General features: G+C 47.4%; 5 protein-coding genes across 8 annotated transcripts in view; 2 read left to right on the top strand and 3 right to left on the bottom strand.

Moving 5' to 3' along the window:
* LOC120678758 (conserved oligomeric Golgi complex subunit 3-like) overlaps positions 1–8563 on the top strand; it is a 13086-nt gene extending 4523 nt beyond the window's left edge. Inside the window, exons 12-25 of the mRNA XM_039960073.1 lie at positions 68–172; positions 261–353; positions 864–952; positions 1627–1846; positions 4877–4960; positions 5505–5621; positions 5730–5762; positions 5903–5989; positions 6076–6138; positions 6400–6516; positions 6799–6891; positions 7312–7437; positions 7533–7633; positions 8176–8563. Coding sequence (XP_039816007.1) covers positions 68–172; positions 261–353; positions 864–952; positions 1627–1846; positions 4877–4960; positions 5505–5621; positions 5730–5762; positions 5903–5989; positions 6076–6138; positions 6400–6516; positions 6799–6891; positions 7312–7437; positions 7533–7633; positions 8176–8305 — 1458 coding nt within the window. The 3' untranslated portion in view covers positions 8306–8563. The remainder of the gene's footprint in view (positions 1–67; positions 173–260; positions 354–863; positions 953–1626; positions 1847–4876; positions 4961–5504; positions 5622–5729; positions 5763–5902; positions 5990–6075; positions 6139–6399; positions 6517–6798; positions 6892–7311; positions 7438–7532; positions 7634–8175) is intronic.
* Positions 8564–17733: 9170 nt separating this feature from the next.
* On the bottom strand, positions 17734–18859 carry LOC120677498. The gene is made up of 2 exons (XM_039958646.1): positions 18377–18859; positions 17734–18140 (listed from the first exon to the last, which is right to left on the bottom strand). Exons 1-2 carry the CDS (start codon positions 18819–18821, stop codon positions 17953–17955), a joined length of 633 nt encoding a protein of 210 aa, XP_039814580.1. The 5' UTR covers positions 18822–18859; the 3' UTR covers positions 17734–17952.
* Positions 18841–19520, bottom strand: LOC120678170. Its single transcript, XM_039959324.1, has 2 exons — positions 19206–19520; positions 18841–19158 (listed from the first exon to the last, which is right to left on the bottom strand). The coding sequence occupies exons 1-2, from the start codon at positions 19518–19520 to the stop codon at positions 18841–18843; spliced, it is 633 nt and encodes a 210-aa protein (XP_039815258.1).
* Positions 19521–20988: 1468 nt separating this feature from the next.
* LOC120679238 (FCS-Like Zinc finger 2-like) lies at positions 20989–22146 on the top strand. The gene is made up of 2 exons (XM_039960781.1): positions 20989–21463; positions 21567–22146. Exons 1-2 carry the CDS (start codon positions 21123–21125, stop codon positions 21757–21759), a joined length of 534 nt encoding a protein of 177 aa, XP_039816715.1. The 5' UTR covers positions 20989–21122; the 3' UTR covers positions 21760–22146.
* A 5542-nt stretch (positions 22147–27688) lies between these two features.
* On the bottom strand, positions 27689–42879 carry LOC120677442 (AT-rich interactive domain-containing protein 4-like). 4 transcript variants are annotated; one of them, XM_039958599.1, is made up of 17 exons: positions 42723–42879; positions 42464–42605; positions 41698–41906; positions 41432–41620; positions 40754–40807; positions 40393–40481; positions 40061–40313; positions 39214–39270; positions 38407–38438; positions 37566–37701; positions 31054–31224; positions 29468–29749; positions 29243–29380; positions 28756–28854; positions 28364–28464; positions 28183–28273; positions 27740–28089 (listed from the first exon to the last, which is right to left on the bottom strand). In XM_039958599.1, the coding sequence occupies exons 3-17, from the start codon at positions 41854–41856 to the stop codon at positions 27961–27963; spliced, it is 1980 nt and encodes a 659-aa protein (XP_039814533.1). In that variant the 5' UTR covers positions 41857–41906; positions 42464–42605; positions 42723–42879; the 3' UTR covers positions 27740–27960. The 4 variants fall into 4 exon arrangements, with proteins under 4 accessions (XP_039814532.1, XP_039814530.1, XP_039814533.1 ...); XM_039958598.1 differs by lacking the exon at positions 31054–31224 and having other exon boundaries at positions 27689–28089; positions 28183–28270; positions 29468–30060; positions 37595–37701; XM_039958596.1 differs by lacking the exon at positions 31054–31224 and having other exon boundaries at positions 27689–28089; positions 29468–30060; positions 37595–37701; positions 42723–42878.
* Positions 42880–69987: the final 27108 nt, after the last annotated feature.

Genomic DNA, 69987 nt, shown 5'->3' on the forward strand with positions numbered 1-69987 from the left:
TTATGTTGTATCTACTATGATCTGACATTGCAGTTCTGATAGATTTTCTTATACATTTGTCAATCAGCTTAAACCAATATTAGGTGAAATTGAAAGTAGATCTTCTAGGAAGGAGTATGCACAGATTCTTTCTGAGTGTCACAGTTTATTTTGCGAGCAGCGGCTGTACTTGGTAAGTTACAAGAGTATTTCCTTTGCACTCTGTTTCCACTGCTACTCAGTTGTCTCTTAAGCCTTAGCAGTTTGATATGGCTGGCTAGGTACGAGGCATGGTGCAGCAACGAATCTCGGAGTTTGCAAGAAAAGAGGCCTTACCTTCTTTAACAAGGTCTGGTTGTGCCTATCTGATGGAGGTAACTGCATACTTTCTAGCTTCATGTTTTATATTTCATCTTTGTATTGAAATGTTGTTTTGGAAGTTGCAAGTTGCAATCATGATAGTATAAGAAAACATGATAGCACACTGAAAAGGCAAAAGAAATTCAGTAACTAGCTGTACTGGCAAGTTTTTACCATAATACTCTCAAATAAAATGTTGATTCATTCTGCTTTGCTAATATGTACTGGCTAATATTTAATGTTCACAGTACATGTTTACTCCCTCCGTTCCAAATTATAGGTCGTTTTGGCTTTTCTAGATACATATTTTTTTTTGCAATGTATCTAGACATAGTGTATATCTAGGTGCATAGCAAAATCTTGCATCTAGAAAAGCCAAAATGACCTATAATTTGGAACGGGGTACTTTGCCAGCTGCTGAGCATCATCCACATGTATTTTGTTTTTCTTTTTCTAATTATGAATCGCTGCTTCTGTTTGATTGCTAGAAAAACATATTTACTAGTTTTAGTGTTGCTTGTCAGGCATGCCAGTTTGAGCAGCAGCTTTTTGCTCACTTCTTCCCATCATCTGCTGCAGATGTTTCAAGTATGGCTCCTTTAATGGACCCCCTGTAAGTTAATTTGTTCGCCATCATGATTCATTGTTTCATTATTTGTATATGCTGTCATGCTGTGGAACTTACTTTTATTTGAGGTATTTAGTTTGTGAAATTCTCCAAGCCCAATTACTTTGAACAGATCGATAACCTGTAAAATATCCTAAAAGCTAGGGGTTACTTTGAACAGATCGTCAACATAACAATTCATAAAACCTAGGTACATTTTGTATACAGTTTTAGATGTTGTCAATTTGCACAGGTTTATACTGCAACTTCAGTATCATGTCTGAACTGTCTGATCACATTGGACAAGATTTCATCCATTTCATACTTGGAAATTAGCGTAATCACTTAATCAGTATGGCTGTATCCTGTGGGAAGCTATTAGTGTTAACATCCCTTGATAAATGTAATTAACATTGTTATAGTGTCGTTGACCAAACAGCAGTCCCCCACTCTCCCGTGTACGGGCCGAATGGAGGGAGCCTCCTACTTGACTAGCAGACCCGGTTGGGCCTGCTAGTCAAGTAGGAGGCTTCTCCAGTCGGTGGTGGACAATATAATCATGGACCCATGATGTAGGACTAGAATTAAACTCATGCGCCTCTTGTGATGTTGCGTGATCTAAATGCTCATTGTTAATCATTTGTCTTACGCAATAAAATTAATGATTTATTTTTGTTCAGGTGCACATATTTGTATGATACTCTGAGGCCTAGACTGATATATGAAGGAAATATTGATTCTCTTTGCGAACTTGTTGATATTCTGAAAGTTGAAGTGCTGGGGGAACAACTAAGTAGACGTGGTGAATCAATAGCCGGTCTCCGTCCGATATTGCAAAGGATACTTGCTGATGTTCATGAGCGGCTAGCATTTTGTGCTCGGACTCATATCCGCGAGGAGGTATCATTCTGTGTGTCCATATATTGACTAATGACTATGTCTTTCCATCACCATTCTATTTTGGCTGCTACATACATGGTTGCATTATATTTATACCCATATATAGGGCGAGCATTATTCCTTGGTATTCAGATCAAGTGCCATGTAAACTTATGTTGTTGCATTTGAATCTGCAATGTTCTGATGTAACATCATGTGAGAACCTGCTTGGTGATCAAAATGGTTACTAATGAGTAATGATACAGTAATCATTTGAATTGCTTGGTTCTCATTTAGTTATCTGTGTAAACATGAGTAGTTGAGTATACATGTCGCCACGTATGACCATGTATCTATGCAATGCACTGAAGAGCATGCATATTTGTTAGCACTATCCAATGAAAAGAAATGGGGAGATCTTTGGAGGGTGTTATTTTGGACTATAATATAAGCAGAGTTCCCTCAAGTTCCAGTTAATTGGAGATGCTTAAGCTACATTTGTGATGACACCCTTAAGATACTCTCCAGCACACATGATTTCATGGCATGTAAGAGTAAGCTTCAGCCCCCTGCAAACAAGACCCTAAAGGGTCTGGATACTGTGTTGAAGGTTTAGCCTGCCTGAAAGTTGGCGAACTTCCAAGAATTGTTTGGAAAAACATTGTTGGACCTGACCTTATAATATACTCCCTCCGTCCCAAAAAACAAGTCATCCTAGGATTCAAAATTTGTCCCAAAAAACAAGTCATCCTACCCTATATAGAAAGTGCATGCGCATGCAAGAATCAATTAGTGCCAAATATAGATAATATATTGTCATGGGTAGGAAGTACTGTTCACGCCGTGAACAGTAATAGGTCTAGGGTATTAAGAAAGCTTAGATTAGCTTGGTTTGTTATTTCCTTAAATTTAGAGATTGGTTTCTTAAGGGTTAAGTCAGGGTTTCTTAAGGGTCAAGTCAGCCCATCTATATAAGGATGGGATTGTATCTCTTTTAATCAAGCAATGAATTATCAACCAATCTAATCTCTTTCTATCTCTTCTAAACAACCAAGCCTGCGGTAGAGGGGAAAACCTCGCCGGAGAAGACATAGATCGCGGCCATGAAAAGCATAGCCTAGGTCTAGTTATCGTCATGGACTGACACCTTGGGTCCATGACGATAACTAGACCTAGGCTATGCTTTTCATGGCCGCGATCTATGTCTTCTCCGGCGAGGTTTTCCCCTCTACCGCAGACTTGGTTGTTTAGAAGAGATAGAAAGAGATTAGATTGGTTGATAATTCATTGCTTGATTAAAAGAGATACAATCCCATCCTTATATAGATGGGCTGACTTGACCCTTAAGAAACCCTGACTTAACCCTTAAGAAACCAATCTCTAAATTTAAGAAAATAACAAACCAAGCTAATCTAAGCTTTCTTAATATCCTAGACCTATTACTGTTCACGGCGTGAACAGTACTTCCTACCCATGACATCTCCCCCCTCCTTCGAAAACAGCTCGCCCTCGAGCTGTGGTGGTCTGGTGGAGGCCATGGCTCCCGTCCTTCATGGCAGCTTTGACCTGCACGTGATGCTTGTTTCTCCTGGATCCCATGGGAAGAGTGCATCCGCTGGCTTCATATGGGCTGAAGGGTGGAGGGTGTACCAGCCCACTCGTGCTTTGGGTTTGTCCAGCACCAAGGCGGGTGCCATAACAAACGAGACGGCCATAGCCATCGATGCCTGTTGCTGGACGGCGTTGCGCGTTCGCTGCATTGAAAGTCCCCATACTCGGACCTCCACTTCAATTGGAGCCACAGGATGTATGGGCGAGGCCGAGTGGATGAACACGTACGACAGCGATGAGCCGAGCAGCATGCGCATCTTCCGCGCCACCCGTCGGGCAAGGAAACCTCGCCCTGCAGCTTGTAGGCGCACCGCTGCCTGCTCCTCCGTTGATGGGCACACAGCCAGACACTTCTCCTCACGGAGAGATTGTGCCCACCGGCGTGCCAAGAGTCCACGTGCCGCTGCCTGTAGGCGAACTGCCGCCCGACGCCTGCGATCGGATCTTTCGATCTGATCGCTGAGTTGGAGGAGCTCTGACGCTAGGCGATCTAGCATTGTGGACACATTATGAAGTAGATTGCAGCTCGGAGGCGATCCAAAGCGCAGGGGCAGGAGCTTGGTGAAGCGGCGCCACGCCGGGGTGCCCTCATCCTGCTGGACTTGGAGGAACCAAACCCGGGCATCATCTTCCAAATTACAGGCAGCCATCCATACCTTTTCTTCCTCCATGATGCGCTCCCGGTTGAAGTAGGATTCGCATTGGTTGATGAAGGCCAGAGGATCAGATTTCCCATTAAATTTAGGAAAATCCATTGAAGTTAAGTGGCAGTGGGGAGGTCGGCGCGGGTAACTGGAGGGGGTGGTTGGCGCGGCGAAAAGGGTGGTCGGCGGCGGCGGATGGTGGTGATGGTGAGCGGGAGCAAGTAGGCGAGGATCGCCAGACTCGTGATACCAAGTTGTCATGAACCTTGGGTCCATGACGATAACTAGACCTAGGCTATGCTTTTCATGGCCGCGATCTATGTCTTCTCCGGCGAGGTTTTCCCCTCTACCGCAGGCTTGGTTGTTTAGAAGAGATAGAAAGAGATTAGATTGGTTGATAATTCATTGCTTGATTAAAAGAGATACAATCCCATCCTTATATAGATGGGCTGACTTGACCCTTAAGAAACCCTGACTTAACCCTTAAGAAACCAATCTCTAAATTTAAGGAAATAACAAACCAAGCTAATCTAAGCTTTCTTAACATCCTAGACCTATTACTGTTCACGGCGTGAACAGTACTTCCTACCCATGACATATATAGGGGCAAACATGGTCATTTTACCTTCTTGTTAAGTTGTCCTAGAATTCCTAGGATGACTTGTATTTTGGGACGGAGGGAGTAGCTCTTTCAATTTCATTATCCCTCAAATAACTGGTCAGGGCTTTGAGCAGCTAGAGTTTTCTTAATTAACTTAAACTTTTGTTTAACTTTTATTATCTCCCTTCTTATCAGATTGCAAATTTCCGCCCTTCTGATGAAGATCTTGATTATCCTGGAAAGCTTGAGCGATCTGTTGATACGTCTTCAAGTTCTACTGTTAGTTTGCTTGTCACTTTAGTCACAACTGATTCTTTCCATGTTTGCTCTATATATTCCTACATACTCAAATACATGCAGTTTTTTTTTGGTTAATGGACATGTTTCCTTTCTAACTTCTCATGTGTGTAACTAGTGCCACTCCCTCCTGAGTCACAAAAATGCGTATCATTTTGGACAGGAGCACAGTGAATAAGACACTACTTTGACCACTAATTAATCCTTTCTAGTCTCAAATATATGTCCATCTAGCTTTGTCTATTTAGTTATTTCAATCAATAACTAAAAAATATATAGATTGATAGCATGTGGTCTATTTTACTAGATTCATCATGAAACATACTTTCATAATATGTAACTCTTTCTATCAAAAATAATATATTGTTATACATATTGTTAGTCAAAGTGCAATATTGAAGATGATGTCGAGGAGTGAGTAGTATAACATATATGCTGCATAAATGACACTTGTTTGTTGTGGTTACATCTGTTTCTATGATAGGACATGGTCCTTAGTACTTGTTCTATTTATTTCACTCTGTAGGTTGGTGACAACTCAGACATATATGTGACATGGTACAGACCATTGGAGAAAACAGTTTCATGCCTATCAAAGCTATATCGCTGCTTAGAGCCTTCTGTCTTCACTGGATTAGCCCAGGTATTAGACCTTTTTAGGCTAAGACCATTTGTGTCACTAAATCTTCCATTTACTGGTCACTCCCTTTTCATTTAATTTGACAAGAGAGATTAATCTGATTGACACCAGGAAGCTGTAGAGGTTTGCTCAACATCTCTTCAGGTTGGTATACAATTCTCTACCCAAACTTGCCCTTTTCTTGTTTCCCATGGGATCAAGATAACACACTACTTCCTGTTTTTCCTATGATGTATCGTCTTACTGTTTATTATTCTGAAACATTTTATTGATGTTGTGAAAAGAGTGCAAGCAAGGTCATCTCAAAGAAAGCTGCTCCCATGGATGGCCAACTTTTTCTGATTAAGCACCTCCTCATTCTAAGGGAACAGGTGGCCATCTGTCTACCCTTATGAAAAAAAATCATCTTATTTGTTAATTCATCTCGCAACTCATGCGGTGCCATAAATGTTTTCAGATTGCTCCATTTGATATTGAGTTCTCTGTCACGCACAAGGAGCTGGATTTCTCCCATTTGTTGGTATTTACAAACTTTATTCCTTCCATATGGAATATTAATCATTTATTTCTTGCATGTCGTTTGCATGGGAACATTGACATTCTAGATTTACATATAACTCTTGTTCATTCTCATAATTTTGGTTTCTCTGAAGTAAAATTCCTTAGATCTGCTTCTTTCTTTACATTTTTAGTTTTGATTGGTAGCTACCGTACAGTCAATGCATTTCATTTGGAATAGATACTTTCTGATTGCTAATCACAGCAATTAATATTTTTGCAGGATTACCTAAGAAGGATTCTCAGGGGTCAGGTCTCATTGTTTGATTGGTCAAGGTCAACATCACTAGCTAGGACCTTTTCTCCTCGCGTTTTGGAGAACCAAATTGATGCCAGAAAAGTAACTAAATTGACCTGATGCCTTTTTGTGGTTCAGCCTCAAATTTGAATATACCCATTTATTTTGTTCTCCTACAGATTTAGTATTCCATAAGTCTAGATATGTGCATGCATTCCATGTACAGTACTCTGCATATGCTACTGAAATGGAATTAATTAAGTTGTGACATTTGCTAAACAGATGAAGTAGATGATATTTATCTGACAGGCTTTATTGTTTTTTTAATTGCTCACTTAGTTTCCTTTGATTTTGGCTTATTTCGCTATTGCTGTTTTATTTCAGGAGTTGGAGAAAAGCCTTAAAGCTACCTGTGAAGAGTTTATAATGTCCATCACTAAATTAGTGGTGGACCCAATGCTTTCTTTTGTTACCAAGGTAGCCACGTCTAGCATTCTGCAGACCTTATTGCATAATTTGGAGGCATTCTTTAATGTCCCTGACTTTCAATAGCACCTGTAATTCGTCTTGAACTGTTGCTGTGTTTGTTACTATCCAAACAACCGATGAAGGCACAGAAAATTGTTAGTTGCGTGCTACTAAGAGCAAACTTTGAGGCGTAGCACTTCGTTCTTCTGTAACTATAGTTTGCCCGAGCCTCCTTTAGGTCTTTGACTATCCCATGTACTACTGGAAAGTCCCTTGCCAGGTAGCATTCTATACCAGGGGTAACATGGAGCACTATGCTAACAAACAAACTAGTATGGTGGCAGCAATTGTAATGCCTACTAAGATGTAACTCTCATGTATCTTTTGTCTGCTTTACTCTAATGTGGTCATGACATGAATATGTGGCAGGTAACTGCCGTCAAAGTTGCATTGTCCTCTGGTAGCCAGGGTCAGAAGTTGGATTCTGTTCTAGCCAAGCCCCTGAAGACTCAAGCTTTTGCTTCTCCTGATAAAGTTGCTGAATTGGTTCAAAAGGTGCCTTTTCGAATTCTTCAATATATCATGCAAGAGTATATGTGTTTTCCTTTTTGCAAATATTAATTGTGAAAAGTTTCTTTCCCGTAAAACAGGTTGCCACCGCTATTCAACAAGATTTGCCCAAAGTAATGACCAAGATGAGGTTGTATTTGCAAAATCCATCTACTCGGATGATCTTATTCAAACCTATCAAGTAAGGATATCCATCCCACACATCTATACACTTTTTTTGCCTTCTGAAATTTTCAAGGAATTCCCAGAGCTCACAAGATTAGATCGAGAATTTGGTGTTCGGCCAACATCAGCATAATATTTTCCCGTGTTCATAATTCAGCATGAAAAGGTCTAACTTGTATAAATCCTAAAAATAAAGCCAAATGTTTTTAAACATATTAGTTCTGGTCTACCAATTACAGTATCTACATTCTGGGTCATCTTTAATGTGTTGAACTGTAGACGGCAAGTTGCTGCGGTTTAGAATGTGATATGATATGGCCTGTGCATAGCTACTTGGTGTTATGCCAGTATGAATAGCTTGTAATAGATAAGTTTGGCATGGGGAAACTGCACTTCAGACAGAAATATTAGTTTGTACTCGTATGAATGAAACTAACCAACTAGAATAAATAACCGTTATTATTTCTAGAACTATCTAGCTGTGGCGTATTAAAATACCCAGAGAAGCGTCTCTAACTACCAGTTTATTTATTCTTACGCCTTTCTCTTTCATCTCAGGACAAATATAGTGGAGGCTCATATACAGCTGCAATCCCTTCTGAAGTCCGAATACTCGACTGAGGAAATGCAATCCATCGGTATGTTGCCGATACCTTATTTGCAGTCTCAGCTCGACAGCCTTTTGTAGCATGTATACAGTTGCAATCCTCAAGTCCCTTCGGAGATTGCAGTGCAGTTCCTTCGAGTATAACCAATGTAAAAGTTGTTGTCACACTTACCAACCTCTACCAGGTTGGTGCTGTAAATTTTCCTTGTTTTATGTTGAAATGGAGATGGAACCAAAGAGACATCCTGGACAGCTTTTACGAATGGCTGCTGTACCATTATTCTGGTTTGGGAGTTCGAATGCGTATCCCCCTATATATGGCGATCTCTGTATATCGCACACGTATGGTTGGTTCCAACTGCTTGTTTCGTTTCGCGCGCTCGGCTTGGGATGAGATGACAAGCAGGGTCGACACCCTTCGGCCTGAAATTCCACCGGCACTGGGGCTCTCCTCAGGTCACTTTTGGACCCTCCTTTTAGCGCAAGGCTCGTCGGGTTGTGCGTGCCCGCGGTCACCGTCAGCCGAGCTGGCCGGGGTGATCGACTGATCGGACGCCGACTTTCCGGTAATACTCCTACATTATTAGCGCTGATCAGTTTAATTCTTCGTTTCAAAATTCAAACCTAGGCACAGAAGCTAAGGTGTGAGCACGACTGCGCGAGGGTTCTCTTTTGACGAACGGACCTCTAGTTGAATTGATTAACGAACAGATCTCTAGCTGAATTGGACTGCACGAGGGTTCTCTTTTGACGAACGGACCTCTAGCTGACTTGATTAACGAACGGATCTCTAGCTGAATTGATTACATGACTTGTATCCTCTTTTAAGCTCCATTGCGGCATTGTACGCGTAGCAGTCCGCTCATCACGATCGACGGGAATCTCGTTCCTCCACGTAGGGCCGGCGTATTTTGGATGCATGGACGGATGGAGCTATGATGGGATTAGACGTGGCATCGTGACTTTTGCGGTGTTGGCTGGCTCGTACTTGGCTCGCGTGAGAGATATTTCAGGTTGGGGGTGGAGAGGGACAAGCTGGGGCATCTCACTGCTGGGACCAGATCACCATGCACTGCAATGCAGAATATATTTTGAAAAGAATTCAATGCAGAATATAGGAGTGGAGAGGAGAGCAGAGGAGGATGCAAATCTTATCCTTCGGGATTCAGGATTTTTTCTCTTTTCTCTTGAGAAACAAAATTCTGTTGCATTTTTTAAATATATACATGAGGAATGTTGAGTACTCTATCATGCCCGTGATGAGTGAATTGTCAATCGTGCGGTGTGATCGTGCGCTTGATCCTTGGATTGCAGGTACACGGGCATCAAATGTCGACGGTGAGTTGCCGTGGAGGAGCTCGGGCCGGGCGGCAGCTGTGGCGTCCACTCCTGGATCGAGGACGCAAGCGGCGACGGAAAGTGGGTTTCTTGGTTTGCGCCACAAAACCAAGGAGGCGGACGGCGGTTGAAGACGCCAAGTCGTGGAGGCACGGGCGTCGGTCTCGGGACTGACGGAGGCGACGGGCATCGACGGCGTATAGGGCCTCGCTGCGGGCGAGGAGGTGACGGGCGTCGGGTGGCGTCTAGGGCCGTCAGAAGGCCGAGGCGGGAACGGCGTCTAGGGCCACGGCCTGGAGACGGGAATCTTCCCGCGCGTGAGGTTTTGACGGTTTTCTCAAAACCGGCCACCTACCCGGGTTTCGCGGACCCTCCAAAACCGCGGACCGGTACTTCGTCGATGAGGCGGCATCGCATCAAAGACTTCGAGTCGAAGAAAGGAGCTCCGCCGTCGATCGAGTCTGTACAACGGGCTGCTGCAGACCCGACCGGTCTGACCGCAGCAGCCAGGTATAAAAGCCCCCCTTCTCCAGGTGGAGGGTTTCGAGCCTCTTGAGCATTTTATTTTCTCTTCGTTTTTCCTTCTCCCTGCCCCTGCTCTAGGTTAGGGCCAAGGTCTCCAATGCAAAGGGAGGTTAGATTATAGCTAATCTCTTCATTTTAGAGGGTGGATGATGGTGTGGTCGGCTCTAGCCTTTGTATAGGTGAATTACTCCATGATTTATAAATGAAATTGATTTGAGATTCATCCGTGTGTGCTGAGCTTTTCGTCCCCCCCTTCCTCTCTTGCGTTTTGGGTTTCGATTCTCCTCTTTTGGTGTGTTTTGTGTTCGGAGGAGATAAACCCTTGAATTCGTGGCTTGATGGACTCTTTGTGACGATTCTAATCCTTCTAGCCAAGTGCTAAATCTACTAGAATCAAGAGTTCTCACGAATTGGAGTTTTCGGGTTCTTGAGAAAACCCCAATTCTCTTTGATCTTCCCTTGATTTCTCTTGATCTGTTAATCTTTTGGGAAAGATCTTTTGGGGATATGATGCGAAGCTTTCCTCCAAGTTTCGTTGGATTTGGACTTCGTTTGCTCGAGATTTGCCGTTTGAAGCTTTGTTTGCGATCTGTCTGGGTGCAACCGGTCTGACCGGTCTCTGAAACCGGTCTGACCGGTCTGGGTTTTTTGAACTCCAGCCCGACCGGTCTGACCGGTCGGAGAGAGCGGTCTGACCGGTCCGAGTCTGCCAGGTCTGTAGATTTTTCTCGTTCGCTTCCGTGTTTTCTCTCGCACGTTCTAGGGGTGTTTTGTGTTGGTTAGCTCTTCCATAGCTATTCCAAACTTCACTTAGAACTCTTGAGGGCTCGTGGTGATTTAGGGATATAGGCCGATGGTTTGAATTTCGGGAGAAATTTTGATCGGCTCCGATTCACCCCACTCTGGTCGCCAGTTTCGGTCCCTCAATTGGTATCAGAGCTTGGTTGAGGTTTTCAGTATCTTAACCGGTTCGAAAACCACTTGGCGACCATGGCAAGTCTTGGGAAGATCCTAGTGTTTTCCGGCGAGGACTATGCCTACTGGAAGGTTCGCATGAGAGTCTTCTTGCAGAGCATGGGAGCGGAGGTCTGGGATATTACCAAGAACCAGGCTTACATGGTGCTTGCCGCTCGGGTCACTTCTCTTCAAGTGACCGAGCACGAGGCTAACGCCAAGGCTGTCAATGCCTTATTCGCTGGCGTTTCTCGTGCGGAGTTTTAATGGAGTTCACAGACCGTTTAGGACCGGGCCATCTGACCGGTACTAAGTGCGCGTGCACTTAGTACCGGAGGAGCGGTACCGGTCGGGAAACTGGTACAAACCGGGGTTCCCGACCGGTAGTAATGAGAGATATTCTAGCAGTGCTAACATCCATTCTGAGTCTCAAAACATGGATAGAAAAGTTCCACTGCACAGAACGTATGCTCATTTGGAATTTAGAGTTTTCCGATCCTAGCATGCATTGGCTTTTGGTATGTGAAGACATGCGGATATTTTCTGATATTCCGTTTATCCGACCGAACTTTGTGGATTTATAAACTAGAAGGAACAAACGTATATATTTGTTGTCGATTGTAAAGTTTGAAAAGGGACCTGAAATGACCTTGCCTTCGCGCCTTTTAAACACCATGGCTTAAATTGGCCATATTATTACAAATAGATATCGGTTGGTAGTGAACGAGACCGGTGGGAGCAGTAATCGATGTTTTGACAAACTTAGTTTATCAATGGCCATGTATTTTGCCAAGCGAAATAATCTCTCTTCTTTTTGCGAGAAAGAAGAATAATATCTACCCACGACATCCAGCTGAATCTGTGTTTCACCTGATGGCCAAATTACGTACTAGTGCCTCGTTTTATCAAATTGAGAATTACAAAATGTTTTGTGGAGTCGAGTCCATGCGATCCTCTAGTTATTTTCATTAGCGTAAACTACCAAAATCCCTGCACACTGAAATATGATCTTCAGATTAACTTATTAATTGGTGAGCAAAAGTTCATGCTCACCAACAAGTCATGGGCTCTATATTTGTGACCATTGACTGGATAGGTGAGGGCAACGTCGACTCGGCGGCACGAGGGTCTTGAGTTGTCTTTGTGCTTACTGTTATGCACAGTGTGCGAGCAACAAAAGCAAAAGTACACAAAGAGCTGAGGATGGATTCGGATCGGATCCGGATGTCACTTTTTACCACATTTTAATCCGGATACGAATACGAATGCGGATCTCATCGGATAAGAATACAAAACAGATAGTTCGAATCCGGATACGAATCTGGATACCTTCTCGATTTGAAACATAGAGCTATCATGAGTATCAGTTTATTTTGTCAACAATTTTATAGTAGATCAAAATCATTATACAAGTAGGGAGTAAAGGATTAGGAGATAGCTAATAAAAAAGAATATAATTATCTATGCATAGCTTTTATATTAATTATATAATACTAATTATAAATGTAAAATAAATAAATATTTAAATACTTAATAATTAAGATATATAAAAAAGATTTTATCATTAAATAAATAATTAATTTGACTCATATTAAATAATTTTAATCATGAAATAAATATATTAAATAGTTAAAGTTAATTTTTATATCATTACTAATTTTAATAAATATATTATTAGTTATCTAGCTTTCTAAATAATTTAAATAGTGTACATCATTAAGTAATAGGTATAAAGATAAGTTTAAGATTGTCTTACTAGTCATTTTTTCTTTGCGGATACGGACGGATACGGATGTGATCGGATATTCTTCGAATACGAATATGGAATCGGATAGAGAAAAGTTCTTAAAATCGAATTCGGATGCATCCATATGACATCCATATTAAATTCGAATACGGATACGGATATCTATATTTACGTTTTAAGCAGATATGAATACAGATAATTCGGATGTTCAGGAATCCGGATCCATCCTTACAAAGAGCAAAGATGACAATGATGCTTGAGGCGCATGCAATAGTTTGCTGGGTTGGCCTTTGGTATCACCACATTTTCCTGGGGACATAAATGCATACTAGGTAGGTTGGCGCGCTATGCGCGCCAGTAGCAAAAGGTTTTATTTAAAATAATAATAAAAATATATTATTGTGTGTTATAATTAAAGTAATATCGTGTTGATGTATTTTAACAATGTGTTGATGTATTGAATGAAGTCTGAAAGTTAAAGTAGGTATAGTAGTTTAAAGTCTGAGAGCACGCTAAATATATGGATATATATATTTTTGAGTATTCTTTGTTTTATGTTCGTAGGTACGGTAGGTGGATTGATTTACATTTATTATTGATTTTGGTAGGGTAAAAGAAAAAATTAGTAATTTATAGTAGGTATAGTTCATGGATTGTCATACAATTATATTTTGCGAGTTTACGAAGTGGAATTAAAATCCATTAAGTAGCAGGGGCTAGCACATGTAAATGTAGTGTATGAAATATGTTTATTATTTTCGTGTAAATAAATAATTAAACATATTTTGTGGATGGATTCTAATTGAATATTATGTGGTTACCACCTGAATAGCACACAGGACGCACGTGGGTTCTGCATAAATAGTACATGTAGGAATTCATTTTTTGTATGTTAACAGATATAGTTGATGGATTAGTTTGCACTAATTATTAATTTTGGTAGAAAAAAAGATAAGATTAGGAATGAATGGATGATTCAATTATATTTTGTGAGTTAACCAAGTGAAAACAAAATCCAATAAATAATAGAGGTGAATGTAGTATACAATTTTTTTATTTTTGTGTATAAAAAATAACTAAACATTTAAACACGGGGGGCCCACATGTTTTTATTTTTATTATTTCTATATTATGAATTATTTTTTATTATGAACAGTACCCCGGGTCCACATGAACAGTGACTTATTATTATTTTTATTATGAACAGTACCCCCCGGCCCACATGAACAGTACACACGGCCCCACGTGTGGCCGCGACTCACGGCAGCGCGCCGATTCTTGGCGCGTTAGTATAGTTACTCAATTATAAAATGGTCTTGATACTTATATTACAACAGATAATTACTGCCTTCTTCACTCCAAGCAAATTGTAGCCAGTTGCTGGCTGATCGAAGGTTGCATGCATACTACACATGCACACAAAGCAAGAGTTTACACACGTTCTGTTTAGGATAAGGGTTAAGATTCTCCACCTACAGATGCCATTGGAATCCTTGCTAGTACGTACATAGCTCTTTTTGTCGCGAAGAAAGCAGAACATACAGCTGTTAATTGCTGCAGTACTACTGAGCTCACAGAGCAAATCGATCAACAGTATAATGACTCGAAGTTACAGAGATAATTCAACACTACAAAATGTCATATCCCAAATGGTTTGAACTGCGGCGGTGATAGGTATGATGGCATCACCGCCGAATCATATTACCAACTAGTGGTAATGCGATCACCACCGTAATATATGTTTCTCCCTCCCTCACATCTCTCGTCAATTTCATTTCTCCCCCACCTAGCACTCCTCCCCTTCCCTCCACTCCACCACTCCTTGCCCCCTCCGCTCCGCCTTTCCCCTTCCCTCCCCACCACCCATCCACTCTTCACAAATCTCTCCACCGTACCCCTCTGCCCCTTGCGGGATTAGGACCCCATGCTGTGGCGGCAGCAGGAGGGCCTCTACTTCCTCTCTGGTGGAAGCGCCGGAGGGCCAACGCAGCATAGCTCGCCGGCGAGTGTGGTGCGGCGCGGGAGAGCGCGCGCTCGAGTGAGTTTACAGTGCGGCGCGGCACGCAGACAAGTGCGATGGCAGGCACGCGGTGTGGCATGCGAGCGGGCGCACGCCGCGGTGCGTTGGGCTAGGAGTGCAAATTGGTGACCACTAGGTGCACCTCAAACCATTTTAGTTCAAAAAATATCCGTACTACTTTTTTAAAGTAATATTCAAATTAAAAAAGGCAGAATAAATATTTGAATAAAAAGATTGTAAATGCAACAAAGGGTCACCAATTTACACCCACACGCATTTTTTTGTTTTATATAGAAAGGGCATCACCGCCGGTTCTAGATTCAACGGTGATAGTATGACCCATCACCATCTATTTAAATCCAACGAGAACCTAAACCAGTGGTGATGGGCCTTCCGAACCGGCCGTTTGTCTGCAGTAGTGATTGCAGTGCCTGCAATACATTTGACCTCATGAATAGTCGCACAGTGTTTTCCTAACTCATTAGCACCAGAGCCGCTCAATAGGACCGATTAAAACGACTTAATGACCGTTGTTGTGCAGGGGTATACAAGCATCTTTCTATTCTACAATAATGACCGTTGTACTTGCAGGGAGTAATAATAGCCTAATCGGACAAGATGTATTTTCTCATCATTGTACCTACAGTTAGATCTGGATGGATAATGGAGATTAGACATGGCACGCATAGTGATTTAATTGGTGGCCAGTAGGGATAGCCATTATGCCAAGCTTGTCGGACACATCTGAATGCATGATGCGTCAGGAATGCTATGTTTGTGCGTCGTTTCCTTTCTTTGTCTGTTCTTATTCGTCTGCCGTACTTGCCTGGGAATCAATCCGTACGCGGCGTCTGTGTTGGTCTACCCATGTTTGCCACTCGCATGCTCATCAGTCACCACATGAACATGCAAATATATATAGTTGGATACTGATCCGGTACAAACTAGAAACCATAGATGTATTTTTTAGCGACCGCGTCTGAGCGCGTTTTTATCCCTGCAAAACTAAAGAGTTTGGCAGCTATTACACAGGAATTAATTCGCGACCTAGAGTAAGAACCGCTCCGGGGCCAACAACGCTATTCTCCAACCAGGGGAACAAATGAAGAAGGTGTGTTAGACCAGCATAGTACCACAACTTTGCCTCGTCCAAGATTAAATCCGCCGCTTCGGTAGGTGTCAGCTTCACCTTTTGGAAGACGCATTGGTTCTATTCCTTCCAGATCGACCAGGCTACAAGCACTATCAGCGAGTCAAAAGCTTTTCTCTCTTCCTTTCTGATTTGTCTTCGGTGCCGCGAGCCAGCAATCAAAGAAATCTTGAAATGTGCCCGTTGGAAGAAATCTTTCAAGATTAAGATTTCTTTGATAAATTAAGATTCCTTAATTTGATTGCTTTGATTCATGTTATCAAGTTGCTGGTTCATGTTGTAGAAAGGAGATTGGATCAACCACACTTTGTATTGATCCCATGAATGGGTATATATACTTGTACATCACATTCACGATTACAGGCGACGCGGTGCGCGGCCGTTGCGGTAGCGGAACGCGGCACGTGCATGCCAAGCGCGCAGGGCGCGGCGAGCGAGCGCGGGACGTGCACGGTGAGCGCGTCGTGCGCGTGGAGTGTGGCGAGCGTGATGCGCGTCCGCTGAGCGAGTCTAACGGAGCCGAGCACGTAGAGACTAGCCACCATTCCAACACCCCCCCCCGGCAGTCGCAGCGGTGGTCTCGCCGACGCAGAGACTGGAACGAAAGTCTTCGAACAGGGCGGTTGGAAGCCCTTTGGTGAAGATGTCCGCAAACTGGCGCCCGCTTGGAATCTGCAACACCCGGAGCTCGCCGAGTGCAACCTTCTCGCTAACGAAATGGATGTCCAGCTCGATGTGTTTAGTACGCCGATGATGGACCGGGTTGCGGGACATGTACACGCTCGAGACGTTGTCGCAGTAGGCGATCATTGCCTTGGGTACGTTGCAGCAGAGTTCGCCGAGAAGCTGTCGAAGCCAGGTACACTCCACCACGGCATTGGCCACGCCGCGGTACTCCACTTCAGCACTCGATCGGGAGACAACTGTCTGCCTCTTGGCAGACCAGGGCACCAAGGAGTCGCCGAGGAAGATACAGAATCCGGACGTCGAGCGGCGGGTGTCCGGGCAACCGGCCCAGTCGGCGTCTGTGTATGCCGTCAGAGTTGGTGAAGCGGCGGCATGGAGATGAAGCCCGAGCTGCGTTGTGCCCTTGACGTATGAGAGTGAGGTACTGCAAGCCACCGGCGATGCTACGGTACCAGGTTGCGTCGCTGATCAGTTCGCCGTCATCGTTGAAGGCGACGTGGCGCGACGTGTAGACGCGGCCGGAGGCAAGATCATAGAAGTGGTATCTGCGGTGGTCGGATGGGTAGCCCAAGAAGACTCACGCGATGGACCTGGCGCTGAGGAAAAAATTGTAATATTAGGACTGCAAACACTGACCACTCGTGAATTTGCCACTCCCAGTGAATGACACGGTGGGACCATCTGTGCCTATGAAATGTGGGGCCAATGGCAAAACTGTAAAGGCCAATGTTTGCGGCACGCCGAGGAGCAGCTAGTGGGGCGTAACGGACCCGGTGGCGCGGCAGCCGGTTCAACAGGTATGTCGCCGTGTTCAGGGCTTCAGCCCAAAACGGCAGTGGAGCTGCACTATAGATTAGTAACGTTCGAACACTATCATTCAGAGTTCGTAAGATGCATTCGGCCTTGCCATTTTGCTGTGATGTATACGGGCAGGAGAGGCGAAAGACAGTGCCTATGCTGGCGAGCAGGGCGCGCATGGCATGGGAGTCGAACTCCTTGTTATCTGTCTGGAGAGCACAAGAACAGGGAGGCCGAATTGTGTTTGAACGTAGGCAAGAAAGGAGCGCAACACAGGAAGAACTTCACACTTTTGCCATAAAGGAATGGTCCAAACATAATGCGTGAAATCATCTAGCAAAACAAGATAGTATTTGTATCCAGAATGACTAGAGATAGGAGAGGTCCATACATCCGAATGTAAAATTTGGAAAGGGAAATAATTGTGAGGTTCATAAGAAGAAAAGGGAAGCCGTGTACTCTTGCCAAGATGACGGGAGTCACAAGAGTGTGCGGCAGACTTATTACACTTAAACTGGAAAGCACAAAGGACCTGCTGAAGAACATGTGATCCGGGGTGTCCAAGGCGACAGTGCCAGAGATCCACCGAAGCAGGTGCCGTGGCGAGGGCCGAGGAGGGACTGATGTGGTGCAAGCCAGAGTGGGTAGAGGTCGCCGGCGCTGCTACATCGGCCTTCACTGCCTACGTTCAAGGATCCTTGATGGAGAAACCAGCAGGGTCAAATTCAACGGACACATTGTTATCATGAGTGAATTGTTTGACAGAGATGAGATTTTTAACAAGAGAGGGGGTAACAAGAACATTGTTGAGGTAAAGAGGGCGAGATGATGTCGGTATGGCAAGACTACCGGTATGGGTGACCGGGAGCTGAGCGCCATTGCCGACAGTGATGAAGGTGGAGAAAGGAAGGGAACGGGGTTGAACAAGGTTACCAGCATTGGAGGTCATGTGGGCACTCGCGCCGGTGTCGAGGAACCACTCGCAGGCGCTCGGCGGGGTGGTGGCGATGCCAGCGGAGCCGAGAGAAGTGTAGAGCGCCTTGATGTCCCAAGGTTGGGCGCCGGCGTCCTGGGTCGCCGAGGGCAGAGGTGGCGCCGTGAACTGGTACGAGGGCGTCGCGGGCTGGTGTTGCGCCACCATGGCCTGCCGCTGGGAAAATGGAGGTCGGGGACCCAGAACTCCAGCAGCCGGACCACGGAAAGGCATCGGCCATGCTTGCACGAGACCCAGCTGCCCAGGGTGTCGCCGGGGACGTGGGGCGCGGCTGTTGGTGCTGCTGTGCGCCGGCGTGGCCGCCGCCACTGGAGGGCTTCTTGTTCTTGGGCTTGGACTTGTTCTTGGGGCGAGGTGCAGAGCCCGAACCACCGCCATGGCCATCGTGGGCAGCGAGCAGTGCCTAGCCGGCCTCCAGTTTGTCCTCGTGAGCCATCTGCAGTTCTTCAAGCGCGAGGAAAGAGCGCGCACTCTGGAAGGTGTGCGGCAGACGCTTGGAGGTGATGACAGGCTTGACGTGGCGGTACTTTGGATTGAGCCGGTGCAGGAGGTTCAGCACTTGGCTGGATTTGGAGATGGGCTGGCCGATGTCGCGGATTTTGTCGGCGGTACGCTTGAGGGAGGTGCAGTACTCATCGATCGTGGAGTCGCCCTGGATGGTGGAGCGGAGTTCGGCCTCAAGGTAGACGGCGCGGTGCAGCTCGTTGTCGAGGAAGAGGCCCTCGACATCGGACCACAGGGCGAATGCGGAGATCCGGCGCGGTAGACGATGTCGAAGACGCTCTTGTTCACGGTGGTGTAGATCCAGTTGACGAGCGTCTGGTCGATCTGCCGCCACTCAGCGGTGCACTCGGCGATGGGAGGCATGGAGCACACGAAGTCGTCGAGGCCGAACTTGCCAAGGACGGACTGGAACAGACAGCACCATTGGCCGTAGTTGCCGGACGGGAGGTCGAGGAGAACCAGGACGTGTTGGCGGATGTTGATCCGCTGCACAACGCTAGCCGGAGCAGGTTGAGGGGCGATGACGGAGGAGTCATCGTCAGAGGAGGAGGAGCCGGAGGAGAGCGCGTCGAACGCCATGGCTAGGAGGGCGTCGCGGCGAGCGAGGTGGAGGGAAGATGCGGAAGTGGTAGATTAGGAATTTAGGATCTAGAGGTAACTGATACCATGTAGAAAGGAGATTGGATCAACCACACTTTATATTAATCCCATGAATGGGTATATATACTTGTACAACACATTCACGATTACAGGCGCCGCGGTGCGCGGCCGTTGCGGTAGCGGAACGCGGCGCGTGCATGCCAGGCGCACAGGGCGCGGCGAGCGAGCGTGGGACGTGCTCGGTGAGCGCGTCGTGTGCGTGGAGCGTGGCGAGCGTGATGCGCGTCCGCTGAGCGAGTCTAGCGGAGCCGAGTACGTAGAGACTAGCCACCATTCCAGCACATGTAAATGATCAAAACAACCAAAAATCCTCTCAGAAACAAAAACAAAAAAAGAATTCCAGTAGAACCTGCTGGGAAATGTATCCCTAGTCCCGACAGAGCTTTCGTGCCCTGGTTGCCCACTGCATGTCTTCATTGCTTTGCATGTTCAGTACCATCAAGGATTCCTTGTGAGTTTTCACACAGAAAGTGACCCTTTCATTTCTTCCTATCCTAAAAGAAATAACGTGTGAAAGCTTTTGTAATATTTCATTAATTTTCATGAAAAAGACCTCGCAATTATTGAGATTCCTTTGTTGCTTACTCCACATGACTGGGCAGCTTACACCTAGACAAAAACATCATCTCTGCATAATTATTAGAAGGCATTGCTTCTAGGACCATCATTATATCATTTCTACATTACATAAGTGATCATTATAATATTTTAGCTCATATATAGTCCATTCCTTTTTATTGTTATTACTTTTTTTTGTTTTGCTGGCTCACTACTACAGATCGGGCCATTTGTCCCGGTTTTGGAACCGGGATTCGGCTGCCGGGACAAAAGCTCTGGACATGCTAAAATTTTTTTGCGCCCTGCGGGATTCGAACCCAAGACCTATTGCCTAGCGCATGGCTTCCTTGTCAACTCATCTAAGTAGTACATGTGACTCAGTAAAGAATAACTTTTTTTTGAACTATCACGTGGAGGGGACTTTTGTCCGGGTTGGTGCCACCAACCGGGACAAAAGAGTCACCCTTTAATCTGGGTTGGTGTTACCAACCGGGACAAAAGGGTTGGGCCTTTTATCCCGGGTGGAGCCACCAACCGGGACAAAAGGGGGTCCTTTTGTCCCGGTTGGTACCTCCAACCGGGACAAAAGAGTCATCCTTTAGTCTGGGTTGGTGTTAATAACCGGGACAAAAGGGTTGGGCCTTTTTATCCCGGGTGGAGCCACCAACCGGGACAAAAGGGAGTCCTTTTGTCCCGGTTGGTGCCTCCAACTGGGACAAAAGACCTATGTCCCCCCGCTGGCCCGGCTAGCCGTTGGACCCGGGACAAAAACCACCTTTTGTGGACATCAAGCGGTTTTAAATACCCATCACTCCTCTCCCCTTCATCACCTCATCTCTCTTCTTTCTCTCTCCTCCTACCCACCTATAGGAAGCTCTCCCGGTGCTCACCACCTCAGGTGAGGTGAGGTGATCCCTCCCTCCCCCTCCTTCCCCCACCCTCCCCTCCCCACTCCTCATCGCCATGCTCCCGAGAAGGCAGAGCATCTTCCACCTCGGGGAGGAGGGTGGCGCCGCCGTCCACCACCACCGCGTCGGCGTCGTCGGCGCGGCCATGGCCGGAGCCAACGGCCGGCGCGCGCGCGAGCGCGAGCGCCTCGTCGTAGGGCTCCAGATCCTGGTGCAGCAGCACCACCACAGCCATGGTCGGCACGCGCACGCGGCGGCTAGCATCGTATTGAAGCAGATGGTGAGGCCACGCGCCGCCGCCGCCTCGCGCCACGCCGGCGTGCCGTGCCGCTTCCTCAAGGCCTGCTCCCTCTGCCGGCGGGACCTCAGCCCTAGCAAGGACGTCTACATGTATAGGTATACATACAAACTGATCAGCAACGAACCTGCTCGATCAGATGCATGCGACGTGTCATGATTGGCAGGCGTCGCTTGATCACGCATCTACCTGTTCGTGCAGGGGAGACCAGGGCTTCTGCAGCGAGGAGTGCCGGTCGGAGCAGATCCTGGTGGACGAGGCGCGCGAGCGACAGGCGGCGGTGGCGGGGAGCAAGGAGCGTCAGCGGCGAGGCCAGGCTCACCACCACAGCCCCCACCGCACGCCCAACCGGGGCCGGCCGCCGCCGAGGAAGCCACTTGCCGTCGTGGCCTAAAGAGACGACACCAAGGCAACAAAGACGATAGCGGAAGGCATCATGATGCAGGATCAGTACTAGTACTAATTAGTTAATTACAATAATCTCTGCTCTTCTTGTCACCGGTCGGATCGAGGGGGATGAGTGCTAGACAAGCTACTACATATAATTATCAATCAAGGAGCATGCGTGTGTGTTCATGGCGAAGTGGGTTCAACAAAAGGAAGCAAAACTTAAGAGAGATCGATTGGGTGTTTAAAAAAAAAACAAATCTGTTTTTTGCATGTTGCAACCTTGAAGGGTGTAATTTGCTCCTGTACTCTACGGCATCCAATTGATTGGAGAGTGTAGCGAAAATGGCCTCTCATGCCATATTTCAATATATTGTTTTGGCGATTGATGACACACACAACACTTGGACTAATATGATTGTTAAGATGATCATTCTCAGGCTTTTAGGTTCAAGTGATGACAAAGAGAATATAGAGAAAGTTAGGCCCGAAGGGCCGCCCCTACAGGGGTTCCGCTACCCGGTTAGCGGACGGGGGTTGAGGGGGAGCCGCCCCTCGCGTGTCTCAGGACAGCGCCTTGAAAGCTCTTCGGTCGGTAGCACCGGAAGAATCGACGCATGAGCATCGGTGCATCCGATGGTTGTCGGAAGAACCGACGCCATGGTATTTTGGTGCACAAGGGAATCGAAGCCAAGTCAGCTTATAGGCACCGAATGAACCGATGGTTCAAAAAGAGGCATCGGTGCATTGGGCGTACTGTGTTCCAGAGACGATGCAAGTCGCGCAAAAGCCAAGTCTTTAGCGCCGGTTGAACCGGTGAAGCATCGGTGCATACCATCGGTGTAATGACGTCAGCTGCCAGGAGTTCAACGGCTACTTCGGGTTATGAGTGACCGGATGAACCGACGCTACCCCAGCCAGATGCATCGGTTCATCCGATGATACGCAGATTTTTTGCTGACCATTGGAGCAACGGCTACAAGACTTGGTGGCCTATATATACGCCTCACCCCGGCCATTTGAAGTTTGCTGGAGTTGCTGAACATCCCACACACACTCAAGAGCATCTCCAAGTCATACAAGAGCATTAAGATCATATCCTTAGCCCTTAGCACACTTTGAGAGTGTTGTGTAAAAGATTAGCTCTTAGTGAGTGAGATTGCAAGGCTTCGAGCCTTTGTGCTGTGGTTCATTAGCGAACCAAAATAAGAGCTTGGTGCGCCGGCACCTTGGAGCGTGAAGCTCGCCGGCAACGTCATCGATCCTCCGACTTGGTGTGGAGCGGCGACGACATCTTTGTGCGGGGGACGTGGAGACCTCCATCCTTTGTGGAGAAGCTCCTTAGTGGAACCCGGGGCCAAGGTGACTGTTATCGTGTTCACGGAAGAGACTTGGTGGTCGAGTAGCAATACTCTTAATGAGTGCTACAACAACGTGGATGTAGGTGTGCCTTTGTGGCTAACCAAACCACGGGATAAACACCCGCGTCAAGAGTTTGCTATCTCCTATCCAGCTCATTAAGCTTCCGCATTTCATACTAGCAATTTATGTGCCTTTACTTTCATAGAATAGTTTCTTGATAGGAAAGGCTATAGATTACTAAACTCTTTTGGGATAGGGGTTTCACACTAGAACAACCTAGTTGCACATCTAGATAGCATGTTTTAGTTTAAGTTTTGTGCAAACTAGTTGGAGCCATATGTCAAGTTTTTTATTAGTACCTAATTCACCCCCCTCTTAGATTAGAGCACCCGATCACTTTCAGAGAGATTAAGTGAAAAACAGGTCAAAAAGAGAGATCATGTTTACTCTCTCTCTCTCTCATCTTGTTAAGCTTTAGCTAGCTGCCTAGTGGCTCCTGCAGTGTAAGAGATCTCTAGCAGATTACATATTTCTCCTATTCTATATATTTTCTCTCTCCATCATCAATAATATTTTTTATATTTTTCGTAGCTAGTGCTATAGCAGATCACTCAAAAAGATTGGGTGGAGGGAGGAATCCCCTTGCATTTGAGCAAGAGGGAGGTGTGTTTTGGCGATCAACAAAAATTTTGGTATTGGCTATGGAATTGGTAGTCTACTACTGGAGCACCTTCCATTACCAAAGGATGTGTTTTAGTATTGGGAAGAGGGATGAGTAATCTGATGAAGATGTGAGCATGATGTGCTTCTATTTGCTCGGTGGTAAAGTGTGTGACCATGCTATACATGTGTGATTATGTCTTCATTCGTTATAGTTTAAATGTATGCGCGAGTGTGTTTAGTTCACCTTTGTACTAGAAACAAAAGGCTAAGGTAGTTAGGTTTCAGTCGTGTCCAACGTGTGACCGGCAGGAAAAGCCAGGAACTGATTCCCTTGATTATCACTTGGTAAGTGCTAGTTAAAGAGGATGCCGAGCTCGACAGATACCTATAGCCAAGCTAAAGGAATTGTTGGAACTGCCCGGATGGAACAATGCCATGCCATCTGCCACTTGTGCCGACGAATAAGCAGCCTAGGCTCAGACGCGTGTGGAATCTCTCCCGCACGTACGTGTCCACTAACCAAAGAAGATTCGGAGGTCGAATCTCTACTGCTGCCGGTGACGATTTTGACTAGCACGCCGAGTGGAGTGGAGTGGACTCTCTCTCTCTCTCTCTTCCCGTTTGGTGCTGCTTTTTCGTTGACATCTGAATTCAGGCCCGGTCCGGCCCAGATGCAGCATAGACCATGAATAAATGGGCCTAACGCTACATGGACCAGTAATTAATCCTGGAATTTTTAAATTTTTAAAATTATTTTTTTCCGATTTATCAAAAATATATGCCGAATTTTTTTTTGCAAAAATGTCATCCTGCCGCCAGTTCATCCGGCGGAAGGTAGGTACCGCTAGATGAACCGGCGGTATGGTTACTGTAGCGACTTCCACCACTGTAGCGACTTACCGCCAAATCAACCGGCGATACGGTAGCTCATCGGAAATCGCCGATCTAAACAACTTTGTAATTATAACAAGTCTAGCGTTGTTTAGATGAAAAATTCCCGGTGCATTTTCGATGAGCAGCACGACTTGTTTAGATCTGATTTTTTAGATCTAAATATTGTGTCGATTATTTAAACACCAGAATGATTCTAAATGAAAAAAGTTTGAATTACAAAGGTGTAGATCTCGTCGAGGTCTATAATTTTCGTATAAATTTTATCTCCATCCGAATCCATATGAATTTGTTATATTTTTTTGGAAAGCGTGCTACAGTAATTTGCTATAGTACCTCCGGTTGATTTGACGGTAAGTCGCTGCAGTACCATACCGCCGGTTCATCCGGCGGTACCTACCTTCCGCCGGATGAACTGGCGATTTTTGCAAAAAAAATCGGCATATATTTTTGATAAATCGGGGAAAAAATAAATTAAAAAATTAAAAAATTCTTAATCCTGGGAAAGTTCATGGGCTGGAACTGGGCCAACGCTGCATGTGTTTTCCATATCAAACAAACCTACTCGCTCGTCTATAAAAGCACCACACCACGCCGCCTCGGCGCCGCCCCCACGAAACCTGCGCGGCACCCAGCGATCGCGAAGCCGGCGGCCACATCCGCCGCCCAAAACCCTAGCGCTCGCGCGTCGCGTTGCAGTAAAGCTTACTTGAACAGCGATGGCAGCGCCGTCGCGTGCTCTTTTCTCGTCCCGGCTCGCCGGCGTTTGCTGGGCGAAGGTGGCAAGCTGCGGCCGCCGGACGTACAGCGCGGCGGCGGCGATGGCGCGGAAGGATCCCGTCGAAGCGGCCGGCAAGGCGAGGATGCCGGGAGCCGGGGCCAAGCCCAGGGAAGAGGGCTTCTGGATGAGGGGACCCCAAGACGGGCTGCTGGATGCCGGAGAACCGCCTCCACGACGTCGACGCCGCCGACCTCCGAGCGCGGCTGCTCTTCGCCAAGAAAGATTAGTTAGTTGGCGAGACCTTTTTGCGGGGATCCGAGAATTCAGCAGATGAGTTTTTTTTTTGGCATGCATGCATGCCGATGCGCGCACGTGCTGGCATAGTTGTCGCCGAAATTCAGTTTGTTCGTTGATTTCAGTTTCTTTTTTTAGACTAGTTTGATTTCAGTTTCACTACCCATTAAGATATTGAACGCCGTTCTGTGATTCATTACGCACCGGTGCGAGCAGAGACGAAGCCATATCATGGCGAGTCACTCTGGCATAGGCAAACCATTTATCCCGTGTCCAGGTGGCAGGCAACACAAAAGTCCATCTGTAACATATAACAGTTTATCTAACAGAGTGTGCGTTATTTAGATAAATAAAGAAAACGTTATTGATATAAAAAGATTACATCTAGATGATAGAATCGGTCAAGACCATTGCCGACCACGCATATTTACGATTCGCACCACTTGTAATTACATTGTTGATGAAAAAACAATACCTTCAAGAAGAAAATGAAACGCACGCCACTGTGTTGCCATGATGTACTTCTACTAGGCCAACAGCGCGCTTCGCCGCGCCCCGTCTCTCCATCCCACGCGCTCCGCCGATGTAAACCAGAAAGGAAAAAAAAAGAAAAAATCTCTCTCCCTCGGCTCTCTCCGGCGGAGGGCTGCGGCCGGCCGGCCGTCAGCGCAGCCCTCTTCCCTCACAGCGTGGCGATGGCGGCGGCCATGGCGGCGCGGAGGCCCGCGCACGGCGGCGGCACGACGAAGGCCCACACGCGGCGGCGGTCCGGTGGAGGCCCGTCTCAAGCTTGGCCGCCTCTAGCTCAGCTGCTTCGAGCTCGGCAGATCTGCGGGCACGGCCGGCTCTGCTCCCTCTCTCGCGGCGGAGCAGGGGCGACCGCGGCAGAGTCGGGGCGGCCGCGGCGGAGCTCCTCGCTAGTGATCTCCCCACGCCACCGCTTGACCAAGCGCCGCCGGCCGAATCTAGGAGCGGCCGGCCGGTTCCAAGTGCTGCCAGTCACCGTGCGTGCTTAGGCAGGGCGTCCCGGAGAGCAGCGTCCAGGAACCGGCGCCTCCGCCTCCGCCTCCGCGTCCAGGAACCGGCGCCGTCGCCGGCCCTCCCCACCCGCCCCTTCCGCATTGGCCTGATTCGGTGGGTGTGGCCCTGGCGGAGAGCGGCATGGCCTCTAGCCGACTTGCCGGCGCACCGGTGCGTCCATCGGGCGCCTCCACCTCCTCATCCAAGTGTCGCCTCCAAGGCGAAAACGAAAAGGGGCGGAGGGAGAAGCGGCGGCGGCCTGTGACGCCGGGGTAAGCCTAAGCGGAACCCTCTGGACCCACAGCAAGGCGAGGCGGCGGACTGACCCTGGCGAGGACCCGCGGCAGGGGACGACACCCAATCCAGGGACCGCGTCGGGCGTCTCTCGCCACGCGTGGCTCCGCTGAGGCACAGTCGCTGTGAGGGGTTCTTGTCTAGGCTGTATAGTATATACAGTATTGATGCACTGCAAAAAGAAAATGGGTCTTTATGTTAGAAATCTGGTGTACATCACGCTGTTAAAAGAGTTAATTAGGTTGCATTTGTTAGGAAGTTTCAGCACTATGTATACAATGCTCTCAAGATTTTGGCTAGTGATGAAACAGGACGCGTGACTAATTTCGCTAGATTTTATATTACCCAATTGTTCTAGGACATATTCCAATGAACTAGTCATGGGTATGTGAATATTTGAATGGGTGCGGGTATTTCACCCCTGAAAGAAGGTTTCGTGGTTTGAATTAACATTACAAGATACAGAAGGTTTCGTGGTTTGAATTAACATTACAAGATACAGGTTGAAAGAGCCAGGAAGCTTCAAACAAACTCGAAAAACATTGAAGGCAGTCCCGCCTTACAGCAGGTGTCGAGGAGGAGCCAATCTTAATACCATCCATGCAGAACATGAACTGCAGTAGCGATCGCGTCTCAGTGCATATTGCAACATGTTAAACTAGCAACACTGTAACTTCCGTGGTTACCGATATCGCTAACAGAAGTATCCCGGATTCAACTGGCACGGGATCACAAATACAAGTTATCTGATCACAAAATTTTGAAGTTCAGGATCTGCCAATGATTACAATCTATATATATAACTTAGAACCTACGGGTTAAATGATAGCACAGATCAACAACACTACACATGCCATCTCCTCAAACAAAAAAAAAACATATGCTTGGCCAATATTATCTACCCAAACAATCACCCCCCAAAAAGTGGGACAAAAAGCCAAGGGAAAAGAAAAATAACGTAAGTTAATTTACAGTTTGTAATCCAGAGGTGGCTAAGCCATTGCCTACTCTAACGGGCAGCGGTGGCTTTTTGCTTTTCACAAGGCTACACTGGGGGCAAATATATTCCAACCCATCTGTCTTCGCATAGTCCTGTTGCCACAGCAGCAAATATCAATATATAACCTAAACTTTGACATTCCTGAAATTTAAACAAATGGTTACTCTAGGTCAGCAAGTGTCTACCTTGAAAGTGCCCAGCCCTTGCCGTCTGTCACAGCCAAAGTGGGCCCATTCTCCACATAACCCACAGTTCACCCAGTCGCCCAGAGCACTGCTGCAAATACATTTAGGATCACATGTTAGATTCTACTAAAATGGAATATAGTGTCAGTGGATACACCAGACTGAAATCAAATGCTCAAACCTGTGGCAAATCAAGCAACACTCCCCATCAACATCATCATGTGCAAGTTCGTATTCCAGCAAATATGTCTCGTAGTGCCTCTTTAGTGTGTTCCCTACACCCTATATGTAAAAGTGTGCATGATTAGAGTTGTATTATGATGGTAAATGAGCCTGATTGAGAGGTAGCAGCAAGTTCCCAAAATAATAATTTTCAGCAGTAAACAATTGGCACCATTCACTCCATATAATAGCTGAAGTTATGCGAAATTCTAAACATCTTTTCTATATACTGAGAAAGCAGGGTAATAGTATGTTAACTTCAAAACTACAAAAATATGGCAGCATAGAAAATAACGAATTCAGAGTCTTATTGGGGAAGATAGTAAATATATAAGACAAGTAAATACATACCGTCATTTTGTTTGTAACTGTATGGTTGCGCATCTTTGAAAAGACCTGACCTTTCCAATTTATGCCGTTGCCTACATAAAAGCCACCTCGGGATACCACCTGAACAATAGCAGTCAGACTATTTGTCAGCAAAATAACTATAGCGTCATCTGTTGTTTTCTTTATTTTTCGCAATATCTCCTATGTGATAACAGCAGCTCTAGAATAACAGGAGTTTAGAAGCCTGCAGTTTTCATGTTCCGTTGTTTGTTGTTGTTGTATAGGACGTATTCTAGTTCTCTTTGTTTCCTAGATTTGTGATACCATTCATGTCCGGTACATGTTTTTGTACAGATTAAATTTTAGCATAGGTCAATTGATTCATGCCAGTTTTTGTAAGGCTGACCATTCTTCTCTCTGTTTTAAGGGCAATGGGCTTATTCTATAACGATATAAAAAAACGACTGCACATAGCTGATACAAGAGAATAGCGGAAGTGTACAATTACCTCTTTGTATAAATTATATAAATCAAGGCGCTTTGTATTTAAGACTGCATCAGGAAATTCAGCCAGTCCACCATGAGGTACGAGTCGGGTGTGGCCTCTCTGAAGTAGAAACTGCATGACATCTTTCAAGAAGTCTTCCTGCAAAAGATACAGCAAAATGAGATGGCTAATTGGTAGGAAGATGTAACAAAACAAAAGGAAAAAAGGATCATCCAAGAAGCGTACTTCAGAGCAAATACGGATAGGCGACCGATCGCACCCATGTTTCCTCATTGGCAGAGGATTCAGTGGAACTGATGGTTGAACACGCAACCGCCCAGATGATGATTTTCTTTGAGTAGCAGTAACAACAGGTGACACACTATGCTTTACAGGTGGAGGGGCTGGCAAGCTAGGCTTAACTTGACTAGCATCATGAATGGTAGGCTGAGGTAAACCCATAAAGAGATGCATTTGTTGCTTGGGAGAGTGGGGAAGGGGTCTCATTGTTGCAGGCTTTAACCTTGGCTTCAAGGATGAAAGAGAAGACACTTCAGTAAGATGCTTATTATCCTCTCTAACTCGATTTGCGTCAAATGAAATTTGTTTTGACTTGAGACTTCCAGTGATTCTATCATTAGTAAGGGAGGCCGACCATCTTGATAGATGGGCACATGGAGCATTTTGAATCGCTTGATCTTTGCACTGGTTAGAGCAAAAGAAAAGAAGACGATCTGCATCCTTCCTGTCAAATGAAGACACTGGTGTGCCATTTACACAAGCAATTCCAAGTGCAACCAAGCTTCTGTAAGAGATTTCTGGCGCAAGATGTTTCAAACCTAAGCAATGAAATATAATCTCCATTAAGAGATGCACTCATATAAATTATGCAATGAAATGGGGGATTGGAAGAATGTAGTTCAGAGAACTATTGCGTAACTGAGGCCTCTTGATTAAAGCTGCAGAGAGTTAAAGAAAACAGAGTCTTCATAGTAGACTTATGTAAAGAGTGCAAACACAAAACAGTTGCTACTGAAGCCTTGTTATTCCTTGGGGGGCGGGGGGGGGGGGGGGGGGGGGGGGGGGGGGGGGGGAGGGGGGGGGGCATTGCCCAGCTTTGCTACTAAGGTCATGTTCAGATTTTTAGCTTGAAGCAGATAAAGAACAGGAGACAGAATTATACACTAGAGCACTAGGTACTAACATAAACTGTACTTGCAGCAAAACACTGAATAAATTCCCTAAAACAGAAAGCCACCCAACAGAAGGGCACAGTTCTACAATTTGAATTTTAAACTTTCTGAGTATGAGATAATTTTCAAGGGGAAAGCGCAACTCCAGACCAGGAGAATAAACCAAGCTAGTGTTTACAAAATGCAATCGCAATAAATAAAGGTGCCAAGATCATTGATGTCCACCCCTTTTATTAGAGGCTGAAACAAACTATTTTTAAATAAGGGTGCAAGCCCACAAACAGGTCATTTTTGGTGACTCACTTGCATCTCGATTTTTAAACAAAGAGTATAGAATATAACCGAAAACACAGAAAAGAATGCTATATACTCCCCCTCCATTTGGCCAAATTGTAGATCATTTCGGCAAATCTAGATTCATAGTTTTTGCTATGTATCTAGACATAGTGTTTCTCTAGGTGCATAGCAAAAACTATGTATCTAAATTTTCCAAAACGACCTACAATTTGAAACAGAGGGAGTAGAAAGGTTTGCAGTTCCACCAGATGATGATTGAAAAATAATTGGGTAAATTTTTAGACATAGACATAACTAACAATCTGCTTAGCGCATCAATTGAAAACTTTGAAGAAAATTAACCTGTGCTACCCATTTCGGCAGGGTCATCCAGACTTCAAAAGTAGAAGCTCCACAAGCCAAGCACATGGACGGCAAAGGCTCAGCTGAATATGACTTATTATCATCACCATTCGATAGAGCACGAACTAGCTGGCTCTTTATAATTTCGTTCTTGATATGGCTCTCTAAAAGCTACATATATCATAAGGCAATATATGATTTTATTCATATAAAGATAAGGCTAAAAAATGCTCCATTATTGTAGAAATTGATACCTGTGTTGGAGTATATTGAGCCCATGTGTATAGAGGCCCATCTAGAGGCCCATGTGTAGGTATTATATATACCCACCCTTCTAGGGTTGGAGGAATACAGAAAATATTCTCTCCAATATGGTATCAGCCTAGGGTTAGGTTTAGCCTCTCCTCTCCTCTCCCGTCCATCCCGCAGCAGCCGCCGCCGCCGGCCATGGCCGGCCGGCCGCCGGCCCCCTCCCTTCCCCTCTCTTCCTTCCCTCCTCTCCCTCCCTCCTCCTCTGCTCCGGGGGCAGGAGGCCCTACGCCACGCGCGCTGGGCGCCGCCGCCGCCGCCTGGCCTCCTTCCTCCCCTGCTGCTGCCGCGCTCGAGGCTCGGGGAGGCCCGTGGACGTCCTACGCCGCCGTCGCGGGTCCTGGAGCCACCGGCGTGGGTCATCCCGGCGCGGGCGCAGCAGCGGGAGGCCCTGCGGCCGCCGGCGCGGGCAATCCCGGCCCGATCCGCCCTGGGGCTGCCGCCCTAGCCGCCCCGGTGGGTCCTGGCGCCGCCGCAGCCGTGGGTGGGGCCGCCGCAGCCGTGGGTGGGGCCGCCACAGCCGCCCAGGCAGGGCCTGCGGCCGCCACAGCCGCCCAGACCGCCGCTGCCGCCGCCCAGGATGTTCCTGGCGCGGGCGCGGATGGGCCCTCTGACGCCACTCAAGACGACGACGTCGCCGCCGCTGCCGCCGTCACCGCCCTCCGAGCCGCGATCGCTGCCGGCAAGCAGCCCGCAGTCGCCGCGGCCGCCGTCGATCCCATGTGGCCCGAGCTCGGGATGCCTCCCATGGATGCGCCGCTCTCCGCCGCCGCCTTCCGTGGTCAGCAGGCCGACGCCGCTCTCGCTGCGGCACTCCTCACCGCCAAGTCGGAAGCTTCGGCGGCCCAGGAGCGGGTCCGCGTGGCTGCCCTCGCCTGGGAGCGCGAGCGCGCCACGGCCGACGCCCTCGCCCTCCGGGTCGCCGAGGCGGAGCGCTTCCTCCGCGTCTCCTCCGGCCAGCACGTCGACCCCGAGCACGGCACCTCCTCCCACCACGCCCCGCCCACTGGATCTGGAGCTCGGTACGACCCGACTGACCCCATGGTCGCCCAGCTCCACCTCCAGGCGGCTGGCGTCCAGAACATCAGGGCTCTGTTCTCCGTCCTCCTCGACCCCGCGTCCTCCTCCTACGGCCGCTGGCGGGACCAAGTCCTCCTCACCCTCCGCCGCTACGCCCTCAACGACCACGTCCTCGTCGACTCGCCGATCGCGGCACGTGACGTAACGTGGCTGCGCCTCGATAGCGTCGCCCTGTCCTGGATCTTCGGGACCATCTCCCTGGATCTTCAGGACCTCGTCAGGACACACGGCGGCACCGCGCGGCAGGCCTGGGTGGCGCTCGAGGGGCAATTCCTCGGCAACGCCGAGTACCGCGCCCTCCAGCTCGACGCCACCTTTCGCACCTTCGTGCAGGGGGACCTCTCCGTCGGTGAGTACTGCCGGCGGATGAAGAGCATGGCCGATGCTCTTCACGACCTCGGGGATCCAGTGTCCGATCGGGTCTTGGTGCTCAATGTTCTACGGGGACTGAGCAGCACCTATGACCACCTGAAGGGCTGGATCGCCCGACAGAGGCCCTTCCCCACCTTCCTGCAGGTTCGGGACGACCTCGCCCTCGAGATCACCAGGGGTCTCGCGCCCGGATCGTCCTCGCCCACCCCCGCCGCGCTCGTTGCTACTCCACCGGCCTCCTCCACTGCTCCTGCCACCTCCCTCCTTGGTGCTACTCCCGCCGGGCAGACCGGAGAAGGGGGGGCCGTGGACGTCGCCGGCGACGGGGTGGTGGTGGTGGCACTGGTGGCCCTGCTTCTGGGAACACCGGTACCGGTGGGGGCCGTCGGGGCGGGGCGGCGCGCCGACACCGGCTCCGGCTCCCGCTCCCGCCCCTGCCGCTGGAGGTACGCCCTGGCCATCCTTCAGCAACCCATGGTCAGGGCGCATCTCGATGTGGCCGTTCCAGGGTCCGGGAGGGGGGCCTCGTCCTCAGCTCCAGCCGGCGGCCATGTTCACTGGCGCTGCTCCACTCTTCGCGCCTTCCTGGACCCCGCCCGCTCAGCCCAGCCAGCAGCCGACCTGGCCTAGGGGTGGGACCAGGCCGCTCTGGCGCAGTCCTTCGCCACCATGGGACTGACGCCGCCGACCAGCACCGAGTGGATCGCCGACTCGGGCGCCTCGTTCCACACCACTCCCGATGTTGGTATCCTCTCTTCTGTCCGACCCCCACACCCCTCTTGTTCTTCATCTATCATGGTTGGTGATGGGTCTTGCCTTCCTGTCACCGCCGTGGGTTCTGCTCCTCGTCTTCCTCATGTTCTTATTGCTCCTCAAATGGTTCACAACCTTCTTTCTATTCGCCAGTTTACTGCTGACAACTCCTATTCTATCGAATTTGACTCCTCTGGTCTTACTGTGAAGGATTCGGCTTCCCGGCGTCCACTTCTCCGATGTGACAGCCCGGGGCCCCTTTACACTCTTCGGCTTCCTGCTTCCGCTGCCTCGCCTTCGGCTTCTTCGTCTTCTGCTTTTGCCGTGACGCCTTCTTCCACCACCTGGCACCGCCGGCTTGGTCACCCCGGCCGCGACGTTTTGGCTCAGCTCCGCCGTAGTACCGATGTTCCATGTACTATGGCTCCTGCTGAGCACCTCTGTCATGCGTGCCAGTTTGGTCGTCATGTTAGACTTCCAGTTTGATCTCATTCACTGTGACCTGTGGACATCTCCTGTACTCAGCATGTCTGGCTATAAATATTATCTGGTCATTGTTGATGATTTTTCTCATTACTCTTGGACTTTCCCTTTGCGCGCTAAGTCTGAGACCTTCCCCACCCTCCTCCACTTCTTTGCCTGGGTGTCCACTCAGTTCGGCCTCACCGTTAAGGCCGTCCAGTGTGACAACGGGCGGGAGTTCGATAACTCCACCTCCCGGTCTTTCTTCCTGTCTCGGGGTGTTCAGCTGCGTATGTCTTGTCCGTATACCTCTCCTCAGAACGGCAAGGCTGAGCGGATGATTCGCACGACGAACGACGTCGTGCGCACCCTTCTGATCCAGGCTTCTCTCCCCTCGCGCTTCTGGGCTGAGAGCCTCCACACCGCCACCTACCTGCTCAAACACCTTCCGTCCACTGCTTCTCCTGCTCCCACTCCACACCACGCTCTTTTCGGTACCCCTCATCGCTACGACCACCTTCGGGTCTTCGGGTGTGCGTGTTACCCTAACACCTCCGCCACCGCTTCTCACAAGCTGGCGCCCCGCTCGACTCGTTGTGTGTTCCTTTGGTACTCCCCTGACCACAAGGGGTACCGATGCTTTGACCTCACCTCTCGCCGCGTTCTGATCTCCCGACACGTCGTCTTCGACGAGTCGGATTTCCCCTACTCCACCTCCTCCACACCTTCTGATCCCGAGCTCGCGTCTCTGTTTCCGACTGACCCGGTGGTTCAGCCACCGTTACCTGTCTGTCCTTTTCCTGCAGGTTTTCCCGGCGCACCGGCACCACTTCCGGTGATCCCTGCTGCGCCGAGCGCGGCCCCGGTGCCCGCGGTCGCGCCACGCGCGGCCCCCGGACCTCCGGTAGTGCCGCGCATGGACCCGGTGCCTTCCACTGCACCTGAGCGGTACGCTCAGCCGGTGCAGGTGTACCGGCGTCGCTCGGCGCCGAACCCAGCGCCACAGCGGTACACTGAGCCGGTGCAGGTGTACCGGCGTCGGCACCGGCGCCGCCGACACCAGAGCCGTCGCCGCCGCCGCCAGCTCCGGCTCCCTCTCAAGCCGAGCCGAAGGTGTACCACCCGTCGGTCCTCCATCGGGATCCTCGGCATATCCATCCCATGGTGACTCGGCGGATGGCGTCCCAGGCCGCGACTCTCTCCGCCACCGAGGGAGAGCCGCGGGTCTCTCCGGTACCCTCCTCTGTCCGCGATGCCTTGGCGGATCCTCACTGGCGTCACGCGATGGAAGAGGAGTACGCGGCTCTTCTTGCCAACCAGACGTGGGACCTCGTGCCGCGTCCGTCTGATTGCAATGTGGTGACTGGCAAGTGGATCTGGACGCATAAGCGTCGGGCTGACGGCACACTGGAGCGCTACAAGGCTCGCTGGGTTCTCCGGGGGTTCACTCAGCGGCCTGGTATGGACTATGATAGAGACTTTCAGCCCGGTTGTGAAGCCCGCTACGTTGCGCACGGTCCTCTCGCTTGCGCTCTCGCGCACTTGGCCTATGCACCAGCTGGACGTGAAGAATGCGTTTCTTCACGGCACCTTGTCAGAGACTGTCTACTGCTCTCAGCCAGCGGGATTTGTGAACTCGAGTCGTCCGGATATGGTCTGCCGGCTCAACAAGTCTCTCTATGGACTGAAGCAGGCTCCTCGGGCTTGGTACTCTCGGTTCGCCACGTTCTTGATGACACTGGGATTCACCGAGGCCAAGTCTGACACGTCTCTCTTCATCTACCGCCGTGGAGATGAGACTGCCTATCTGCTGCTATATGTCGACGACATTGTGCTCACAGCCATAGTCACAAAGTTTCTGGGTCGACCGGGTCGAGGAACGGAGTCGAGGGTCGTCACTTTATAAAATTGTGGTACGAATGGGGTATAACTCTGTGGAACGATAAATTATTATGTGGAACGTGACCCTGATTCAGCCGGGTCGATATTTTCGGATCGATACGTCTTTAAAAAGACAAAAACTATATATGTGCTACTAATGAAGAAACTAATCTGCACAAGTATATAAGAAATGTATAAAAAGAGTACATTTAGACCATAGTACAAGTACTCGGCTCATTATCTAACAAAAACCACACCCTTAACCTTCTTATCCCAATTAAATCTACTAGTAATGGGGCTGCGACCCCTCTCAAACCGGGACGCGATCAGGACGTGATCCAATCTTGAATGGGACACTGACCCTCTTTGACCCCGACCCTCAAATCGGAACGGCGCTCCCAGGTCGTGGGACGAGGCATCGACCCCGAATCCTGTGCTTTGACCCCGACCCTCAAATCGGAACGGCGCTCCCGGGTCGTGGGACGAGGCATCGACCCCGAATCCTGTGACTATGCTCACAGCTTCCAGTCAGCAGTTGCTTCAGAGTGTTCTCCTCTCTGCAGCGGGAGTTTGCTATGAAGGATCTCGGTCAGCTCCACCACTTCTTGGGCGTCACTGTTGAGCCTCGCCCGTCTGGTCTTCTCCTTCACCAGTCGGAGTACGCCCTCGATATTCTGGAGCGGGCTGGGATGACTGATTGCAAGCCCTGCTCCACTCCAGTCGACACTCAGGCGAAGCTGTCTGCTGATCTGGGTGCTCCGGTGGATGATCCTACTGCCTACCGGAGTCTGGCCGGCGCTTTGCAGTACCTCACCTTCACCAGGCCGGATCTCACCTACGCTGTTCAGCAGGTCTGTCTCCATATGCATGATCCCCGGGAGTCACACCTTGCTGCGCCGAAGCGTCTCCTCCGGTACGTCCGTGGCACTGTGGACCTCGGCCTGGTACTTCACCGCTCGTCCTCTGCTGAGCTGGTGGTCTACACCGACGCTGACTGGGCTGGCTGCCCGGACACTCGTCGCTCCACCTCCGGCTACGCCGTCTTCCTGGGCGGGAACCTGGTCTCCTGGTCGTCCAAGCGGCAGCCGGTTGTCTCCCGCTCCAGTGCCGAGGCGGAGTACCGGACTGTCGCTAATGGCGTGGCGGAGGCGTCCTGGCTACGACAGCTCTTGGCGGAGCTCCACAGCCCGCTCGCCAAGAGCACGCTCGTCTACTGCGACAACGTCAGCGCCGTGTATCTCTCCACCAACCCCGTCCAGCATCAGCGGACGAAGCACGTGGAGATCGACCTACACTTCGTGCGCGACAGAGTCGCCATCGGCGATGTTCGGGTACTCCATGTCCCGACTACCTCCCAGTTTGCTGACATCTTCACCAAGGGGCTGCCCTCGTCGACCTTCTCGGAGTTTCGATCCAGCCTCAACGTAGCCGGTGGCTAGTTGTGGCTGCGGGGGGTATTAGCCCTTTTGTGCTCTACTTGTACTCTCATCTTGTCCAGTCTTGAACACCGCTGCGCTGGTAGTTCAGACTGCGGGGGGTGATGGAGTATATTGAGCCCATGTGTATAGAGGCCCATCTAGAGGCCCATGTGTAGGTATTATATATACCCACCCTTCTAGGGTTGGAGGAATACAGAAAATATTCTCTCCAATAACCTGATCATCAAAACAAGTTTGAGCACTACCAGAAACAAGAAGTGACACATGTGAAGAACTGCATGTTGTGATGTCACAGCGCATGGAAACAACCCCATGTGAAAGAGTTTCAGCTTGTAGGGGTGGAGCAGCAGCACTGGAAAGAGAAATGCTGTGAGCTTCTGCTCTGAACAAAAATAAACATTTCTCACGAACAATAATATTCTTATTTCTATTTTATTAAGACCACAAGCACTGATACTCACAACAAAGAACAACAGTCTAGAGAAAACAGAAGCATATAGACTATCATTAGTGAACTTGGTAAGAATATAGCTTCAAGCCTATATACCAGATAATCAATGAAAACACAATTTTTTACCAGTCGCCACCAGTTTCCTTTCAAATGTAGTTAACTTCAGTTTCTGTTTGGTTGACACTTCATAGTCAAGAAAAATTATGATATACTCCCTCCGTTCCAATATGTAGGTCGTTTTGGCTTTTCTAAATTCATAGTCTTGGCTATGCACCTAGATATAACATGTCTAGGTACATAGCAAAAATTATGAACCTAAAAATGCCAAAACAACCTGTATTTTGGAACGGAGGGAGTATTAGTTAATTTTATGCGCCATCAAATTTGAGCTTCAAAACATGCTTAGATCAAAATTATCAACATGATTACTGAAGCAAGAGCAAATAATACAATGCAAACAGGCATTCTGAGATCAAGAAAATTATAATATATCACAAGAGCAAAAGGCCAAGCATACATTGTAAACATGACCCATGCCCAAATTATAAAATGTTTGATGTGCCAGAAGTTATGAGATATGTTGCTCGCACTGGGGATTCAAGATACCTGACTCGGTTCTGAAGTTTACTCCCACGAATCTGAGACAAGTAAAAAAAGCTCAGCCATCAATCAGGTTCTAGCAAATATGCTAAAACTCAAATACAATGCTAAAGAGTTCTAAGGATATTGATTCAATAGAACAGCCTCTCAAGACACCTCTATTTAACAGATCATAACAATGTTTTGTCGCTTAACAAAACCTAATCATGAGTTGAACTTGAACACTAGTGATTACTTAAAATATGCATTCTTTGATATACACCATATAGTACTGGGATTCACAATTGAAATGCAAGATAATTGAATGAAACTTATAACCAACCAATGCCCTAAAGAGTGGCAAGCAGCTAGCTGGCGGTCGCCCCACTTGTCAAGTAAGCAATTCATTTTTAATCAAGGCTGCCTTGCATGGGCTCAACTGCCAAAAGACATTGCATTGCCCATTTTAGTTAGCATATTGTTTAGTTTCTTAAGTTGGGAAAAGAGGTAAATGCAAACCTATACGAAGTAAAAGCAGATCCCCTATACTATTTCTCTCTTCCGTCCGCATTAAATGACATTTACTAATGTACATATGAGTACACGCTGCATATAAATTAGTGTGCTTAGCACTGACTTGCACATAGGCATAGCTGCTTAAAATGACACAGCTGCTATTCCTATAGTTCCTACAGCTATAAGGAAAAAATAAAAGTTAACATCACCTCCTCCCAGCAGTTCAATGAACTGGCACTTCCAAGTAAAGATTACATCTATTCAAAACTCAATACGTTTCTGGAACCTAATCTTGATTACTAGAAAATGGGGTGGTACCTCAATATTCAACAGAGCATTCAAACCATCCTCCAGTGCGCCCAACAAATATGCATCCTGCAATCGATACAGTTGTGCAATCACAGTGTTATCCAAAATGCTAAACGGTAAACCATAGTCACAAAGTTCCTGGGTCGACCGGTTCAAGGAACGGGGTCGAGGGTCGATGGTCGTCACTTTATAAAATTGTGGTACGAAGGGGGTATACCTCTATGGAACGATAAATTATTATGTGGAACGTGACTCTGATTCATCCGGGTCGATATCTTCGGGTCGATGCGTCTTTAAAAAGACAAAAACTATATATATATGTGCTACTAATGAAAAAACTAATCTGCACAAGCATATAAGAAACATACAAAATAGTACATCTGGATCATACTACACGTACTCAGCTTATTATCTAACAAAAACCACATCAATCCGCTATCAATAACCTTCTTATCCCAATTAAATCTGCTAGCAATGGGGCTACGACCCCTCTCAAACCGGGACGCGATCCAAACTTGAATGGGACACTGACCCTCTTTGACCCCGACCCTCGAATCGGAACGGCGTTCCCGGGTCGTGGGACGAGGCATCGACCCCGAATTCTGTGACTATGCGGTAAACAGTCGGTCACCTACCGTTTAGCCCATTATTCGGGCAAAACGGGTGTTTAAACGGGAAAAACGGCCATTTAAACGGTCAAAACAACCGATTAAACGGAAACGATGTGCCACTGTGCAGCGTTTAGACGGTGTTTAAACGGGCTAAAAGACCGTTTAGGCGAACAATGTGCAATCATAGATTGGAAACAAGAAAAAGATTGAATGACAGAAGAATGAGGCATAACCTCTAAGCTTACCAAGGTGCATGGCACTCCACAGACAAGAAATTTCATGTTCACATCTTCATCATATATTTTTATAGCCAGAAAAGCTTCAGAACAACCTTCTTCCTCATCCACATCATTCTCGGCAGGGATGATATTTATTTTTGGAGCATCCCCAAGTAGGCGAGGGCCAAGCTTAACACTTTGTACATAGTTATTTCTCACACAATATAGTCGAAACGAGGCATGCGCAAGTTGAAATGCATCCCATGTATGGCTGCAGGAACTACATCCAGAATACCCAAATGTTAGATGTGAAATAAAAAAAGTGGCACAGACCAATAATGTATTTATGATGGTGATACCTTTGAATGACTGACATTAATGCCTGGCGAAAATGAGATGCTGCATAACATGGAAATGAATTCCTCCAATATATTACATATGGTATCCCCTGAAGGAAAGAATGTCAAGATAACAAGATTACATATTGCTTGTCATTCAGAAAAAAATTACATATTGCTCAATTAGCACTTAAATTCTATAAATAACAGTCACTTTGTTTAGGGGGAAAATGTTCATTAGCACATTCTAACAATCAATACCACCTAAATTTGTCCAAATGAGACACTATAAACATATATGCACTATCTCCAGACTAACTCTGACAAATGTGGAATAAGAACTCACTTCTTGAAAAGAGGTAAAAACTTTTATAAAAGATACCTTTGAATGAAGTGACTGGGCAAACTTTTCCCCTATGGGAACTTCCAAATAAACCTGTGTAGTGCATCCACATTAGTAACTATACAGAAAAAAAAAGACAAAAAGGAGATGAAAACCACATAATAAAGGTAAATTGAATAATCAGTAGCAAAGCATCCAATCCACATGCAACAAAATCAAATACCAGTTATATTAGGGATAACAATCAAATCTCAACGATACAAATTAAAATTAAGCAATTTCAGGTCACAATGCTAACCAGTCAACTTAACTATCCGAGCCCCTTTTACAGAGCAATTCGAACAGATTCAGCATCCAAACTGTACAGATCATTATCAGAACTAACAGTGACCAGCAAATGCAATTTCTAAATAAGCGTAGTTATAGCCATAGCTAATCCTCAGGGGATAGTTCCCCGAGGACCACAACACTATCTCCTGGACATATAGTGTGCCTAACTCCTAGAGCTTCCGATAGCATGCGTTTAGCAGTGTGCAGTGCAGTTGTAGTGCAGTATGCAGATTGTCATGCTGAGCTACCTTTTTGAAGCCTCAATATGAAACTATAGATTAACGTGCAATTATGCATCTCATTTTCGCCAGTCGAGTAAAAATTGAAGGAGAGAAAATTACAGCAATGAATACACGCTATGTATCTATTCAAAAGTTTGGAGCTTACTATGGTCGGAAATGGTGGGCTGATGAGTGAGCTAAATGTCTGCGGGTCAGATAAATCAGTATCGCCCCAGACGAGTGAACCTATCTCCGCGTTCTCTAGCTGCTGCCCCTGAAGATACAACAAGTTAGGTTGCACCGCCTGCTGTGCCTCTCTAAATTGCTCCACCGAGGGATTGATCAGCGTGTGCACCTGCATCCCCAAGTCCACCTTTAAACTTATAACTCAAAACAAACATCTGTCCACAGTACACAGCAAAACGAACTGACCTCTAATCTCCCACAGGAGACGAGCTCCGGGAAGGGGTAGGATGGACGCACCCGCTTCGGCTCAGGTGCCAGGTGAGCCGGGGTCTGCTGCTCCTCGGTGAACCTCCCACATCGAACAGCAAGGAGCGCACAGCGCGAGGTGCTCTGGATTTGAGACATGGCCGAAGGAATAACTAGCTCCTGGACTTCAGCTCATGCCAATACTGAACCTGCAACAGGATAATTGGAACAGCACAAAAATAAACCCTCACAAAAATCCGACCAAAAGCCACCAGAGTAACCAGACCAGCCCAACCGGCACACATGGAGACCAAATTGAAGCCCGGGGCTGAAAAATCCGCTTACCCAGGGCCGCAAGGACGCCGGCGGCAACGCAACCGGGAGTTCAGGAGCAGATGGGATTCGATTTCGGACAGGAAGAAAGGGTAAAGCTGCGGGGCGAGAGCGGACGGAACCCTAATTTCTCGGCGAATCCCCCAACCAGAATATCGACGGCAATGCGAGGTGCGGTGGCGATCTGCGAATCGCACGCGAGCCTTCCCGTCCCAATCCAATCCGGTCAAACAAGCATTATACCGAATCTCGAAAAAATAACCCCACTAGAATTCAAACTAACACCACCAACCCTTCCCCGTCTTAATTAACCCCCGCAGATTAGGAACCCAACGAACAGCTAGCCGAGCAGGTAGGATCCAGACGAAAACGAACGCGCGCCAGGACGGCCCCTAATTGTTGGGGAGCAGAGCGGGCGGAGGGCGAGACGAACCGCTCGGATTGGGAGAATCGGCCTCGCAGGTGGCGGCGCGTGTGGGCGCGGATTCTCCTCCTCACGCGGCTTCTGATCGATGCTGCTGCCACCGTTGCTGTTTGCGGGCTTCGGCGACGAGGATCGTGACGATTCATTATTCCTGAGGGATGGTGAGAAACAGGAGCGCGGATTAAATTAGCTTTTTCGAATCGGGAGTGCGAGGAGGAAAATGATTTTTGTTTTGTTCTTGGGACGAGATGGATGGGTGGGTGGATACCTGATGCTGCCGCCGCACGAGGGAAAGATCCGACGCCGCTTTGGCGGCTCTGGCGCGGGGGTTCTTCCACGCACATCTGCCCAATCGAATCTGCACCACGTCTGGGACTGGGAACTGGGATGGGATGGGACACAGTCAACGGTGTTATGTATATTTTCAAGAGCATCTCCAGCGGTTGTATTTATGGATAGTTAAAATTATGATATAGCTATTATATAAAATGAAATAACTAGTGAAAAAGTGATGAAATCCAACAGCTTCTCCAAAATTCAAAATGCAATGGCTAGCACACAGCGCTAGTCAAAAATGCCCAGCGGCATCCTCTTGATAGAAAACGAAGATAGAAAATGAGGTAGATAGAGTTTCTGTTAGATATGAGTTTTTTATTTTTAACTAACTCACCCAAGATACAAGAACTCTCGGAGATGCTCTAATATACAGCTAACTAAAAATTATTCATATAAAATTATATCTGGTCCATTTTGTTCTCTCACAAAAAAATCTAAAATATGTACATCAGCCGGTTATAAACTAGCTGCCGGCTTCTTTTCTATCTTCGCTTCTCTTCCCTCAAACTTATCGCAAATCTATTGTGACAACTCTTGCAGCCTACCTACTTCATAATATTTGCTCAAACAGAATTCGATCATGTTGTATTATCATCACAGTGTTGTTTCTTCCGTGTTGTAACTAACTTGCGCGGCATTGCCGCGCCTTCCTTGAGCGTGGCAGTGCCAGGCCAGCATGCCTATATTTTACGCCAAGAATATATTTTTTTGGCTGCCGTGACTTCATTGTATTTCCTTTGCAGCATGAGAAGTAGGAAAGTATCAGAATTTAAGTAGTAATAGCCACAACAAATATTTATTAAAGATAAGCGCAGCAGTTACTATTACAGAAATGGAATAGCTATCCTAAGCAGAAACTTAAAATTTGTGAATTGTGATGCTAAGCAAACGCAGCTGAGCAACCTAATCAAGTATCAAAGTATGCAGCAAAAAGAAAAGGAAATCAGATAGAATCTACGTTGATGTGTGAACTACAAGGAAGTTCTGGCATTCGATTTATTTTTCTTTTAGTGAATATAAAAGTTTCTGACTGTCTCTTCCCAGTTCAACTATTGAAAAATTGTTGGTATGCTTATCATCATTTATGTTGATGTTGGGACATAAGATTTTGTTTATTACAATCTTGAAGATATGTTTTTCATGATTAGCAGGTAGTAATGCTTAGTGTTAAGTGAAGCACCCCCTGGTTTCTGCAATATGTTGCTATCTCCTATCTGATAGGATGTCGATCTGAATACCTACCGGTTATTGTTGTGTGTTGATATGGCAGATCAGGTTTGAAGCCAGCAGCAGCTGTGGTGAATCTGGCAGGCTGCACGTTGTTTCAGCCACCGTGATTTGCACATATGAGGTAGTGTTTAGTTCCCAAAAAAATTTACACAGTATCCGTTACATCGAATTTTCGGACATATGCATGGAGCATTAAATGCAGTTGGAAAATAACTAATTTCACATTTTAACTAATTAGAATGAGACAGACCTTTTAACCCTAATTAATTCATAATTAGATATTAATTATCAAATAACAACGAAATGTGCTATAGTACCCAAATCCAAACTTTTCACCAACTAAACACCACCTGACTAAGGTAGCATGCCCACACATGCATCTGCACATATGAACAGTCAGCATGCATTAGATAGCACAAAAAGCTTCTAGAGAATTTAATCAATTGATGAACTGCTTACAAAGAAGGCTAGCAGCAGCAGCAGTTTCATCGAGCGCGAATAAGACATGGCCCAGGAAGTTGTTGTAATCTTGTTCTGTTGTTCCAGGGCCGAGGATGTCTAGGCCGAAAGTTTATCCACTTAGCAGTTTGCTTTGGAGGCATTTCATCGAGCATGTACTGGATCCATATCAACCGTTCTCCAACCGGAGGGAGGCGCACACGCAGGGATGAGGAGAATAAGCACCCTTTCTCTAGCCAGGTGCGAGCTCTCAGCTGAAGGACGTCCCCTCATAAGAAATGACTCAAATGTAATACAAATATCAGTTCCAAGAGGCTGATAACATATTTATTATATCAAATGATACATCATCATACAACTCTACGCGGTAATGGGCAATGAAACGCCACTATCGCGAGGACAAGAACTAAAACCCAAACAAGAACGTGAACCATGTAGAGGTCATCAGAGTCTTGCGCCATACGAACCTTCCTGTGGATAACCCTAACCACAGGCAAGGTTGGGTGCAGAACGGAACTCCTACTCAACGTTCTCGGGAATAAATTTCGGATCTTCCTCTGTAAAAATTAAGCAAGGGTGAGTACAAACGTACTCAGCAAGTCCAATCCCACCCACGGAGGGGGATAACACAGATTTCATACATAGGATTAATCAAGGATAAGGCTATCAGTTAATTTGCAGTAAAGCTGATTTTATGCAAGGGTTTATTTTGAAAAAAGAGTTCTCGTAAAGCATTTTTTATCGTAGCCGAGTAACAGAATGTGGTTGATTCTCACAGAATCCAAGATTTTTAAAAGTTGCTACCGGACTCCTCATCCGCCGTAGCACACAGCACTGTTGCCGGACACTTTTCAAAAACAACTCATGTCATCCCAACCATCCCTAGAAGAACGCTAGTTATGTGACCAAACCATAACCCGCTCAATACCGTGAGCACGGCTATTCGAATAGGTTTTATACTCTGCAGAGGTTGTATACTTTACCCACAAGTGGGGTACCGCAGTACGATCACCTTGGTGCCGGTGCGGATCCCAACAAAGCCATTACCCATCTTAGTTGAGCCTGGCTAGGCAACACGGACTCCACCAAGGGGTTATCCTACCAACGAGGACTAACCGGGGCATAAGTCACCAAGATCCTATCCCGTTTCCTTGGCCACCCGTTGGTCTTAGCTCTCCTAATGACTAACAGGCAAGCTAGTGGGATTTATGCTAAGCCGTTGCCACATACAATAGTCGAGTGGCTGCACGATGGATTGGGTAAGGCAAGATGTCACAACAACTCGGTCCTTAACTGTGACCAGGGTTAAAATATCCGACCGGTTAGCGGTAACCGCCGGCCTCCGGTTCCGGTTTACCGGACCGGTTGTAAGGATCGATGGACCAAGAGGGGGGTGAATTGGGCCTTTTTCAAATTTCTAAAACAAAGTAAAGCAACCTTAACATATGCAAAACTAGTAAGGCTCAATTCACCAACCGGCTAGCTAAGCAAACTACACAAGCTTGCAAAGATACAACAAGATATTAAACTAAGCAAGGTAGAGCTAAGCTATGATCTCTAAGGTCAAGCACATAAATAATTGCATGAAAGTAAGTGCTTGAAAGTAAAAAGTGGGTAAGAGACAACCAGATTTTTTCCCGTGGTGTCGATGTGTTGGCACACACCCCTAATCCACGTTGTGACACTCACTAAGAGTCTTGTCACCTCCCAAGTCACCAAGACGAGGGCGCTCACTAAGAGTCTCCGTTCACCATCCCGGCATGGTGGAGCTCAAGCCACGTACAACCTTCTTCGGGCTCCCACAATCGTTGGCAAGCTCCGGAAGAAACACCTTCAATCACCAAGATCGTCTAGGTGCTGCCAATCACCAAGAGTAACAAAGCTAGGGCCTTCACTTGAGCAAAGAACCGATCACCAAGAACCGATGCACACAAGCTTCTCTCTACTCAAGTCCTTAGTCTTGCTTCTTGATTGATTGAATGAACAAGTATGTGAAAGATGAAGCTCAAGGTGGCTCTCAACAATGTATGAGTGTATGAATATAGCCTGGTGTTAAGAGTGTACAAAATGACCCATTGGAGGGGTATATATAGGCAGCTCACACGAATAGAGCCGTTGGAGAAAAGCTGCCAGAAAACTGCGTAGCGCCGGTTAATCCGACGATCCTCCAATAGCCAGCGTCGGTTTAACCGATGAATGTAAACTGCCCCTTCTGAAAACTAGCCGTTACAACTTGGGCAGATTAACCGACGTATCATCGGTTTAACCGGTGAGTGTAGTTGTCCACTGATCAACTGAAAAACCAAGTCTCTGGACAACTGCACCGACGTTAACTCAAAAACCATCGTCGGTTTAACCGGTGAGTACAACTTTAGAAATCCCTGAAAAAACCATCTCACTGGTCAATTGCACCGACGTCTCAATTCAAACAGCGTCGGTTTAACCGGTGTATGGAACCTTGAAACACCCTGGAAAAACCAACTCTGGACTAATGCACCGACGTTAAATTCAAACACGTCGGTTTAACCGGTGTATTGACTTGTCCAGACTCTGCTGACTTCGTTTAACCGACATATAGAAAAATGAAAGCGTCGGTTAAACCGGTGTTAAAGACTTTTTCTGATTTTGCCTTTTCTGATTTGAGTCTTGAATGAAATCCAAATATTCTTGAGATATAAGTTGAAAATCACTTATTTGAACTTCTAGGAACCTGAGTGACCATAGTGTGCATCCATTTTTGATTGACCATGTCCATGCTCAAGTTACTTGGCCTTAACCCCTCTTAATAGTGCGATCACTATAAAACTATAAAACCTATACTAACCTAAGTGTCCTTCTCATCCTTATGACACTTAGGACTAGAAAGATCCTTAGTCTTGACATATAATTGAGTTGAATACCGAGATCGCCTTTTTGAATAATGAAATTTAGGGGCCTCTTTTGACATATGACCAAATGAGCGATAATGATCTATTAAGCTGCACAAACTCATTAGTCACAATAATAGTTGTCATTAATCGCCGAAACATACCTTAAGGGCCTAGATGCTTACAATCTCCCCCTTTTTGGTGATTGATGACAACACAAACATAAATAACGAGAGAACGAGAAAGATAAAACAGGATAAACACAAGCAAACTCGAAAAAGGACCAAAAGAGCTCAATGGCTCAAACGAAATCCATAGATATGTCTCAAACCACAGCATACTAAAGCGTCAAATGTACATATCCATGAATTAACATCAAATGAGATATAAAAACATCAAGGTCCTGATAACTACGAGCTCTCTCTAACTCTACCCTCCCCCTGACTCCAACTCCCCCTGACTCTCTCCCCCTTTGGCGTCAAAGCACCAAAAAGGCGAGCTACTGATCCGACTGTCGAGGTACGGCAAGGAAGCGGTCCGGATCGTCGTCGTCGTCGTCGGACGGAGAGCCCTCTGTGACGGACGGGAGCTGCTGGTCTGAACTGCCTGCTGGATCTGAACTGACTGGGGGTGTAGCTGTCGTCGAGGCTCGCGTGCTGGCACTGCCTGGAAGAGGGTCCGTAGAAGTGGTAACCGGCTTAGCAGAAGATGTGTCAACATCTGAAGTAGTAAGTGCTGAAGCTGCCGGCTGTGTCGACTGCTGAAGTAAGGAACCCTCTCCTCCTCCCCCTGAAGGTAGTGTCTGTGGTACGACGGGGAGGTCTACTGACTGGACTGCCGAAGGAGACTCCTGGAAGAGTGAAGTCGCTGGCAGTGGTGAGAAGAGTGGACGACCGGTAGACCCAAGTAGTGCGGACATCGAGAACGTGGTCTCCGATGTCGCTGAGGTAGCTGGAGCTGCAGTAGGGGCAGGAGCTGGAGTGACTGCAAGCTGAGGTGCTCCAACACCCTGAAGACCTAGCTGTCCTGGCTGCTGTGGGGCGAGTCCGGTGTGAGTGTAAAGCTGTGTAATCATCCCGAACATCGCCATCATGCCCTGCTGCATCTGCTGGAACTGAGCGTCTGTCCTCTGTGAAACTCTGTCAATGAGCCCGACAAAGCGCTCCTCCGCTGCAGCACTCTCTCGGGCGGCCTCCATCTGTATCGCTGCAAGCTGAGCCTCATGGGCTCTCCTGGCCTCCTCCTGAGCGATCCGATCCTCTCTCTGTTGAGTAACAAGCTGCTGAAGAAGAGAGGTGAGCTCGGACGGCTGAGTCACTTGGGACTCTGTGACAGTGGCAGGTGCTGGTGACTCTGGAGCTGGCTCTCTAGACCCCCCTGCCTCGTGGTCGTGACTAGCTGGGGCTGATGCAGGAAAGTACTCGACGTCCTCGGAGGAGTCTGACTCAAGCTCAGACCAGTGTATCTCATCATCTCCTCCGGGAAGCTGGGCCTCGGCAGCTAGCAGTGCCTCATCCTCCTGTGCCACACGGGCCTGTGCCTCTGGTGACAATTGTGCCATGGCAGCTCTCTCGGCCTGTCTGCCTCTCCTCCGGTCCTGGGGGACTGTCGGACGGTAAACTGGGAACCGGGGAGCCTCGTCCTGACGGTAGACTGCACTGACGGGTGACTCAGCTGGCACGATCATAGAACAGATATAGCTGATACAGTGAGCATACGAAAACTGTCGCACAACACCCATCCCGTCAGTGATCACATCCTCGATCTCAGCCAAAATGAAGTGAACAATGTCAAAAGGCTCGTGAGTGAGGATGTGTAGAAGTAGTAGCTGCTGCAGCCCTGTAAACCCCTCTGGGTAACCACTCCTCAGCAACAACGTGCTCCGGAGGGCCATGTGAACTGCATATGCCTCCGGGGTCAGCAAACTAGGCACTCTGGCATACGACGCTGGAAACGGCTGGCGGAAGCACTGAGAGATCGTCTCGTGAGAGGGTGCAATCCCGCCAATCATAGCTCTGCGCGGTGGATCTGCGTCTCCGTATACCATCTCATGCAGAGAGACGTCAACCAAGTCAACTCCGAGAATCCCTGCTATCGTCGCCCTCGACAGACCAAAGACCTGGCCTCCAAAAACAAAGTGTACGGCTCTACGCTCAGGAGCTATCCAGGCTGTGGCATAGAAAACTCTGACCCAGTCCTCGATATATCTGTTCTGCTCTATCTGGAGTAACTTGGGCAGGCCTCTGAAGTGAGCGAAGTGCTCTCTGACGTCTGCTCCCCCTGCGGCTGTCCTCAGTGACACCCAGTCAAGCACTCTGTGCGGGAAGATCCTATGCCCCCGCCTCTGGTAGGTCTCGTAGAAACTGGCCTGAAGAAGCGTCCAGAACCTACGGTCGACCCTGCTGTCACGGGTCACGGGGAACCAGTCCTCCTCCCCAACACTCCACCTGAGCCTCTTGACCTTTGCCGCATTGGCCTTGGTCAAGTTCTGGAGCAGCACACCTGGCTCCAGACGCACAACAGTGTCCATACGGAACACTGCGCGCTCGGCCTCTAGGGCCTCGGCTCTACGAGCTGCTGCTGCTGCGGACCTGCGAGGCTCCTGTGGCTGGTGATCTCCTCGCGTCCTCGGTCCAGTGCGATGCTCGGTCGCTGGTGATGACTCTCCTGCTGGGGATGTCTGCCGAGTGCGGCCAGAACATCGTAGAGTCGGTGACCCCTGTGTGCTCTGCCCCTGAGTCTGCTCGGACTGCGCTGCATCTGAATCTGCATCTGAAACTGAGTGATCTGACTCTGCAGCTGTCGGCTCCCCCTCAGACGTGTCACCCTCGGTCTGCTGTGTAGTGGCCCTGGTGGCCCTGGCACCTCTGACTCGGCCCATACCTCAGCCTCTGCCCCTGCCCCTGGCTGGCGGATCTCTGATCGCGAACGGGCGAGCACGGCCTGACGCCTGCTCCTCGGCAGCCTTGACCACCATCTCGGCCCTCTCGGCCTCTCTCTCTGCACGAGTCCGCTTGCGGACGGGCTTCTCAACCACAACTTCCTTTCCCTTCCTCTTCTCGCGACCCATGTCGGTCAGGCAAAAACTCGAACACCTGGTCAGCGCGGAGCAGCTACGGCTGCGGTGTGGACGGCATGGAGGCGCGGCTGCGTGGGCGGCACAACGTGCGGGAGCTGCGGCTCAGACGCGGCGGTGGCGCGGAGTAGCACGGCGGCGCTTGGCGGCGGAGGCACGTGCGGGCGGCGCAGGAGGCACTGCAGTGGATGCGCGGCGGCGAGTATGGCGCGCGGTGGCTGAGGCTCGGGCTGGTGGCGTGCAGGCGAGCGGCGGCGTGACGGATCGAGCGGCGGCGGCTTGAGTCGGGTGCGTTGCAGCGGCGGCGTGAAGGGGGAAAACAGAGAGGAAAGAGGGAACGGCGGCATGAGCAAGACACATATATGACAAGTGGGCCCGCGATTTTCCTTAACGCCGGTTAAACCGATGACTAGGTTTAGAACGCCGGTCGATTACATCGGTGCAGTTCACCCGAGACTCAACACAAAATCCATCTGAACGCCGGTTGATCCGATGATATGCAAATTTAACTCGCCGGTTGAACGCAGCTAACACCGGTTGATTGACAGGTCAGATCTGTGTTACGTTCACCGGTTGATCCGATGCTGTGATTTTTGTATACGCCGGTTGAACGCCTAGTTTTCTGAGCTGAGACAGAAACTTAGTAATGCCGGTTAAACCGATGAGTATTGATCCATTGAACGTCGGTTTAACCGGTGAACCCAAAAACCCCTCACTTAGCTCACTCTTCTATGCTAAGTCCAATAAACTTATAAAATTCAACTAAACTCAAGTTAATGGACTTGTATAGGCAACTTTACCCCTCAAAATAAATAGGATAGCACACTAGCTTATTAGTTTTTCTTTTCAAACACAAGGAAAAGCCGCAAAGCGAGACAAAGCGCCAAATAAAATGTATGAGCCTTGTCATAGGAATATTGAAGATAGAGAGCTTCAAACTCATTATGGCATGACTCACTAGGCAATAACGCACCTAACACTTTGCTCTTTTCACTTTCCATGAAATAAGATCTTGTATGTGAAACAAGTCTCATTTTCATCAAGTGATCTCCTTTGTGACCCTTACACATGCAATGATAATGCAAACTACAACCACATGCGAAGGAAGAATAAATATGAAGTGCACATCTATATGACAAAAAACGCATAACAAGAATTTAAGATCTACTTGTCAAGTTTGAACCCACAGGAAGCTTATTCATGATGAGCCTTTCTACAAGCCTAGAGGAAAACAAGTGGACCACCACCTCTAGCTAAACCCTTGCTCATCACTATCCTACCATGGTTAGACAAGTGTCCTATATGTATGCATTTTTCTATATGACATAGTAACTTACATGACGTTTGCCGCATCTAGCACATTAAGCTCATTCCTTAGCCTAACAAAAGTACTCTCGTCTAATGATTTTGTGAAAATATCCGCCAATTGCTCCTCGGATCTCACACCTTGAAGAGATATGTCTCCTTTGGCTTCGTGATCACGCAAGAAGTGATGGCGACTATCAATGTGCTTTGTGCGAGAGTGTTGAACCGGATTCTTGGCAATTTTTACGGCATTTTCATTGTCACAAAGGAGTGGTATCCTATCTAGTTTCACACCAAAGTCCAAAAGGGTTTGCTTCATATATAGAATTTGGGCACAACATGCACCGGCCGCTATATATTCCGCTTCCGCGGTGGACAAAGCCATGGAATTTTGCTTCTTACTCGACCAAGATACTAGAGAACGCCCAAGCAAATGGCAACCCCCGAAGGTACTCTTGCGATCCACACGGCTTCCGGCAAAATCCGAATCCGAGTATCCCAAGAGATCTAAGCTAGCACCTTTGGGGTACCACAAGCCTATGCTTGGGGTGTGCTTGAGATATCGAAGGATCCTATTCACAGCCGAGAGGTGTGATTCCTTTGGGTTTGTTTGAAAGCGGGCACACAAGCACACACTAAACAGTATATCGGGCCTAGATGCGGTAAGGTAAAGCAAAGACCCTATCATAGAACAATAGAGGGATTGATCAATCGGTTTACCGTCCACATCCAAGTCGAGATGCCCATTGGTTGCCATGGGTGTCTTGATCGGCTTGCACTCATCCATCTTGAACTTCTTTAAGATATCTTTAGTATACTTTTCTTGTTGGATGAATGTCCCTTCCTTCAATTGTTTGACTTGAAAACCAAGGAAGAAGGTCAATTTGCCAATTATGGACATCTCGAATTCCCTAGACATCATGGTAGCAAACTCATGGCTTAGTGAATCGTTAGTTGAGCCAAAGATAATATCGTCAACATAAATTTGACAAATGAAAAGATCCCCGTTGACGTCTTTTGTGAACAATGTGGTGTCCACCCTCCCAATCTTGAAGCCTTGCATGATTAGGAAGTCTCGAAGCCTCTCATACCAAGCCCTTGGAGCTTGTTTGAGCCCATAGAGTGCCTTGTGCAACCTATAAACATGGTTAGGATTCCTCGGATCTTCAAACCCTGGAGGTTGCTCAACATAAACAAGTTCGTTAATTACACCATTTAAGAATGCACTTTTCACATCCATTTGATATAAATTAATATTGTGATGTGAAGAGTAAGCAAGAAGGATGCGGATAGCTTCAAGTCTTGCGACCGGAGCAAAAGTTTCACCAAAATCCAAACCTTCGACTTGAGAGAACCCTTTTGCCACAAGTCTTGCTTTGTTGCGTATCACCACCCCATGTTCATCTTGCTTGTTTCGAAAGACCCACTTAGTGCCGATGATGTTCTTGTCTTTCGGAGGAGCTTCGAGGACCCAAACTTCATTGCGGGTGAAGTTGTTCAATTCTTGTTGCATGGCTATCACCCAATCCGAGTCCTCATGTGCTTCCTCTATGCTAGTGGGTTCAATACAAGAAACAAACAAGTAATATTCGCAAAATGAAGCATGCTTAGAGCGAGTTCTTACTCGCTTGGAAGGACTACTAATGATTTGACCAATTGGATGATCCTTGGAGATGCGACCATGCTTCACTAGCGGTACATGCGTGGATGCTTGTTGGGGTGGATCATGGGTGACTTGTGCTTGTGGTGGAACATTTTGCTCTTCTTGTTCTTGGACTTGGGGTGTTGGCGTTGGCACATCTTCTTGAGGTTGTGGATCATCTTTTTCTCGATCTTTATCCACTTGGGGTGCCGTAGAGGTGCTTGGTGTAGATGAGAAAGGTCCTCCCCCTTGATCATTGCCTTCATGCACCTCTTCAGGCTTGATATCCCCAATGGACATCTTCTTCAAAGCTTCATCAATCTTCTCATCACTTACATTGTCATAGCCAACAACCTCCTCTTGGGAGCCATTAGATTCATCAAACTCCACATCACATGTTTCTTCAACTAACCCGGAGGTTTGATTGAATACTCTATATGCTTTGGAGTTTGATGCATAACCAAGAAAGAAACCTTCATCACATCTACTCTCAAACTTACCGAGCCTTTTCTTCTTATAGATGAAGCATTTGCAACCAAAGACTCGAAAGTATGATATATTTGGTTTCTTCCCGGTGATGAGCTCATATGGAGTTTTCTTGAGGAGTCGGTGGAGATACACTCGGTTGGATGCATGACACGCCGTGTTGATTGCTTCCGCCCAAAACTTCTCGGACGTGCCATAATCATCCAACATTGCTCTTGCTAGGGTGATGAGTGTCTTGTTCTTTCTTTCCACCACTCCATTTTGTTGAGGCATGTAGGTGGCGGAGAACTCATGCTTGATGCCCTCTTCATCGCACCATTCTTCAATCTTCATATTCTTGAACTCGATGCCGTTGTCACTCCGGATCTTGACAATTGGGGAGTTGTACTCCCTTTGAGCTCTTCTTGCAAATGTCTTGAAGACTTCCGGAGTTTCACCCTTATCGCCTAAAAACATGACCCAAGTGTAACCTGAAAAATCATCAACGATTACTAGGCAATAGAGGTTACCACCAATGCTCTTGTATGTAGTTGGACCAAAGAGATCCCTGTGTAGTAGCTCGAGCGGCTTGGAGGTAGACAACATCGTTTTAATGGGATGGTGTGTTGCAACTTGCTTTCCGGCTTGACATGCTTTACATAACTTGTTCTTGTCAAAGGTGACGTCCTTCAAGCCGGTGATCATCCCTCTCTTGTGGGCTTTCTTGAGGTTGCTCATGCCAATATGAGCAATTCTTGTATGCCAAAGCCACCCAAGAGACGACTTGGTGAAGAGGCATGTCATGGAGCTTGTTTGCTTTGAAGAGAAGTCCACCAAATAGATGTTGCCATGCCTAAACCCCGTGAATACCATTGACTTGTCTTCTTCAAGAGTTACTACAACACCATTCTTGTCAAAGGTACACATTAGTCCAAGATCACATTTTTTTTTGAGGTAATAGAGCTTTCATTAATTCGATGCAAGAGTACAATCAGAGATAGCTAGATCCTCTAGCCAATCCGGGATACAGTCAAACCAAAATGAACAGCGATCGGTGGCCGAAACAATCGAAGCACAGAAGTGCGCCACCGAATTCGCCTCTCTACGCACCCATCTAACTGAAAATTCAGAAAAACTCTTGCCTAGCTCTATTATGTCGAAACATAAGCCGCCAATGGAGGACGTACATGAGTAAGGACTCTGCAGAAGCTTGGACAGTTCTTGGCAATCAACCTCGAGAATGACCCGGTCGAAGCCCAGCTCAGCAGCCAGCTCCAGTCCTTCCTTCGCTGCCAACGCCTCCCCCATCAGCACATCGCCCACATCGTCAAACCATCTTGCTACACCTCCCTTCACAATACCAGCATGATCACGAATAACCGCTCCAGCACTGCTCGAAGACATGTCTTGGTCGTAGCTGGCATCCGAGTTAACCTTGACCCACCCTTGATCAGGTTTCTCCCACCTCGCTCTCGGCACAGGAGGTTTTGAGCGCGCCGGTTGTTTCAGCGACTCAAGATCCTCCAAGAGAGTGGAGATGTACCTAGCAGTGGCTCCCGGCTCCCAAGTTTTCCTTCCATGTCGCCTGCCATTACGACCCGTCCACAGCGCCCAGGCGCCACAGATCACCACTCTAGCTGTCGCCACCGAGCACACCCCAGGCTGCAGCACATCCAATTCCCACGAGCCTGGATGTAGTCTGGGAACAGTGATGCCCATCAGCTTTTTTACTTCACCCCAGAAACGCCTTGCTAAAGGGCAAGCGAAGAACACATGAAACAATGATTCTTCATCTTCTCCACACATCTCACAGTGGCTCTCCCCCGCAACGTGTCTCCTCTTCAGCTCCGCTTTCGAGGGCAGTGACTTGTGTAACACCCGCCACCAGAACACGCGGATCATGGGTGGAACATCAAGCTTCCATAGGGCCGGCCAGGCTGTATAAGCACCAGAGCCCGAGGCCTCCCTATCCTTCTCCATCGCCTTCTCCATTTGATCTTGTTTCAACAAACGATATGCCGATCTCACTGAGTACCTACCATGCTTCTCGAAAGCCCATGCCAAGACATCAGTTTCCATCCGTGTGCTGGGCTTGATCTTGAGTACCTCTTCAGCCTCAATCGCCATAAAGGATTTGCGCACCAGGCTCTCATTCCAAATGCGAGTTCCTGGCACGAATAAATCATGCACCTGCACGGCAGATGCTTGCGGCATCCTGAATAGCGGTTTGAGTGATCGGATTCCAGGTATCCAATTGTCCTCCCAAACCCTGATCTCCCCCGGGCCTACCCTTCTGATCAGGCCCCGAGTCAACACATCCCTCCCATATAAGATTGACCTCCATGTTGCCGAACTCCGTCGTTTTTTGGTAGCCGAGAGGAAGTCGCAATTTGGATAGTATTTCCCCTTCAGCACCTGAGCACACAGCGAGTCCGGGCGAGTGATCAACCTCCATCCTTGCTTCCCAAGCATTGCTTTATTGAAGAGAGCGAAATCTCGGAATCCGATTCCACCCTCCTTCTTCGATCTTGTTAATTTCTCCCATCTTAACCAATGAATCTTGTGGTTATCAAGGGAGCTTCCCCACCAGTAGTTAGACACAGCTGAGGTGAGTTTTTGACAAATACCGGGTGGAAATTTGAAGCATTACATCGCGTACGTTGGCACAGCTTGTGCGTTTACTTTCAAAAGTACCTCCCGAGCTGCACAACTTAAGCTTTTCTCAGCCCAGCCCCCCGACCATTCCTCTCACTTTAGCCGGTACATATTTGAAAACATCAGCCGCCCCCCGCTCAGTCGCGGTGGGTAGGCCTAGATAGCATTCCCCCAATGCTTCAGTGAGAATACCCAGACTGTTATGAACCACCTCCTTACATGCCTGGTCGCAGTTGGGGCTAAAAAAGACCGCTAATTTGCTTTTATTCACAAGCTGTCCCGACCCCCTGTTATAATCTTCAAGGATAGCAGCAATTCTGTCCACACCTTTCTTCGACGCCTGAGTGAAGATCAAGCTGTCATCAGCGAATAACAGATGTGATATCCAAGGTGCATTTCTACTGACTCTTATACCCCTCGACACATATAATGGTCCGATGTTCTTGAGCATGCATGATAAACCCTCCGAGCAAAGCAGAAACAAATATGGTGAAATAGGATCCCCTTGCCGTATTCCCCGCGAGGGTTTGAAAACATCAGAAAAAACACCATTAACCCGGACCGAGAAGGAAACGGACGTGACACACTTCATCACCAAAGCACACCATCGATCAGGGAAACCCAACGTCCGCATAATTTTTTCTAGATATCTCCATTCCACACGGTCGTAGGCTTTGGTCATATCCAACTTGACTGCACAGCTTCCAGTCTTGCCCTTCTTATTTCTCAGATAATGTATGCACTCGTACGCAATCAGTATGTTGTCAGTGATCAACCGACCAGGCACAAATGCACTTTGCTCCTTCGAAATCACCTCTTCTAAGATCAGTCGTAAACTGTTTGCCATGGTCTTGGAACAGACCTTGTAGAGGACATTACATAAAGATATCGGACGGTATTGGGATAACTCTTGAGGATTGCTCACCTTCGGAATGAGGACAAGAAGGGTTTTATTCACCTCCTCTGGAAGCTCACCTCCGTTCAGAAAGCCCAACACCGCCGGCACAACACTCGCCTTCAGCAGTTGCCAATGCGTTTGGAAAAAGCCGGCATTGAAACCATCAACACCAGGAGCCTTGCTAGGAGCCATTTGAAAGAGAGCGGCCTCCATTTCTTTTTCAATGAAAGGTTTCTCTAGGAAGTCACTCATCTCTGGTGTGATTTTTCGTGGAACATGAGTACAGATTAAATCCGGCTGCAACTCATCCTGCACCGAGAACAAATTCTGATAGAACTCACAAGCTAGCCTCTCCAAATCTTCCTGCTCAGTGAATACCCGGCCGTCATCAGCTGTGAGTTGTTTGATCCGATTTGTTCTCCCCCTTGTTCGAGCCTTAGCTTGAAAAAACTCAGTGTTCCGATCCCCTTCACTAAGCCAGGAAATTCGGGACCTTTGTTTCTCCATAATTTCTTCTCGAGATAGGACCTCGGACAGCCGCGCCATAAGCCCCTTCTCCCTGTCCGTAGGCCCCCTATACAGGGTGCTCCCTCTCTCCACCTCTAGATCAGCCCTCAACTCGTTGATTTTCTTCTTGACTGAACCAAAAACCTCTCTATCCCATGATTTCAGCGATGTTTGCAGGGATGAGAGAGCATTTGCCATTGAGGAGAGATCAGCTGGACCCGACCCCAGCTCCCAAGTTCTATTCACAAACTCTATATACTCCCCATGATTTTGCCACATTTTTTCATACTGAATGGTTTACGCCGCTTGCGACCACCTCGCGTGGCCAAATCCCGTTGTCTCACCTCAACTAGGAGACCAGCATCATCAGACTCCACCAGCGGTAAATGGTACACCTCCGAGGCCCCCAACTCGGTCATAAACTTATTATCTCCCAGCGCCCGGTCTAGCCGGACCTTCACATTCCGATCCGCTTCCTGACGATTATCCCAAGTGTAGGGAAGGTCGTGGAAGCCTAGATCCGTCAAGTCACAATCATTGACAGCATCCTGAAACGCAGAGATTTGCCATTGTTCTCTCTCGTTCCCACCTATCTGCTCGTCTGCTGCTAGCACTTCGTTAAAATCCCCCACACACAACCAAGGATCATCCGACTGAGCACGGAGAAAACGCATCAGAAACCAGCTATTCTTTCTTCTTTCTCGCCTTGGCTCACCATAGAAGCCTGTGAGCCTCCACTGAGAAATCCTCAACCGATCGCACGACAAAAAGACGTCAATATGCGATCTCGACTTACTCAGTTCAGCTACCGTGACATCATGCCGCCACAGTAGCATCAAACCACCACTTAAGCCCTCAGCTTTGACAACAATGGCATTAGGAAAGCCAAGGTCAAGCTTCAAGCCGAGAGCTCTTTCCTCCCCCATCCGCGTTTCCATCAAGAACACCACTGCGGGTCTCCTCTCCGCCACCAAGTGGCGAAGCTCTTGAACTGCCTCGGACCGCCCACAGCCCCGACAGTTCACACTTAAGAGATTCATGGCGCCCGGCGGGGGCTGCCCTTTGCAGTTGCCGCCGATCCATCAAGTTGAAGGTTGCTACGCTTCTGTTTCTTCAACAATTCAATCATACTGCTTCCACTACTCTCCGTCCCCCCCTCCAACTGCCCTGCGTTCTCATTCCCCAAACCAACAGGCACAATCGCATTTGATATGCCCACCGGAATATTTAGATCGGGGGGCTGAGTAGCCGGGGTAGAACTCTTCGACTTCCGTTTCTTAGGCTGTAGGCGTGAACCTGCGGCCTCATCATTCAGATTAAGCCGCCTACTGGCTCCCGTTTCATTCACCAGCTCATAATTTATATCCTCATATTGGCTCTTTTGCTTCAATGGTGATTGCACCTCTGGTTCGTCGGACTCATCAACATAGTCATCAGTGCGGTGGGACTCCGCTTTAGACCCCCTGGCGCCTGAGCGATTGGGGTGCCTTGCCTGATTGGCCGAAGATGATCCACTGCCCAAGGAGTCTGCCACCGCGCTCTGGAAAGACGGAACACGACGGTGACGTTCTTCTGGAGCCCTAAGCTGCATATCATAAGGGAGTTTCCCCTCTGCATCACGCTCCACTGGAGTTGGACAATCCAGCTCCGAATGCCCCATTTTTCCACACGCAAAACAAATATAGGGAAGTTTCTCAAATTGAGCCTGGAACCACTTTGGGTCATCCTTCTTGTTCATCCGTAGCAGAACTCCCCGCCGAATAGGTTTATCCACATCAATTGCAACACGGGCCCGAAGGAAGGCCCCGCTAGCTTTTCCTTCAGCGTCCACATCCATCTTGATCACATCTCCGATTAGACCCATGACCTTTGCTCCCTTGGTCCGGTTCATCCACCCAAGAGGGAGATTGAGAACACGAACCCATAGCTCCAGCCGATCAAAGACGATGTCTGATGCACACAAAGTCTCGTCATACTCCTTCAACAGGACAGCATACTTCCCAAAAAGCCATGGAGTACTAGACAAGATCCTTTCCATGTCGCGGCCACTCCCAAACTCCGCCACGAACATGTTATCTCCCTTCTCCCCTATCGAACGAATCTTCAGACCCACCCGGTTGCCCCACGCTGGTTTCATCGCAGATCGGATCGAGTCAACAGAAACCGTCGATGGCGAAAGAATCTTTCCGACCAGCGCCCACTCCACAGGCGCTAGGGCTTCTTCCTCATCGTCGTCAATGAAGTCCATGATCGCCCCTTCCTCTTCCGTAAGGTTGAGGTTCCGGAGCATCACCTCCACAGACGGCAGTTTTGGGGACGAACCCCCCTTGCCATCGTTGTTCCCTCCTGTCTCCGCCATGGCGATCCAAGCAGGAAAACACCAACAGATGCGCTGTGCTTCAAGGTCGGGCTCGCGATCGCCTCCCAGGTCGCCAAAACTGTCGTTCCATAAATTACGGACCCTCCCATCCCAACACTACGTACCGCTCCCCTAGTCCAAGATCACATAATTGAGCAATAGAAATAAGATTAAAACTAAGTGCTTCTACAAACAAGAAATTAGAAATAGATAAATCTTTAGATATTGCTATTCTACCCAAACCTAAAACTTTTCCCCTTGAGTTATCACCATAGGTGACATGTTCATGATCGCCGGGGTCTTCAAGAGAGGTGAACATGCTATCATTGCCGGTCATGTGTTGAGAGCAACCGCTATCAAGTACCCAATGTTTTCCACCGGCTTTGTAGTTCACCTACACACATGAGAATTCACTTTTGAGTTTTAGGAACCCAAACAAGCTTTGGGCCTTGCACATGTGTGACAAGAGCTTTTGGGACTCAAAGTTGCTTGGGGAGCTTCTTCTTTGACTCCTTAGCAATTTTGCCAATGAATTTGGCCTTCACCTTGCCCTTCACTTTACTCAATAGAAAATTATTATTTTGAAATATTGATGAGTAATTCTTTGGTAAAGTGGGAAGAGGACGTGATGGTAAGGTGCACTCCCTAGTGTGGTGCCCGGTGACTTGGCAATGTTGGCAATATGAACCAACTTCCTTGATGAAGCTAGTCTTGATCTCCGGAGAAGGAGTAGTGCCTTGATTTGGCTCCGGAAATGAACCAAGACCTCTCTTGCCATAGTCACGAGCATTGTTAAAGAGAATTTCCTTGTGGATGTATTCTCCTCTTGAGAGCTTCTCCACACTACTCTTGAGGCTTGCCACTTGATCCATCAATTCCTTTTCCCTAGAAGGAGCAAGCTCGGACACAATATTAGTGGCATTTGCATTAATGAGTAGGTCATCACATGAAGTAGAAGCATTGACCTTCTCAATGGTTTCATTGACAAAGTTCTCAAGACTTGGGTCAATTGCTTCATAGGCAAATTCAAGTTCTTCATACTTATGAGCCAACTCCCTATGCTCTTGTTTAAGCTTTTTGTGGCTCTCTTCAACTTGCTTAGCAAGTACAATTGACTCATTGTGCTTTTTGAGCAAGTCATTGTACTTGCCAAGCAAATCGGAGTGGGCAAGCTCTAACTTGGCATGAGTGCTCTCAAGAATCTTGACTTTGCCCTTTTCTCTCTTGATAACGGATGTATACTCATTAATGAGGTTAGTAAACTTATAAGGGTCGAGCTCTTCATCACTATCATTGTCACTATCCACCTCACATACCTTTGTTTTACCTTTTGCCATGAGGCACATGGGAGGTGGAGGTAGCGATGATTCTTCATTGGTGAGGGCGATGGTGACAATATCTTCTTCCTCATCACTTGACTCTTCGCTTGATGAGACATCGGTCACCCACTCTTGTTTTTCTACCAAGAAGCTTCTCTTGGTGTTGCCATTTTTCTTCGGGAAGAGCTTGGTCTTCTTGTCATGGCTCTTCTTCTTCCCAAATTTCTTGTTTTTATTCTTCTTCTCATCTTCATCATCATCGCTTGAATCATGGCGATGCTTGCTTTTGTTGTCCTTCTTTCTTTTGTCCGACTTGGGGCAATTTGGAGCAATGTGACCTTTTTCTCCACAATTGTAGCAATTTTTGTTCTTGACATCTCCCCATGGCCGGAACATTCTTCTTTTAGGGTCAAAGTTGAAACCCTTCTTGTTGATCTTGTCATTCAAGCGTGTGAACTTTCTCATCATGAGACCAAGTTCTCCATCATCTTTTTCATCGGATGAGCTCTCATGATGATCTTCTTCTTCATTGCTTGAGCTTGATTCTTGCTTGACCATCTTAAGTTTGCAGTGCTTGTTTGCCTTGGTTTTGAGAGCAATTGACTTGCTTGTAGTTGGCTCTTCGGACATACCAAGGATACCCATTTCATGAGCGCGAATTTCGCCCACAAGCTCTCCCACTTCCATTGTATCAAGATTCTCTTTTTGAAGCATAGCATTGATGATGTTATACTTGGGCTTCGGTAGGAGCATGAGAATCTTGCGGTTGATGGAGCCACTGTCAATTTTAGAAACTTCAAGAGCATTAATGTCCTTGACAATGACATTCAAGCGAGAATACATATCATTGCAATTTTCATGAGCTAGCATCTTAAAGGAATCATATTTAGCTCTAAACAAGTGATACTTTTGCTCACGAACTTTTGTAGAGCCTTCATGAATTTCAATTAGCTCTTTCCATATATCACTTGCTAAGTCCATGCCATTTACTCTAGCAAAGACTTCCTCACTAATGGATTCGAAAATTGCATTTCTAGCATTTGCATTCCACTTTAGTTGTTCCGTTGTGGGAGTTCCGGTGAACCCGGTTTTTGTTGCCAACCACACTTCGGGGGCAATCGCATCAAGGTATGCGGCCATGCGAACTTTCCAATAGTCAAAGTTCTTGCCCTCAAAGTGAGGCGGCGAACCACCCATCTTAGCCATGGCTCTAGGCGGTGAAGCCTAATGATCCAAATGAGCAACGAGGCTCTGATACCAATTGTAAGGATCGATGGACCAAGAGGGGGGTGAATTGCGCCTTTTTCAAATTTCTAAAACAAAGTAAAGCAACCTTAACCTATGCAAAACTAGTAAGGCTCAATTCACCAATCGGCTAGCTAAGCAAACTACACAAGCTTACAAAGATACAACAAGATATTAAACTAAGCAAGGTAGAGCTAAGCTATGATATCTAAGGTCAAGCACATAAATAATTGCATAAAAGTAAGTGCTTGAAAGTAAAGAGTGGGCAAGAGACAACCGGATTTTTTCCCGTGGTGTCGATGTGTTGGCACACACCCCTAATCCACGTTGTGACACTCACTAAGAGTCTTGTCACCTCCCAAGTCACCGAGACGAGGGCGCTCACTAAGAGTCTCCGTTCACCATCCCGGCGTGGTGGAGCTCAAGCCATGTACAACCTTCTTCGGGCTCCCACAATCGTTGGCAAGCTCCGGAAGAAACACCTTCAATCACCAAAATCGCCTAGGTGCTGCCAATCACCAAGAGTAACAAGCTAGGGCCTTCACTTGAGCAAGAACCGATCACCAAGAACGGATGCACACAAGCTTCTCTCTACTCAAGTCCTTAGCCTTGCTTCTTGATTGATTGAATGAACAAGTATGTGAAAGATGAAGCTCAAGGTGGCTCTCAACAATGTATGAGTGTATGAATGTAGCCTGGTGTTAAGAGTGTGCAAAATGACCAATTGGAGGGGTATATATAGGCAGCTCACACGAATAGAGCCGTTGGAGAAAAGCTGCCAGAAAACTGCGTAGCGCCGGTTAATCCGACGATCCTCCAATAGCCAGCGTCGGTTTAACCGATGAATGTAAACTGCCCCTTCTGAAAACTAGCCGTTACAACTTGGGCAGATTAACCGACGTATCATCAGTTTAACCGGTGAGTGTTTTTGTCCACTGATCAACTGAAAAACCAAGTCTCTGGACAACTGCACCGAGGTTAACTCAAAAACCATCGTCGGTTTAACCGGTGAGTACAACTCCAGAAATCCCTGAAAAAACCATCTCACTGGTCAATTGCACCGACGTCTCAATTCAAACAGCGTCGGTTTAACCGGTGTATGGAACCTTGAAACACCCTGGCAAAACCAACTCTGGACTAATGCACCGACGTTAAATTCAAACACGTCGGTTTAACCGGTGTATTGACTTGTCCAGACTCTGCTGACTTCGTTTAACCGACGTATAGAAAAATGAAAGCGTCGGTTAAACCGGTGTTAAAGACTTTTTCTGATTTTGCCTTTTCTGATTTGAGTCTTGAATGAAATCCAAATATTCTTGAGATATAAGTTGAAAACCACTTATTTGAACTTCTAGGAACCTGAGTGACCATAGTGTGTATCCATTTTTGATTGACCATGTCCATGCTCAAGTTACTTGGCCTTAACCCCTCTTAATAGTGCGATCACTATAAAACTATAAAACCTATACTAACCTAAGTGTCCTTCTCATCCTTATGACACTTAGGACTAGAAAGATCCTTAGTCTTGACATATAATTGAGTTGAATACCGAGATCGCCTTTTTGAATAATGAAATTTAGGGGCCTCTTTTGACATATGACCAAATGAGCGATAATGATCTATTAAGCTGCACAAACTCATTAGTCACAATAATGGTTGTCATTAATCACCGAAACATACCTTGAGGGCCTAGATGCTTACACCGGTTACCGGTAGAAACTGGTCAAATTCAAATTTGAATTCAAATGGCGCAGTTCAACCAGTTCGTACCGGTATACCGGCCGGTTAGACTGGTTTACCTGTCGATTTGACCGGTTTACCGGTCGGTTTGACTGGTAACCGGTCAAATTCAATTTTTTTTCTTTTTTGGTTTAAATTCAAATGCCCGCAAAGTATACTAAATAAATGTTTGTATAACATATTTTAGTCTAAATGAACCCTCCAACCCTCTTTTGTACTACTTTTACATTGTATTTGTATACTTTTGTATGCACTTTTTTTATTTAACTTCGAATCCCCGCAAACTATACTAAATTAACGAATTTTGAAGAAAATTTGACACCATTAGATTCGTCGCACCTTGAAGTATTTTTAGGAATTTTTTTTGGGAATTTTTCATTTTTTTGAATTCAAATTTAAATTTTGAATTTGGACCGGTTTCATACCGGACCAAACCGGAACCGGTCCGGACCGGTTTGACCGGTAACCGGTCAAACTGGACCGATTACCGACGGTTTGGTGAACCCTGACTGTGACAAGATGGACCTCTTCCAACCTTACTCAACCACACATGTACGAGCACACCATTTAGCGTTTCATACAGGAATCACCATCCATCTCATCTAAGCATGTCTTTCTTTTATTTCCCAAAAATCCCATTTTCCCCATTTTGATACTCACGCTTTTCTTTATTTTGAAAACACTTTGTAATAATATTTGAAGTGTAATGAGTAACCGGGTCCTAAGCATTCTAGCAGGGTCTATCATCCAAACAGAGCAATTCAAATTTAGAGACAAACCTAGGTTGTCAAGGAATGATTATTAAAATCAAGGGGTGGCTATCCAACCGAGTTTTAGCAGTAAAAGCATATGCAATTTTGTAAAACAGGCCAATAGGTTGTGTTTATAAAATTGGGACAAAATATGCATCAAAGTATGAGGTTGAACTTGCCGTCTTCGAAGCCTTCTGGGAGTTCCTGCTCGCGATACTCGTTCTCGGGCTCCGGCTCGCAGTACTGCTCCTCGCACACTTGCTCGCGGTACTACTCGTCGACGGGTTCCTCCTCAGTCACTCTGTGATCTACCGCGCACACAAACAAGCACACAATAAAGAAAAAGAAGATAAAGGTTTTACCGTCGAGCTCGAATCAAGAAAAATGAAGATATGAAGATAGAAAGAATATTTTTGGGAGATTTTCTAATGGCATGGAAGGAATTAGTCTGGAAAAGGCATGGTCGAATTTCAGGGCAATCGGAGGATGTTTGGCGCATGAAATGATAAGTTAAAGAGGTGGTTAGGGGCTAAACTGGAGTCTAGGGGCCTATTTGTATTTATTTCTGAGAGGCAAAGGACTTGGTCACAATTTCTAGGAATATTTGGGCTGAACTAGAAAGGGCAGGGGCTTATTTATATATGTTTTTGTGTAGTGGAAGGGTTTATTTTCAAAAAGGAAGAATAGGAGGGGCTTTCTTGGAAAAAGTTATAGAGAGGAGGGGGTTTTTAAAGAAAAATGAAGGAAGGGAAGGGCCTTTGGGAAAAAGTGCCCTTTCTTCCTCCTCTATCCCGTGAAACAGAGGAGGGAGAGGCAGGGTGCCGGTGGCAGCGGCCCTTGCCACGATGGCTGGGGCAGAGCGAGGCGGCCTGGCCACGATGGCCGGCGGGAGGCAGCGGCTATGGTGGCGGTGGCGGCGCTAGGGGGTGTGGGGAGGGGGTGTGCGGTGGCGGAGCTGGTTGTGGTGGCGGAGAGCAGCCTGGGGCGCCTTTTATAGGTGCTGGGAGGCGGTGGAGAGGGCGGGGCATGGTGGCCGGCAGCCGGCGAGCATCTCGGTAGCCATCAATGGCACTCGGCGTCGCGGAGCGGCGGTGCAAGTGGCGAGGCGGCACAGGACGACGAGACAGTTCAGGCAGGGGCCGAGCGGCGTGCCGGGCATCCTGGGGCGCGTGCAGTGCATTTGCAAGGAGCAGGAGGAAAAATAGAAGAAGGAAGAAGAAGAAGGGAAAAAGAAAAGGAGAAAAGGGAAAAAGGGGAAAAGAAAAGGAGGAAAAGAAAAGGAGGCGCCGGCGGGGTTCGCGGCGTTGGTCGCGAGCCGAGCGTGGCGTCGACGAGAAGCGATGTGCACGAGGAACGAGGAGAATAGGGGAAAGTTTAAACGATGATTGATTTCTGTGTCGGGATGGAGATTGGGTTTGGTGTCAGGGCAACGAATCACCGGAAAAGATTCGAGCTTGGCGATGAAAAGATTTTGAAAAACATTTTTAGCGAGTAATTTATTTGGGTGAATTTTTGGGATGTTACAAACCTACCCCACTTAAAATGAATCTCGTCCTCGAGATTCGGCTGATTCATAAAGAGATGGGGAAATTCCGTCTTTAGAGCATCTTCGCGTTCCCACATAGCTTTTTCTACTCCGTGTCTGCTCCATTGCACTCTACAAATCCGTACTTCTGAGTTCCTTGTTTTTTTGTGACCATGTCCAGAATTTTGACCGGTACCTCCTGGTATCGCAGATCTGGCTGCAAATCTATCGCCTCCACTGGCACATGTTCTATCTCGGGTACCCTCAAACACCTTCTTAATTGTGAGACATGGAACACCGGGTGTATGTCTGACATCCCTTCTGGTAGTTGGAGTCGGTAGGCCACTTTCCCGACTTTCTTTAGCACTTGGTACGGTCCAATGTACCGAGGGGCTAACTTTCCGTGTACTTGAAACCTTTGGGTCCCTCGAATGGGTGAAACCTTGAGATAGACGAAGTCTCCTGGATTGAAACTTATTTCTCGTCTCTTCTTGTCCGCGTAGCTCTTCTGTCTGGACTGGACTGCTTTTAACTTTTTGCGGATTTTTGCTACTCTTTCTTCTGCCTTCTTTATGAGGGCTGGTCCAACTAATGAGCGCTCTCCTACTTCTGACCACATCAGAGGGGTTCTGCACTTTCTCCCATAGAGAGACTCAAATGGCGACATGCCTAAGCTTGCCTGATAACTGTTGTTGTTTGAGAATTCTGCATAGGGTAAACTTTGTTCCCAATCTTTACCATAGGTAAGGACACATGCCCTTAATATATCCTCCATAATTTCATTTACCTTTTTAGTCTGTCCATCAGTCTGCGGGTGATAGGCCGAACTAAAATCCAATTTCGTCCCCATAGCCTTATGCAGACTTTTCCAAAACTTGGATGTAAATTGGGTCCCTCGATCTGAAACGATTCTATTAGGTACACCATGCAGCTTTACTATATTATTCACATAGAGTTGGGCTAGCTTTTCTTCTCCATAGTTTGTCCGTACGGGTAGGAAGTGAGCGACTTTGGTAAGCCGGTCCACTATTACCCAAATGGAATCATAACCTTTCTGGGTCTTGGGCAATCCTACCACAAAATCCATTCCTATTTCATCCCATTTCCAAACTGGGATAGGTAGGGGTTGTAGTAATCCTGCTGGCTTCTGATGCTCAGCCTTGATCCTTTGACATGTGTCGCAATGGGCAACGAACTGGGCAATGTCTGACTTTATTCCATTCCACCAATATTTTTGTTTCAAATCCAAATACATTTTGGTGGACCCTGGGTGGATAGAATATACCGAGTTATGAGCCTCGTCCATGATCATTTGTTAGAAGTCCCCTTCTTTGGGCACACAAATCCTATCTTTATACCACAAGGTTCCCTTATCGTCCACCCGAAAATCCGGTGCTTTATTCTCTCCGTTATGTTTGTGGATTTTCATTAAATCCTTGTCTGAACCTTGGGCATTTCTGATGCTATCCTCCAGGATAGGTTGAACACTCAGCTTGTGGCTGGAGCCTCAAGAGACAATGTGCACATTCAATCGTGCCATTTCCTCTTGCAGATGGGCATCCTTGGGTCGATAAGGTTTCTGGCTTAATGCATCTGCTAACACATTAGCTTTATCGGGGTGATAATGAATTTCCACATTATAATCCTTGACCAGTTCTAACCATCTTCTCTGCCTGAGGTTTAGATCTGGTTGGGTGAAGATATACTTCAGGCTCTTATGATCCGTATATATTTCACACTTGTTTCCAATCAGGTAGTGCCTCCAAATCTTGAGGGCATGCAATACGGCTACAAACTCCAAATCATATGTTGGGTAACTCTGTTCACGAGGCTTGAGCTGTCGGGAGGCATAAGCTACTACTTTCCCGCCTTGCATGAGGACACATCCTAACCCTTGGCGGGATGCGTCACAATAGGCGATAAAATCCCGGTGGATATCTGGTAGGGTTAGTACTGGAGCGGTTATCAATCTTCTCTTCAATTCCTGGAAACTCCTTTCGCAGGACTCTGTCCAAACAAACTTCTTTTCCTTCCTAAACAGCTCTGTCATGGGCCGGGCTATCTTGGAGAATCCTTCAATAAATCTCTGATAATACCCAGCTAATCCAAGAAAGCTTCTGATTTCACTAACATTAGTTGGTTGCTGCCATTTGGAAACTGCTTCGACTTTCACAGGGTCGACTGCTACTCCTTCTGCGGTTAGAGTATGACCAAGGAAAGCCACTTTCTCCAGCCAAAATTCACATTTGCTGAATTTTAGCATAGAGTTTGTGTGCTCTCAGCTTTTCCAAAACTACCCACAGATGTTGCTCGTGTTCCTGGACACTCTTGGAGTAAATAAGTATGTCATCGATAAAGACTACGACAAACTTATCTAACTCATCCATAAACACCTTGTTCATGAGGTTCATGAAATAAGCAGGTGCATTAGTGAGTCCAAAAAATATCACAGTAAGCTCAAACTGTCCATAACGGGTGACAAAAGCTGTCTTTGGGATGTCACTTTCCTTAATCTTGAGCTGGTGATATCCTGATCTCAGATCAATCTTGGAGAAGTACTTGGCTCCTTTTAGCTGATCAAAGAGATCATCAATTCTGGGGAGATGGTACTTATTTTTGATAGTAACCTCATTCAGTGCACGATAATCTACACACATCCTCATACTCCCGTCCTTCTTCTTGACAAATAGGACTGGGGCCCCCATGGGGACGAACTAGGACTGATAAAACCACTTTGTTGTAACTCTTCTAGTTGCTTCTTCAGCTCCGCTAGTTCTGGGGCTGCCATCCTATAGGGTCTCTTGGCTATGGGAGAGGCTCCTAGGGCAAGGTCAATGGAGAACTCTATGTCCTAGTCTGTTGGCATTCCAGGGAGTTCGTCGGGGAAAACATCAGGGTATTCATTCACAATTGGAACTCCTAAGGTTTTCACATCCATACTGAAAACCATTGGGTCTGGTCCACTCCCCCGAGTATGATAGGTCACTTGCGTCCCATCTGAGTTGGTTAGGTGTACTACCTTATCAGCACAACCTATGAGGCCAGTGTGTAGGCTTAACCAGTCCATTCCCGAGGATCACATCTATTTCTTTAGACTTAAGTACTACTAGATCTGCTAGAAATTTTACCCCACTTAAATTGATCCTTACCCGG

This window comes from Panicum virgatum, chromosome 6N (genome assembly GCF_016808335.1).
Source record: "Panicum virgatum strain AP13 chromosome 6N, P.virgatum_v5, whole genome shotgun sequence".
NCBI lineage: Eukaryota > Viridiplantae > Streptophyta > Magnoliopsida > Poales > Poaceae > Panicum > Panicum virgatum.

Excerpts from the sequence above, each read along its gene's own strand:
- LOC120677442 (XM_039958596.1), bottom strand. The coding sequence starts at position 41,856 with ATGTCTCAAATCCAGAGCACCTCGCGCTGTGCGCTCCTTGCTGTTCGA. Across the intron at positions 41,621-41,697 it reads TCTCCTGTGGGAGATTAGAG|GTGCACACGCTGATCAATCC; the intron begins GTCAGTTCGTTT and ends TTGGGGATGCAG. Across the intron at positions 28,274-28,363 it reads TGTTGCTTGATTTGCCACAG|CAGTGCTCTGGGCGACTGGG; the intron begins GTTTGAGCATTT and ends ATGTATTTGCAG.
- LOC120678170 (XM_039959324.1), bottom strand. The coding sequence starts at position 19,520 with ATGGCGTTCGACGCGCTCTCCTCCGGCTCCTCCTCCTCTGACGATGAC. Across the intron at positions 19,159-19,205 it reads ACAAGAGCGTCTTCGACATC|GGCCTCTTCCTCGACAACGA; the intron begins GTCTACCGCGCC and ends TCCGATGTCGAG.
- LOC120679238 (XM_039960781.1), top strand. The coding sequence starts at position 21,123 with ATGCTCCCGAGAAGGCAGAGCATCTTCCACCTCGGGGAGGAGGGTGGC. Across the intron at positions 21,464-21,566 it reads AAGGACGTCTACATGTATAG|GGGAGACCAGGGCTTCTGCA; the intron begins GTATACATACAA and ends CTGTTCGTGCAG.
- LOC120677498 (XM_039958646.1), bottom strand. The coding sequence starts at position 18,821 with ATGGCCATGGCGGTGGTTCGGGCTCTGCACCTCGCCCCAAGAACAAGT. Across the intron at positions 18,141-18,376 it reads CCACATGACCTCCAATGCTG|GATCCTTGAACGTAGGCAGT; the intron begins GTAACCTTGTTC and ends TTCTCCATCAAG.